This window comes from Adiantum capillus-veneris, chromosome 24, assembly GCF_014529385.1.
Source record: "Adiantum capillus-veneris isolate H3 chromosome 24, ASM1452938v2, whole genome shotgun sequence".
NCBI lineage: Eukaryota > Viridiplantae > Streptophyta > Polypodiopsida > Polypodiales > Pteridaceae > Adiantum > Adiantum capillus-veneris.
The window spans coordinates 47,894,892-47,966,980 of record NC_140954.1 but is presented as its reverse complement, the minus strand read 5'-3'; the positions used below and the strand labels follow the sequence as shown (position 1 = coordinate 47,966,980).

General features: G+C 42.8%; 1 protein-coding gene and 3 pseudogenes across 1 annotated transcript; 1 reads left to right on the top strand and 3 right to left on the bottom strand.

The window, feature by feature from the left end:
• Positions 1-17,390: 17,390 nt before the first annotated feature.
• Positions 17,391-21,145, bottom strand: LOC147426329 (UDP-glucuronic acid decarboxylase 4 pseudogene; annotated as a pseudogene).
• LOC147426328 (red chlorophyll catabolite reductase, chloroplastic-like) lies at positions 20,446-21,962 on the bottom strand (annotated as a pseudogene).
• A 91-nt stretch (positions 21,963-22,053) lies between these two features.
• On the bottom strand, positions 22,054-24,090 carry LOC147426327 (uncharacterized; the record flags this gene model as incomplete). Its single annotated transcript, XM_086498471.1, has 3 exons — positions 22,054-22,836; positions 22,919-23,571; positions 23,797-24,090. Coding segments are annotated over 3 exons (1,545 nt in total), but the record flags the coding sequence as incomplete, so codon positions are not given.
• A 19,159-nt stretch (positions 24,091-43,249) lies between these two features.
• On the top strand, positions 43,250-45,698 carry LOC147426326 (uncharacterized; annotated as a pseudogene).
• Positions 45,699-72,089: the final 26,391 nt, after the last annotated feature.

Below are 72,089 nucleotides of genomic sequence, written 5' to 3'. Positions count from 1 at the left end.
CAAAGAATTACAGCTTGTTGTAATTGGTTTTGGCCAATTTTGATGCCTATAGGTCCCAGGAGCTTCAGGGAAGCTAGGGAATCACCGGACAGGTGTTTTGGTGCAAAATAAAGGCCAAAAACAGCGAATTGAGCGTGCTGTAATTTCTCACCAAGTTTTGTAAAGTGCGTGGAAAGTCACTGTTTACTTGGGATTTTGTCCGTGGAGACTTCTATTGTGGTTCTGCTGCCAAAATTAGGTTAGAGTAGGGGAATTTCAACTCAATAAAAGTGGGTCAACTTGTAGAAGTTTCTAGGTTTTCCTCACGTATGATAAGAATAAAGAAATACCGAAAGGGGCACCAGTCTTTGGGGATAACAAGGTGCGCTATCTGCTTGGAAGCGCTCTAGCTACCAAGCTGTGTTTTGTTTGAAGTGTAATTCTCCATCACAAGTTTATTCGTGAAGTTCCTTTGTGTCGTAGAGTTTAAGTAATGATCGGGTGAAAGCTAAAGTCTACCACCCTACGGGTGTCTTGTCTCTTTCTACCTCACTGATCTCTCTTCTCCACAGGTGTGCCTTGTTCATGTGTTTGGCATTGCAGGTGTTTTAGTAGATCGGAGTCGAGGTGCCCACCGGATCACGAGCCAATTCTCGTCTTCATTGCATCTTCCACTTCCACCTTTGACATGGTATCAGAGCCCTAGGTTTTACGACCACCCTGGATGATCGGATGTGGCTGATCTGGTGCGGTTTAGGGCATGATTGAGAGAGAGGAAGCTTGCTGTTTTTTTCCTGATTATCTCCAAGTTTGGGGCAGATTTGGGTATGTGGAGGCCTTGGATCCTTGTCTACGACTTCGCCGTCTTTACCCTTGATTACCACGATCTCTCTTCACCGAGGGGAACTCGATGGAGGTTGCACAATGTGTAGCTGTGTTGGATCACCTTGGCTTTCCCAGATGGAGTCTTGTTGTCATGCTTTCCCGCAAGGGGAGCAAGCATGCGGTTGTTGGATCCATAGGGGGAGCTATTCATTTCCAGCTTCTTCTTGAGAGACAAGTGTTTGGGCAGCAGTGGGATATTCTTCATCTTTTCTGGAGGAGTCTTCTATGGCTGTGTTTTTTGCGAGGAGATGGATTGGCAGATTTGTTGTGCCTTTTGCAAATGCACATCTTTCTTGGAATTGTAGACGGAGCTACCTATGCGATGGGTAGCAAGTTGATGATTCGGTTGCTTTTTTGTACCAGATTGTGGATTATGGATGACAGAGGGGGATCTCTTCCCTTATGAAGCAAAGGATGTTCTTTGATTTCACATTGTCCATCTAAGGATGGAAGTTCCAATTCCAGCTTCAGGTAACTCTTGTTTATCTGGTATGCAGCAGTTTAGGTGCATGTTCCAATGCATGTGTTAGAGTTGGCTTTGACACTCAGAGGGGGATATTTCTATCTCCCGAACCACTTCTTGTTTGATCATCCGACTCCCTTGGAAGAGGTTTAGAGATGGAGCATGTGGTGCCAGACTCTTAGCCAACAATGACAACAGTTCGAGGAGGTTTTGTTAGAGTATGGACTTTTCCCCAGTGGTAGTGTGGCCCTACAGATTTGGTCACTTCTTTGCCCTCTTCTGAGCTTGTCAGAACCAGTTGTGGGACAGTTTACGATCCTTGTAAGCTAGTCTATACCAGTTTTGGGACAGGTTTGCAACCTTTTATGGACAATTTTCCTGATGATCGACAGCAGGTTTGTCGAGATCCTTTGGATGACAGGTTTGCACATAGTGTCGACACTTGGTGGGGACATACAATTCCTATTCCCGTATAGTCAGCAACATGTGGATGCTTCTTCCGTACATCCCTTTGGAGAGCTCCAACCTTGGGGACAGCCCTCTTCGGGTGCAGATTTGGCCATGGCAAGCTAGTATAGCAGGCTCTTTTTCCTTGCATTGTTTTGCCGAGCTTTCTGGCCTGATACAAATCAGCCCCAACGTTCCTCATCGGCTTGTTCCCCAAGCCAGTTCCTTTACTCTCCGTTTGAGTATTGGAGTTATATTGTGTATTGGATATTAATTGCACACTTTAGTTGTGGGTATATTCTCTTCACCACAAGTACAAAGGACAGTTTTTTTATAAAGATTGTAAGGAAGCAAGTTACAAAAGTGGGAATATATTTGCTCTTCCAAGTTTGTATGCAATCTGGCATATTGTATTGGATTATACCTACAGGTTTGATCTTGGCAGATGCAGAGAATTGACGGACATTTGGTTTGATCTCAGGGAGTTTGCTTGAGTAGCTAGGTCTTTTTGGACCCCGACGGCTTCTTTGGCAAACATGATCCTCAGGTGATGACCTTTCAAGTCTTCCTATTCTTAGGAGTCCGAGTTTACCGATGACGTGATTCTCTTTGAGTCTTGAGTTCCATGAGATTCAGGTTTTGCTATTCAATTACAAAGGAAGCAGTTTTACTCCAGGTTATCTCAGATTTCTTTCTGGTGGTACTCATTCTCCTTTCCAGGATTGAGCGGGAGGGAGACTTTCTATCTTGGGGGCGTTCTTAGCTTTAGCTCTTGAGCTTTCGGTGAAAGTGTTTGCTCTGTTCCCACGTGAGTTTGACACAATTGTTACCTCAGAGCGTACTTTTGAAGATACTTCTCTTTCAGAGAGGGCTTGTAGGTTATATCTTCCGTTGACTTCCCATGCTCCATTCAATGAAGTACCATGCACGGTGTCTTCCAATCCTTGGTTTCCCTTGCCCATTTCTTGCGGCTTTGGATGGTGTGCTTTAGCCCACAGTGCAGTTAGTATCTTGGCCGATGTTCTTCTTTAGCCATTTTGGTGGTTGCCTCGTCTTTCATATTTGTGGTGTGACGATCGCTCTTCCCTATGCATCTAAGCAGTAGTTCCTATGCCTCGTCTTCCAGATTGATCCCTAAAGACTGTACCATTCAGGACACACCTTCTTCCCTTATTTGTTAGGTGGAGCGGAAGTATGTAGATGAACAAAGAGACGGAGTGCTAACCCGTTCACCACACACATGTAAACAATGAGATCGAATCTTGTTGTACTGATCTAAATCAATCAACTGTGGCAAAACACAATGGAAATGCCCATGCTTGGTGCTCATACTTTCATGTGCTCTTTCTACAACTGTGTCGTGCCCAACGAAGAGACATGGAATGTGACTTCCGTGAATGCATACTTTTCATCTTTTCATGAATAATCCGCAAACATCCGTGCTCATTCATGAGTGAAACGTGCTCAACGTACTATATGTCATGCCTAGGAAAAGGGATCACATAAAGACGCTGACTAAAATACAGGAAACGATCACGAATGAAACACTCGTATAATGCATGCTAACTAATCATACGAACACAAAGTACTTCCTGTGAGGGTTCTTTGGACCTAGGCTTGAGAGCCAAGATCGGTTCTTCCTGAAGGGGTCCTTTGGACCTAGGCTCGAGAGCCAAGATCGATTCTTCCTGAAGGGGTTCTTTGGACCTCGACTCAAAGGCCAAGATCAGTTCTTCGTGATTGATCGAATCTGCAACGAGGTTAGCTTCGCTAGAAAAAGCATCAACTAACACATCATCCTTGTGAACAATCACATCATCTTCATGCAAATCATCATGCTTGTGAGAAATCACATCTTGATCATGCAAATCATCATGCTTTTCATTGGTATCCGAATCATCATGCTCGTCATTATCATTCAAATCATCATGCTTATCATCATGCAAATCCTGTGTATCATGCTTTGGAAAAGACGAGACTCAGAGAGTCTCCTTCTCCTGATTCTGTTCAAACTGCGCCTGCACAATTGAAAAGAGTCGCAAGAACTCTTTCAAGTGTTGGTCGCTCTCTTCTTTTCTTGCTTTATTCTCGCGATCAAATGCTGCTTGTCTTTCTTTGTTCTCGCGATCAAATTTAGTTTGTCTTTCTTTGTTCTCTGCTTGTCTTTCTTTGCGCTCACGATCCAATTTGGCTTGTCTTTCTTTGGCTTCCAAGCGTGCTTACTCGCGCTCACGCACTATGGCTGCCATTCTTTCTTCGTACTTACGATCAATTTTTGCTTTTCTTGCTTCACGTTCTAACTTCCTTGCTTCGTGTTCGAACTTGCTGTTTATGTCTGCTCCAACTCCTCCATAGGAGTTAGTGCAATCCTTGGCGTAGATGGGGAAGGGGGAGGGTCGGAAAAACCTCCTGGTCGGGAAAATTCTTCTTCGCCTCTCTCATGCTCATCACCTCCAAGCGAAGTATCCATTCCGCTTCGAGTGATGACCATCCACTGAAGTCTTGGGTTCTTGTGGTTTCTTGTGGTCTTGGGTTCTTAAGTTCACGAGGAACTTGGGTTCTTCGGGGTCTTGGGTCTTGGGGTTCTTGAGGTTCTTGAGGTTCTTCTTTCGCTTGCAATCTATGTTAGAGAAAGATCTTCTCTTCACCCAAATTCTACTCTTTTCCGCGGGCGCACCCCTTGGCGGCCTTGCGCTCACACCAAGGTTGCTTTTTCCCACCTCACGTCGATTGGCCAGCCGCTAAGTGCACAGTCCGCTCTCAATGAGTGAAAAGAGGCACAAGGGGAAGCTGGACAAGCTCTTCTTTCTTGGGTTTCCTGTCACTCTTCAAAAACACGATTAGGAATCGACACGCCCAAGTGAACTTGGGTTCGTGCGACCTCAACAAGCAAAAAAAAATTATGTGGTTCTTTCCTTAAGTGATACAGAACACTGCCAAAGCTTTGATACCAATATAAGGTGGAGCGGAAGTGAATGTTGAACTTTGCTCAAGATGAGTGCTGCGAACTGTGCTCAAGGGTTCCTTTTACTTACGGAAAGGAGAGCCTTCCATTCCTTTAGTGAGAGAGTGCAATGGACACAAACAAAGTGGTGAACACTGTGAATGAAGGTGCTAAGACTGAGAGATAGAGAGAGAAGAATACGACACCAGAATTGTTGTCAAACCCTCCTCTGAAGGCCCCACTCTCTATGGCGAGAGCGGTCTACTTATGATTGCACAAATTTCTACAATGCTTGGACTTGCCGACGATGTCGACGACGATGAGGACGACGACGAGACGGGCTGAAATCTGAAAATGCTAAGGGCTGAAATCTACAAATCTTTATCTGCTGAATTCTGACTCTATGTCAGTGACGATGTCGATGGCGATGATGCGACGACGACGCGCTGAAAACACAGATGCTGAAATCTGCGTTTACCGGGCTGAAACTGTAAACTTTGCGAGATCTGACCGTGCTGCGAGAAGGTGAGATCTGCGAGGTTTGGGACTTCTTCTGCGATGTCTGACTACTGAAAACTGAAAACGCTGATGCTTCTTGGTGTTCCATCGTGGTGAATCTGCAAAACGCAGGGGCTGATCTGCAAACCAAAAACGCTAGGGCTGAAAACTGTTTTGTTGTTGCCGAATGTCCTCCTGCAAATGCAAAACGCTAGGCTTCTTGTTCTGTCTTGCTGCTGCCGGGGCTGATTTGCTGTGCACAAAACGCCAAGCTGCCCGTGGATGAAAACACTAGGTCCTTGCAGATGCAAAAACGCTAGCTCTGCTGATGTGGGGGGTCTTGCTGAGAAGGTGCCTGTTGAACAAGGTGCTCCTGCTGCCTCTTCTACCAGAAAGTGCTAGCGCTAGGTTTCTATTTATACAAACTTAGCAAAATTGCCCTACCTACTTTCCAACAAAAGTCACTTAAAAATAATAAGTAAAAAATGTCAAAAATAGGGAAAATAGGTCTATGCACTGTAAAAATGCTTCTGATGGGAATCTGATTATCATGTTGTGTGCAACTGGAGGATATGCATCTAATCTAAGTGTCTGGACATGCACGGTCTACGAACACTCACAAAAGTGCCAGATCACTTCCTATTCTAGACTGACTTGAATGAACTGAACCCTGATCATGTTGTAGCTTGTCAACGTACACATAGGATTAAATGTGTCACGTGACATTATCCTTAAGCTAGTATGTTATCTCATACAGGTGGATAGTGGTCCTTCTAGGACTAGGAACCAGCTACAGTTAGCAGGTATTCTTCAGAGTGGAGAGAGTCTTTTTGCTTCTCCCAGATTTGGTTCCAGGTTCCACAGGTATATTTTCCTTTAGGATTCACCTCCTTTGGTAATCCAGTTACACAGGCAGAGACTGTTGCAGAGTTATGACAGTTACCCATGATTCGTGCATTCTCCCTTTAGAGCGGGATGTGAAGCCAGCTAGGGAGTTAGTTTGCGCATACTACTTCCTTCACTTTCAGTGGTTCCATGTGCAACGGACATGATTGATAGTCTATTTGGTGGCTTCCTATAGCACCTTGTTCTTCTCTTACAAAGCTTGGGAGCAAGGTCTCTTGATCTTGCTGTGTTAGCTGCAGTCTCAGTATTGATGTGTGTTCTTTCTACAGGATGTTTGTTTCCGATTCACTTAGAGAGTGGGGTGATACTCCCTAGGGATGTATTCCAGATAGTCAAAGATCAGTTACAGTTTCACTCTCAGTTCCGATGAAGTTCTTTCAGATACAGTTTGTAGTTTATCATTCTTTATGGTGGTTAGTGCAGTTCTTTGGTTCTTCTTCGTCAGACATATAATTCTTTAGTAGCCTTGGTTGTCCCGTTCCTTGGACTTCCAGTAGCAACTTGGAGATTTTGGCATGTGGTATATGATCGGAGGTGCAGATTTCCGGCTCTTTCCTCGAGGGTGGAGCACTTTAGAGTTGGGAAATGATCCGGATACCAGTAGTCTATGCCTTTACCCTCAATTTTGATGAATTCTCTTAGAGAGGTCAGTTGTAGTACCTTCAGAAGATGTTGGTTGTGCGACTTGTGGCTTGAGGAGATTCTTGATAGAGCTCGATTTACTTTCAATGGACAGCATTATACTTCCCGGATGTCTTTCGGGGGTAGTGGTTGGATGATATAACGGTCGTATATTGATTCGCCCCCAGAGTTCTCTAGCAGATATCCTCGTCCACAAAACCCTCTCTTTATAGTTGCAGATTGCTCACTTCAGCTTCCTAGTCTGACTTCCTTTCCAGGAGCTGAGAGGGGGTGTTAAGAGTTCAGACATCTCTCTTGGCTCATCCAGTCGATCCCCAGGAACAAGTGTAAGGAAGTGAGGATTGTTTTATGGTTGTGCCCAGCCTATGTGAGGTAGGTCTCTCACGTTGTAAGGTGCAGCCGAAGTGGACGTTGAACTTTGCTCAAGATGAGTGCTCCGAACTGTGCTCAAGGGTTCCTTTTACTTACGGAAGGGAGTGCCTTCCGTTCCTTTAATGAGAGAGTGCAAATGATCACAAACCAAGTGAATGACACTGTGAATGAAGGAGCTGAGACTGAGAGAGAGAGAAAAGAATACGACACCAGAATGTTGTCAAACCCTCCTCCAAGGGCCCCACTCTCTACGGCGAGAGAGGTCTATGCTATTGATTGCACAATCTGGTACAATGGTCTAAATGCAATGGACTTGCCGACGATGTCGACAACCATGACGATGATGACGAGACGGGCTGAAATTTGAAAATGCTAGGGGCTGAAATCTGCAAATCTTCTATTTGCTGAATTCTGACTCTATGTCGGCAATGACGGCGATGACGACGACGACGCGACAACGATGCACTAAAAACGCAGATGCTAAAATCTGTGAATAGCGAGCTAAAACTGCAAACACTAGCTGATCTGACCATGCGGCGAGGATCTGCTGCGGGAAGGAGAAATCTGCGAGGTTTGGAGGGGCTGAAATCTGCAAATCTTTTATCTGTTGAATTCTGACTCTATGTCGGCGATGACGGCGATGACGACGATGCATTGAAAACGCAGATACTGAAATCTGCGAATAGCGGGCTGAAACTGCAAACGCTAGCTGATCTGACCGTGCGGCGAGGATCTGCTGCGGGAAGGTGAGATCTAAGGTTTGGGGCTGCTACTGCAGTGTCTAACCGCTGAAAACTGAAAAAGCTGATGCTAGGGCTGATTCTGTCGCCGGGAATCTGCAAAACGCTGATGAGGATTTGCAATTGCAAAAACACTAGGCTGAAATTTGTGATCTGCTAACGCCAAGGCTGATCTATAAACTGCAAAACGCTAGGGCTGATCTGCTAGTGAGAAATGTCGGGTTGTCTTGTTGGCTGAAAAACGCTAGGTTGTCTTGCCGAGTCTTGCTGAGAAGGGGCATTGCCAGTTGCTGGAACTTTGCTACCTCTTCTGCCAGATAATGCTAGCGCTAGCTTTCTTACATAGTCACTTGTCAAAAATACCCTACCCAGTTTCCTAACAAAGTCACTTATTAATAATAAGTGAAAAATGGCTAAAATAGGGAAATGGGTTCTGTGCACTGTAAAATGCTCATGATGGTTAATGATTGTAATGCTGATGATCATGGTGTGTGCAACCAGAGGATATGCAACTACTCTAAGTGCCTGGACATGCATGGCCTGCAAACACTCACAAAGGTGCCACAACACTTCCTAAGTTGACCTGAACCCTAGATCTGCAGTAGCTTGTCCACATGGAAATAGGGTTAGATGTGCACGTGACACATGTTGGGTTGTGTCTAGCCATGTTTAGCTCGGGTTTTGGTTCAGTTCCATAGCCATGTAGGCTCCTTGTGCCATAGGGTACATTCCCCCCTTGCAGTCTAGTAATTTCCCAGGACCTTAGTGGCCAACACCCACTTCCTCCTATTTATTCCCTATTTATGTGATTTATGCCAGATCGTGGAGGGTCAGGCCTCGGTCGGCGGGCACATTTTGCTGGTGCATATATATATGCACCAAGGGTCACCTTGGATGCAATGTGTGTAGGCTCTAGGGAGTATAGGGCGCCCCTAGGGGGAAGCCCTAGGAGGGGTGTCACGAGGACGGACACCACGTGCCAACGAAAAAGAACAGACTTAACAACTTTAAGCACTTCAAGTAACAACTAAACTGAAAGAGATGCACGACACACAAGACAGAGAGTAGCGGAGTTCCACCCCAAGAGAGCACTACCCCAAACCCTGGCGCCCTTTTTGGTATTTCTTTATATTGTTTGAACTCAGTACATTGCCGGTACTCCATCCTCTACACCTTCACGCGGAAGCATGCTAGAGAATGAGCCCATGGCACATATTTAAAGGCCCTTGGCCTATGAAAAGCAGTTACACGAAAAGCTTCAAACTCAAAAGCATCCGATCCCAAAGCTAGTGTTGAAAAACTGCCCAACGTAGATTACGAAAATCCGTACACCTGGCACATCAGCAACGTAAATCACAGAAGTTCGTACAGTCTTCCACGTAGCACTGTAGCACAAAAACAAGGGCTTCCGTACAACTGCCACGTCATCAGCTTTTACGCTATTGAGTGTGTGTTGGTCCCGCTTTATTTAAATGGCTTTAGGTCCCTTGGGCCCCATCGGACGGAGTCCCGTAAGTTGATGGAAACTAATCTTTAAAAAATAGGCCACTCGGCAAGACTTTGCACGCTAGTAAAACTTCTTCTTTTGGTACTTCTGTTTCTGCTTCTTTTGGGGTTTAGCCGGGATCTGCATGTCGGCTCTGTTCTTCACTGACTTGACACGCCAGCAGTTTATGACATCCCTCCTCCTTGAAAGAAAGTAATCGTTCGCCATACAGCATATCTGCAAAACAACTCAAGTTAGCGCAAAAAAATTCGAGGGTCATTCCGAGGGACAAACTGAAAGACAATCAGTTTTCTCTTGATATCCACGGTCATTGGCTTCCCAGAAAAATCTCATCCAATAAGGAGCCTCATTCCATATTGGAGCTCTTGATATCCTAGGTCGTTGGCTTCCCAGAAAAATCTCATCCAATAAGGAGTATTCAGTGGTTGGCACATCACAATGCAACACAAATGCTCACATATGCATGCATGTTACAAGACATAGAAACATAAAGTTGCCGATGAACACTCCCCCTGCAAATAAACATATTGGTCCGGGCCATGAGTAACAATACTCCCCCCGTAAATAAGCACAAGGGTCCGGGCCATGAGTAAAAACAGCACTTTTAAAATATTTAATACTTCCCTCGTAAATAACCACAAGGGTCTGGGTATGAGTATATGCAAGCATTCTCAAACATCATTTCTCACTACTCCATCCGGGAGTAAATCACCAATGAAACCAGTATTAAAACCAAAGTCAAACAATTCAAATCCGCACCAAGACAGGTTCAAAACACATACCATCCATTTCAAACAGATTCCAACAAGATTACCAAACAAGTTCTCAAGCAAAATTAAGAAAACTGTTAATTCAAACTGAAAAAGAATTCTTGATGTCTCAAGGCATGTAGCTTCGGGCAAAAAATTTATTGAAAGCTTGCCAAGTCCTTAAGAGTGCGGCTTGGTAGCTATAGACTTCCACCACTGCATGGCATTGCTTCTGAGAAAAACAATGGCTCGAAAAATAAATTTGATCCTTCTCGTGCAAGTGATCTTGAATTCCTTATGGCTTATGCTTTGTAAGACAGAGGGATGAAGACGGGAGTGCGCCCGATGCACGATGAAGTAAGGGTAGGGAGTGGCTAGTAAGTCCTGGGTCAGGACAGAAGATTCTTTTCTAAAATTTCCAGTGCACATTAAGTCCGGGCTCAAGACACGAAGATTCTTTAATAAAATTTCCAGTGAACTTTGGAAGCGCCACCTTGCTCTGTCTGCTCTTTGGTAGGACCGGTATGCTTTAAGAAAAGCACACGCCTGAAGCTCCAATACCACATTTATGAAGACAGGCACCACGTGCCAATGGAAAAGCACAAACAGAACAACTTTAAGCACTTCAAATAACAACTAAACTGAAAGAGATGCACGACACACAAGACAGGGAGTGGCCGAGTTCCACCCCAAGAGAGCACTGGCTCCAAACCCTCACGCTCCTTTCGGTGATTCTTTATAATGCTTGAACTCAGTACATTGCCGGTACTCCATCCTCTGCACCTTCACGCGGAAGCATGCCAGAGAATGAGCCCATGCACATATTTAAAGGCCCTTGGCCTATGAAAAGCAGTTACATAAAAAGCTTCAAACTCAAAAGCATATGGTCCCAATAGCTGGGGCTGAAAAACTACCCAACATAATCACAAAAATTCGTACACCTGCCACGTAAGCAGCGGAAATCGCGGAAGTCCGTACAGTCTGCCACGTGGCACTGCAACGCAAAACGCAGGCTTCTGACAACTGCCACATCATCAATTTTTACACTATTGAGTGTGTATGTTGATCCTGCTTTATTCAAATGGCTTTAGGTCCCCGGGGCCCCATCAGACATAGTCCCGTAAGTTGATGGAGACTCGTTTTTAAAAAAATAGGAAACTCAGCAAGCAAGCTGGTAAAACTTCTTCTGCTGCTTGGTCTTCTACTACTTCTGCCTCTGCTTCTCCTAGCGTTTAGGCCCCTCGGCCAGGATCAGCAAGTCGGCTTCGTTCTTCAGTGGCTTGACACGTCAGCAGTTTGTGACAAGGGGCAGTGGGCAACGGGTGCGTTCAGCCCCAGCGTGTTTCCCATGCAGCTCTAGCGTTTTTCTCTCCCAGCAGTAGGGCAGCAGCACAGACATGCAGTGGGCGGTAGGCATTCCTTGCTTGCATTTTCTTCTCAGGGCAGCCCACAGATGGACGATCTCGTGTAGAGGTAGAGCATCTGCGATGCAAGCCTAGGAGAGCAGAGGATTCCTTTTCCCTCTAGAGGGCAACCATATGACGGCAACCTTGCGCCTTGATTTCTCTCTCTCCAGATCCATCTTGTTGCCGAGAGGAGATGCAGTTTTGTATAGCCCATGACGAGACCGTGTTGTGCAGAAGCAATTGGCAGTGTCAGTAGCAATCGCAGTTGTGTGTACCTCAGGTCTATCCATTGGGCATGTCAATTCTAACAAGGGATGCCCAAAAGCAGAGCCCCAAAATCAAAAGCTTAAAAGCTTCTAAAAATAAAGCAATAATCCCCAAAAGCTGTGCTAAATCAGCCAGTGAATTTCAGCCAGCGTAAAAGCAGGAAATCCATATGGCAGGCCACGTTAGCAGCTCCACGAATTGCGCCGCAAATTCCGGGATTTTCATACGGTAGTCTATCAGCGCTTTTGCGCGTCTGTACTACCCCGTGTCAGGGTGTGTACGTGTCCCGGGGTCTGTTGTCACTCTGTGAGAGTGTGTCCAGAAGCATGCCACGTCACCTATTTGTGACATACCCCCCTCTTGAAAGCATTGTAATCGCCCTCGATTACGCTTGCAAAACAGACAGAGGCCATAAACTGTCTTAGCAAACACTGATTGTTAGTACCGACGCACTAGGAACAACACATCTAGCACATGTACCCATCGACAGTCACATCACAGGATATCAAATGACAAATCACATTCAAAAATCATTCCAAATCTCAGACCATAATTAATCAGCAACGTATTTAGCAATCGCATCTAGATCCAGTCGGGACCTCACAGATGCCCAATTAACTAATCCTTATTGCAATCATATCTATAGAGATCTATGAGACCAAAATGCTGCAGTCATTTCGTCTATCAGTTCCTACACTGAAACAAGTCAAGTACAAATCAATCAGTATCATTTTCAATATCGGAAATTCTAGTTCATAAAGTCATACAGCAGAATACTGTCAGCCCAACAGTATCCTTGAAACCCAAAGGTACATCAGCGGCTCTATATCAAAAATTGAGGCAAAGGAGCGGAGTGACTTCCCTCTTGTGCAAACCCGCTGCACTATAATCGCCCATGCTGAAATCGGGGTTCTACCGGAGTAGACTATGCTAAATCGAATGCTTCAAGGTAAAGTTCCACAATCTGAGGAGTATCTGTTAGGTCCTCCTCCTCCATCCACTTCGCATCCAATGTGGGATAGTTCTTGAATTTAACCAAGAACCGCCTCATCACTTTACCTTTAAACTTTCTATCTTTATGTACCAATGTCTGTTTTGGAACGAGTATCTCCTCGCTTTCCTTCACTTCGCGTTGCTCATCTGGCTCCCCATCGTCGGGCACATCGCCTTTAAACCGCTTCAAGAGACCTCACATGAAAAGCATTGTGAATTCTCCAAGTATCGGGCAGCTTCAGTCTAAAAGAAACATCATCTATCTGTTCTTTTATCTAGAAAGGTCCATAGTATCTTATGCTAAGCTTTGGAAAAAGCCGCTCCTTTCACTATTTCTTTCTCAGGCGTACCTTCTCATAACGTAAGAGCACCAAATCGTCCTCCTTTAATTTCAAATCGCGACGGTGTTGATCTGTTGCCTACTTGTGTCTTTCCTGAGATTTCTCTAAAGCCTCCCGGACCTTGGCAAAAGCAGTATCCAAGTCCCTCGTGTACTGGTCAGCTTCAAAACTCTTATCTTTCGTGCTGAGGAAGGGTGAAACCTTCGTAGCACCTTCAATAATCTCAAATGGCGCCTTCCCCGTCGAAGAGTGAATCATGTTGTCGTAGGCAAATTCCACCAAGGGAAAATGCTTTTCCCATTGAGTCTTCTGATCAAAAATGTAAGACTTCAATAAATCCAGTACGACTGAATTTGCAATCTCAGATTGCCTATCTGTCTGCGGGTGGAATGATGACGAGAACTGCAACCGTGTGCCAATGTTCTCCTAAATAGCCTTCCAAAACAAACTCGTGAATCGGGGATCTTTGTCAAAGACAAGTGTCTCATGCATGCCATGTAATCTGAATATCTGGGCAATGAACGGTCTCGCTAAACGATCCGGCTTGACTGTTTTCTTCACTAGAATGAAACGAGCCTACTTACTAAATCTGTCAATAACAGTCCAGATACCATCATGCCCTCTCTATGTCTTCGGGAGATCAAAAATGAAATCCATAGCAATACTTTCCCAAGGGCGGGTGGGAATGGGTAAAGGCTGTAACAATCCTTGTGCTTTATGCCTGTCAAACTTGACCTTCTGGCATACCAAGCAATTCCGTACAAAATCGTCCACGTCCTTCTTCAATCTCGGCTAAAAGAAGTATCGCTCCACACCTTTCAAGGTGGTATCAATGCCGCGATGACCCGTAAATGGTGGACAATGGCATTCTGTTAGAACCTTTTCCTTCAACGGCTATGTAACGCACAACATCGTTTTCTTCATCAAGTAGCCACCTCGTATGGAATATCCCACTACTACCTCCCCATACTGTATTCGATTGAATACATCAGAAAAATCTGAATCTGTGATGTACTAATCGACCATGTCCTCGAAGCTTCTATGATGAATCGCGGAAATAGCCAAGACCAACGTCTTCCGTGACAAAGCATATGCCACCAAGTTCTTATGTCCCTGCACATGGACAATCTGGAAGTGAAACTGTGACAAGATGTTAGCCCACCGCATCTCCTTTTCCGATAGCTCCTTCTGTGACAAGAAGTGCGTAAACTTTGATGATCAGTGAAGACCGTAAAATCGGCTCCGAGTAGATAATGTCGCCACTGAGTAAGAGCATGGATAACCGCCAAAAGCTCTTTCTCATAAATCTATGCTATTAATTCCGGCCTTGAAAACAATCGGCTCTTATAGGCAATGACATGACCTTCTTGCATTAAGACCGCACCGAGACTACGACCACAAGCATCACAATATACTTCGAATGACTTTTGCAAATTTGGCAAAGTCAAAACTGGCCCTGTAGTCAATTTCTCTTTCAAAGTCTGAAAGGCAGTCACCTCTGTGAGCCCCCATGAGAAAGGGACTCTTTTCTATGTCAAGATATGCAAAGGGGAAGCAACCTCTGCAAATTTTCTAATGAACCGCCGGTAGTAAGAACATAAGCCCAAGAAGCTTCTAACTTCATGGATATTCTTCAAATCAGGCCAATCACGTATAGTCTCAATCTTGGCTGGATCCTTCTGTACTCCTGCTTGCTGAGACGATGTGTCCCAGAAAGTGTATCTCCAGTAAGAAAAATTCACTCTTCTTGGCATTGATCACCAGCTTCTGATCTCGCAATGCCTGAAAGACCTCTATCAAACGATGTCTATGTTCTCCCTCATCCTTGGAGAAGACAATAGTGTCATCAAAGAAAGTGCCAACAAAAGATCTGTACTCTCTGAAAATCTTGTCCATCATTCGGTTAAAAGTCGTTGAAGCATTGGTAAGGCCAAAAGGCATCACCAAAAACTCATATAGACCGAAGGTCGTCCGAAAAGCTGTCTTGTAGACATCTCCCTACGCGATTCGAATCTGATGATATTCGCTCTTCAAATAGATCCTACTGAAACAAGAGAATCCCGAGAATCTGTTCTTGATGGTGATTTTATTGAGAGCTCTATAATCAATGCATATTCTCCAAGATTCGTCTTTCTTCAAAACCAACAACACCGGAGAGCAGTAGAGTGAAGTAGGCTGGATAAGACCCTTTTCGAAGAGGTCTTTCACTTGGTTCATAATCTCTTCATTCTGGGCTCGGCTCACTCGATAAGATGGTCGGTTCGGTGGTGTGCTTCTAGATATCAGATCAATAGTATAATCCTCAGGACGAGCTCGTGGCAACTCGCTTGGCAGGCCCTCAGAAAAGCAATCGGCATGAGTGTGGAGAAAATCTTGGCATTCTCTATCAAGTTCAGATATATTTGTCGTGTGTGCATCATTTAACTCTTTCAAATACATCGAGTAAACAAAATGACTAGATTTCATTAGTTTCGAGACCGCCGAAGCCAATACAATAGGGACAGACTCGCCCTTCAATTTCACATTAAGTACAATTATTCGGCCCTTATCATTAGTCAATGTCGCTTTCTTCGCCCGATAATGGACCACGGCGTTGTTCTTATGGTATCAAGGGACTCCCAGGAGGACATCACAACCTTCCAAGGGTATTATGTAGAAGTCCTCGTGCCCCAAATACCCCTGACAATGCAACCGAAGTTTGCCAATTACACGTGTAATGGCCACGTCCCTATCGGGTGCCGCTAGAACTGCCTTTGCTTGTGGTCCCATCCGATCGGGTGTAATCTCGAGCCGCGCAACCAATTCAGGTGAAATGCAGTTACCCTTGGCTACTCCATCAAAGAAAATCAAGGCTTCTTGATCTTTCACCTTGCCCCAAGCTCGGCAAAGTTCTGTACTTTCATCAATCATGCTTGGGTCAGTACCCATGAAATTTGGAACCAGTCCTGCTTTCATCTTGCCTTTTCTGCCACGTTCCTCAACTGCTCTCGAACTCTCTGGCCTGCCTTCATTCTGTTTTTTCTGTGCCTTTTTAGGGCACTTCGCAGAGACATGCCCATGTTCCCCGCATCCAAACCACTTCCCCTCTTTGATATAGTTGGCCCTCTCTCGAAGAGTGAGCCAGGGTCATGAACCCTTGTCTTTCTTTTCTTTGGAACTCTTGCTCTTTCTACTTTCATTATTAGAAGTCTGTTGGGTTCTCTGAGTCAAGATATCATCAGTGGGGTAAGTGAGATTGCCCGAGTGAATGGCAAAACCCCGTTTCACATGACCCATCAATCCTTGAATCGAATTTGACTTTTGTTCCAAGCAGTAGTCTCAGATCTCTGTAGGAAGTCCGCAGCAAAACCACTCAATCTGTTCCTTAAACAAGACCTTCTTAAATGAAAAAGCTGGTAGAAAAGAGCTCCAAAATCTCTTGCAATATGTATCCAGCTGCCAGCAAATCTTCCTTGGTCATCCGAAGATGATTCCAAGCAGTTTGCATATCTCGTTCGTACTCACGTGTCAACCAAGAAGAAATTAAAAGCCTTTTGAATTTCAGCAATTTAGTGCTTCTTTTCTCAGTAGAAGGGTGGACCACCATATTCGAGCATTTCCCTTAAAGAAAGATGTGGCCCTCCGAATCTTCGAGTGCTCTGAGTAATGTCCTCCAGAGAAAGCTATGTCAAATTGCTGTATGAAGGCCAAAGCCCTCCGAGCATCTCGAAATCCAGAAAAAGAGTCAAATTTAATTGACTGTCCACCTTCTTTGAATTCTCCAACTTTCTTTCTTTTATCTTCGAGGAAGTCATACTGGTTGGCTTTATAGAAATGCTTCTTTGCGTAAAACATGTGATCGTCGAAGTCCGAACTATCTGAGGATGAGTCCTTTGTAGAACTGTCAGAAACTGGGCGAAACTTAGGCTTCTTTGCCTTTTTCTTGCCCTTTCCGAAGCTTTGCTTTTTGCTTCGCTTTTTCCCTTTTCTGTCTTCTTCGCTCGAGTCAGAAGAGCTAGAAGAACTGTCAAAAGAAGAAGAAGAAGAAGAAGAACTGAGTAGTCCTTCAAATCGTACACGCTTCTTCTGCTTTCTTGCCGATGCAAAAGTAGATTGACGACCCAAATAACCCGGGAAGTCAATTCCTTTCTTCTACTTTTGTTGTGCTTTTTGGCTTTATTGTTCGCGTCCAAAAGCCCGTTGATCTATGTTTGAACCACCTCTTCTAATTCTTGCTCTATAAACATCCTCGGAGAAGGAGGTTTTTTGAGTGCCGGTTTGATGGGTGGCTCTATGGCCTTCTGCCACTGGGTATGCATTTCTTCGAAGGATTGCTGAGTCAAAAATTTTGTAAATTTTGGATCCTTCGCAACGTTGATCATCTTTGTTGCGTCGTCATCCAATTGTCGATGTTCCATCTCTTCTCTCAGCCTAAGTAGGCCGAGGTGGGCCATACTCTTCCTTTGATTGCTCATGAGAATCTTCTCCACGATCTCCTCCCGCATTCTCAAATGCAGAAGAAGTCGATTGATCTCTGTTGGAATCCATAAGTGTCGCGAGAAAAGGATCGGATTTCTCGGTAGAAGAGAAATCGGTCACGCTTTGATACCACTGTAACAAACTTGGACACCCCAAGTCAAGATTCTACCGCGACACAGCAGAGATTCACTTCAAAACTGTACACACTTCACAATTAAATCGACACGGCCCGGCGGAGTTCCATGCTTAGAGATATTGGCCCCAAAGACTAGCGCGGCTCTTTCGGTATTTCTTTTTGTATTAATCTGTGTTCAAAATACAAGAGAGTGGATAGGTGCTCACTCTCAAACTCTGCGTCCAGATGCTCTAAGAAGTGAGGCCTTGCCCACTTATTTATTGTTACAAGGGATGCCCATAAGTAGAGCCCCAAAATCAAAAGCTTAAAAGCTTCTAAAAATAAAGCAATAAGCCCCAAAAGCTGTGCTAAATCAGCCAGCAAATTTCAGCCAGCGTAAAAGCAAGAAATCTGTACGGCAGGCCACGTCCGCAGCTCCACGAATTGCGCCGCAAATTCTGAGATTTCCGTTCAGCAGTTTGTCGGCGCTTTTTGCGGGTCCGTACTGCCCGTCAGGGGGTGTGTGTTTGTCCCGTGGTCTGCTGCCACTCTGTGAGTGTGTCCACGAGCATGCCATGTCACCCATTTGTGACACCCATCCTGGCAAGTTCTTAACTTTTGAGATGTTTGGTTTCCTCTTATGTGGATCAACTTCTGTGTTCTTTCGGAACTGTATCCTCGCATTTAGGTCAATAACTTCTTTGACGACCTCAGCTTGCTCCAGCATTATGAATTCTCCAGGGTTTCCGAGATGAAACGGACCAATGTGTTCACCCTCCATTAGGCGTATCAAGCCCTCAGCAAGATCAGAAACAAATTGAAAACTTCTGGTTTCATTGCCATTGCCATAAACAAATATGGACTCTTTGCGTAAAGACTTGGGAACAAAGTTGCTAACAACCCGTCCATCGTTTATACACATCCTTGGGCCATAAGTGTTGAAAATGCGAACAATGCGAACCTCAATACCTGCACCCCTGTGATAATCCATAGTAAGAATCTCTGCGGTTCGCTTACCTTCATCATAACAACTTCAAACTCCTATAGAGTTTACATTGCCCCAGTATGACTCACTGTGGGTGTTCTAATGAATCTCCATTAACTTTGTTCGTACTTGTGAGTAGGAAACGGACACCCACTCTCTTTGCAAGTCCAAGCATGTTGAGAGTGCCAACTACATTATTCTTGATTGTCTTGACAAGGTTGTGCTTATAATGAAGAGGTGACGCAGGGCCCACGCAAGATGGTAGATCTGATCGACCTCTAGACGTGTCGCATCAGCTCAAATTGTGGGTTAGAAAACTGATGCATCACATTCTCCCTACGGCCTGTGGAAAAAGTGTCCACAACAATTACACTATTTCCTAGTGAGATGAGGCGATCTACAAGATGACGGCAATGGTTAACTTTCGGGGTGCTTGCCCCCGTGTAGGTGGAGGTGACCGGCACAGCCGGTCACGCAGTTTTTTTTGTGGAGACCACGCTCTCTCAACACTTAAGCTGGTAGTCGCTTTCCACAAGCACATGCGTGCACATAGTGCAATGGTGTAGACAAATCATCTGAGGGTGCAAGTGGCGAGATCGACTCCACGTATGCAACGCGTTGACTACCTTTTTGGTCAACCGGCTGTGGCCCACCTGACGTGACTAGGAACCGGGAAGGAGCGGCTTGCCACAAAGGCAAGCACTCCAATATCTAACTAAAACCCAAGATGACTGCCAACAAAACCTACACCCCCAATGACAAGCACATGCAAGGCTTTGCGCTTTAGTCCAAGTGAGATTTTTGCGCCAGGCTTGGCTATGAAGGCTAGGGATCTTTGTAGAGATAAAGCTCTCTTTTTGGAGAAGCTGCCTCTCCTTATGACCAGATTGGTGTTGACGTAAAGCATTTTCATGCATTAGGGAGGGCTGTTGGTGAAGAAGATGCAGGTTGAGAAGGAAGAGCGTTGTGTCGATTGCAATGCCACCCAGTGGCTCTGCTCGCTCAAAACATAATCAAGGACAGAAGCCATGCGCCCAGAAGGCTTGTTGCGCTTAGGACGATAGGAATCGCTTGGAAGAGTCCCCCCTCCTCCTCTGGCCGCATGTGAATCAAATTGGGCAACATATCCACCCCTTCTTTGCTTATGTGCATAAATTCAGCTTTGCAGACTAGCATGCGCGAGAGAGAGAGAGAGAGAGAGAGAGAGAGAGAGAGAGAGCATGTCCTCGCTCTTTTCTCACAGAGAAAGAGAGAAGAAGGTCAGTCGATAGGCACAGAAAAGGTTCAATTTTGAGGGGGGTACTTCAAGATGTGCACTACACCATGTCCTGCTTAATTGATTCCTCTCTCTCACACACACACACACACACAAAATTGTACTGAACTGGAGCAGTATACCTTGCCCTCCTGCTTTGTATAAATCTCCTTGCGAGCAGCTTCAGATCTCTCTCTCTTTCTCTCTCTCTCTCTCTCTCTCTCTCTCTCTCTCTCTCTCTCTCACACACACACACACTTGCAGTACACACATTTGCGGTGAACAGCAACAGTACACCTTGCGCTCCTGCTCTGTAGAAATCTCCTTGCGAGCAGCTAGTAGTCTAGAAAAGTCTCTCTCTCTCTCTCTCTCTCTCTCTCTCTCTCTCTCTCTCTCTCTCTCACACACACACACACACAAAATTGTAGTGAACAGCAGCAGTATATGTTGCTGTTGTGCTTGCTCCCTGCTTACTCTCGTCTCTGCATAAATCTCACCGCGCTTCTGCTATCGGCAAAGCCTTTTTCACGCAAGCGCTATTTTTATTACAAAGCATCGGTGCTGGAAAGTAGAATCTTGAAATAGCCTAAAAAAGACTAAAAAATGTGTACAACATTTGAGAGGCACCACACCTATATCACTCCCTGCAAGCAAACAGTGCCAACGAATCTCCATTGCAAGTGATGTCAACTGAACCAATAGCATGGCTCTCCTTGCACAACCTCAAGAGATGTGTATTTCTCTCTTGATGGGAAAGAGAGCATTAAATATCCTCCTCTCTGATGAAGCACACTCATGTGATGCTACAAAAGTATGTTATCCTATCTGTCTGCAGAGCATCACCCAACATTCAAAACAAACACAGAAGTATGAGACAATTTCTCTTATGCAACTCTTGTTCCACCCACCCACTCTCTCAAAATACACAATTGGCACTGTCCTCTTGAAGACAATGGCCCATTCGATAGTCATGCTTATGCTTACATGTATGTACATACTTGTGTCTCTGGGCGTACATGCGTGGTACAACTATCCCCTTGTCTAAAGGCATCGATGACTCATTCGACTATTTCTTGCCTAAAGAGTCTTGGCATGGTGGAACTAGCATCCAGCTCCAGAACCTAAGTCTTCATCATGGTGTTGTCACATCCCAAGAGCAGCACATCTGCTTTGGGCACCTACTTTTCCAAAGTCAAAACACCCTCTATCCAAACCTCGATCACTTTCTTTGCTTCCAAAGATACTGCCACTGCGATCAATTGATCCAAGAGAGTTTCTGCATTGCCCTCAAACTCACACATACTACATGAGAGTGATGTCAGACACCGGATGTAGAGAGTGGGAGGCTCATAACGTTATTCCCAAAAGCCTTCTGAAGCTCTTGCTTGATGGACTCCATAACGGTGCCTTTATAGTAGTAGTTCAGATACTCGTGTATCCACAACCAGATCTTTCCTCAGTTGTTTGCACCCGTTTAAATGTTGGGCATGCATCTCTAGGCTTCTCATCCCATCAGTGCTGCTATATTTAGGGCTGCAAAAGGCAGATTGCAATGCAGCCAGGATCCAAACACCTAACAATGTGTAGTACAAGAGTGTAAGCTTCTAGAATGTGATATCTGTTAGGGTCACATACTTACACATTAGACTCCAAGAAGACCTTGCAATCTCAGATTGGAATAAAATCATCCAGCATCTATCAGAGTTCAAATCCAAGCACTCTCCATCATAGTTCTTGATACAAACAAACATATCCACACAGTGCAATTAAAAATGGCTATATAAATGACCATATAGCCACATAGTGGACTGGTCGCTCATCCATGGGACCATCCTCCTACAGGGCACTCCACAAATGCAACAGGTATTAACAAAAATGGACATAAGGGACACCTTAGTGCTTCCTCACATAAGTTCATTCTGGCAGACTAAATAACAGAGATACATCCTCATCTTGAAGAATCTTGTACAACCAAACCTCATAAGATGCCACACATGCAACCCCCTTCATACATCACTCCTGTCTAAACTAGCCTAAATGTCAGTTTCATAAGCATAACATCTTTAGGTAGAGACTTCCTATCATGTACACAAGAGTCACCTAGCAAGAAAAGCTAGCTAATTATATTTTTATATGCAGATTGTTAAACATATTCAGCATAGTCTCCAAAAAAGTATATTATGGTCCTTAAGCTCATTAATATCAAGCTTCAGACAACCTTTATCCAAAAGCAGCTATTCACACAATGAAAGAAAGTTCTTTATCTAGATTGCATAATTTGGTTTTCTAATCACCAGCTAGCTGCATCAACTGATTCCAATCGAAGTCCTCTGCATGCTCATGCTTATTTTCAGCTTTCTCTCTTGCTACCAATTGTTTCACAGCAAGCCAATGCATGCGTGATAGGGACATCACAACCGGCCAAGGACCCTTGTACCATGCAATATCTCTTGCCATGATTGACTTGGTCCGATATTGGACAAGGTTGTAACATATTAGGGCCTTCAAAACCTGTGCGCCAAACTTCTGCTGCATTGTATACCATGGCGCGACACCATTCTCATACTCAGTCATTTTAGTCAAAATGTCAACATATTGGTCTCGTGTCCAACACGCAGGAAGCACCCACGGATCCATTGACTCTGGCGAAAGTCCCATGCTCGTATGACTTTCCATCTGAAAAAATGATTGAAGAACTTTTTCCTTCCAATCCACCTCATGTAACTGCATAGATTCTACAATCTGAAGCAGGGGAAGCACTGCTCCTCCATACACACAGTATAAGCAATTCCAAAGCTCATCTTGGCAAGGTTGTCCTAATGCAAACTCAAAGAAGCCCCGCGCCTCTAGCTTAGGAAGATCACCAATAACTTGCACATTGTACCTGTCAGCACCAACTTTCTTGTTCAACCAGAACTTAAAAAAGAAGTCCTAACTAACAAGAATAACATTGGATTGGATTGTACCTGTCAGCACCAATTTTCTCATTCAGCCAAAACCCAAAAAAGAAGTCCGAGCTAACAAGAATCACATTGGCCAGGCGGGCTTCATTAGTGATGTGCACAAAGAAATCCAAGTAAGTGTAAAGCGTGCGCTTCGAGACCTCGTCTTGTAGCCAAGCGTGTAATTTGTTTGCCTCATCTATCACAATTGTTGGGGACATATCTTCTTGACGCTCCTGTAGATATTTCCCAACCACCTTCTGCAAATTAACATGAGGCTGGACAAGTTTTTCAAATGTGAGAAAATCAACTATTTTGGGATGATCCATGCCTATTGTAGTGCTAACTCCTTCCAAAGCCTTTTCAAAAAACTTTCGAAGCTGACCAGGTGCATCTGGAGCAATGAGCCCCTGTCTGACTTCTTCTAGAAGACCTGCTGGACTCGTGGTGTCAATTGTGCGGAGGTTCAACATCACAACTCTCTCATTCTCCTCCTTAGCTAACTGCTCAAGGATGGCAGTCTTCCCACAATTGTGCGGTCCCACCAACAAAAGAAGACGACCTCTTTTACGGACAAACCGTTTCAAAAAGGCCAGCTCTTCATAGCGGTCAAAGAGTGTTGCTGCAGATTGATGTTCTTCCTCCCTGAAGGAAGAGCAAACCTTTCCACAGATCTTCTGCAAAAAGCAAGCATTGCATGAGCTCATGTACATACGTGGTGGCGGTGTTAAGAGAATTTATGCATACGTTGTGGCGGAGTTAAGAGAATTTAAAATTGTAAACCTGACTGACCTGACTGACAGGGAACGCAAGTTTGTATACGTGGTGGCAGTATTAAGAGAATTTAAAATTGTAAACCTAACTGACCTGACCGACAGGGAAAGCAAGTAAACCTAACTGACCTGACCGACAGGGAAAGCAAGTTTGGCAGGTGCATAAATCCTGTTGTTTTTGAAGTAAAGTGTATCCTCAGGGAAAGCAAGTTTGGCAGGTGCATAAATCCTGTTGTTTTTGAAGTAAAGTGTATCCTCAGGGTGAGCCTTGAGGACACAAGCTTCAAGCTTCTTGGCGTTGATTGGTCGATTGGTTGGTGGTAGCCGGTTTAGGCGTCTCCATAGTCCAGTAGGAGTGATGCAAGGCGTGCAACTTGACGCAGCCAGAAAACTCCATGGTCTGCCGAAATATAGATTGAGGCTTTACAGGCTAGGCTGTAGCATTAACGTTCCCGGAACACACTAGACTCTATATATACACACTGATACATACATACTGACACTACTATATATAAATCTATATATATGTATCTATATGTATTCCATACCGGCAATAAGGTGCCCTTTACACGTGTTGAGAGTTGCGAGCTGAAGGCTAAAATCCAGAACGAGCCTTTGTGCACGATAGAGAGAGAGAGAGAGAGAGAGAGGCCGCTGAAGGCAACCAACCGTACTAGTTCTATTAACAACCAGGACACCCTCGAGATATTCCCTCTCTCCTTTTCTTCCCGTGTCGAAGAGAGATTGACCCTAGAGAGAGAGAGAACGCTTTGCCCACGCACTCGTCTGCTCAAGGTTGCCTGCTTCTTCCCTCCGCCTCACTCAGCCCTCCTCACCTCGCCACTCTATCACACACACACACACACACACAAAGGCAAGCCAAACTAAACAGAACGCTCTCATCATGCAACCCCCCATAGAGAGACGGAGAGAGACACGGAGACAATACACAGAAAAGGACAATGTAGGATTCAGGTGTACCACCAAGCCGAACTAGGATGTGCATGCACAGTGCTTCTGTATGTCCCACGGAGGAGAGACACTTTGAGAACAAGGGTGGTAAGAGGTTGCTTATGAGAGAGGCAACAAGCAATATTGCATAGGGAGAGACAGACGGATGGGAACAATAGAGGAAGACACATGCAAGCCACACAAGGAGAGAGCAAGAGATATTGCCGCCCTACGTATGGGTATGCGCGAACAACTGGCAACCACCCTCAGAAGTATCGCCACGCACTGTAGGCGAAAAAGAGAGAAAGATAGAGGGAATCCTTTACAGATTCGCATTGAAATTGATTTTTTCAAAAACAAGCAAACATACACACACGATATCAGTCCTCCCTTGCTCTGCTTTGTATAGAAATCCACGTAAAACACTCACTCTATCTTCTCTCCTTGCAGACGATGCTTTGCTCGCTCTCATATATAAATATAAACATATATATATATATATATATATATATATATATAAATGTTGCTCGTTGGCCCTTGCAAGGCCCACTGGCTTAGTCTGGCGCTCGCTGTCCCTACCGCTCACTTTTCTTCTCCTACGGATGCCGCTCGTCAGCCCTGCGGGATTCGCCAACGCTTGCTATTTTTCTAAAGAGTAAGCATTAAAACGATTGGTTCCCCTACTTGAGTCCTTTCGTGTGATCATGAACAAGGTTTAGGTGAATACATATAGCAAACTAAGTCGAACATAGGAAGGGTTACCATACTGTCGACGGTGTTTAAGTTATGATATAGAAAAAAGATCATCTCCTTCTTGCTGCACAATCCCGCGTCCGTGGTCTTCGAGTTGCAGTGCTCGTGAGGTGCCTGCTAACCTCCTTCTTCGTCGACAACTGGGTGCCCCTGTCAGTTACCTCGCGATACCCCACTCCTTTCAGGTGTTATTTCGTCGTGTTGGCAGACGAGATCTCACTTAGATTCTCCTTAATGAAGGTATTTTTTAGAATCGAGGGCACATACTCGCTGTTTTTTCCTATTTTAACCATGGACGACCAAATTTTGCCTTGGACCGTCACTATATGGGCAGTCAATGGCCAATGGCCTTCAAACTCTATTTTCCTAAATAGTAAGCTCTTGATTTAAAACAATTGGTTCCCCTACTCGAGTTCTTTCTTGTGATCATGAACAAGTTTTAGGTGAATACATGTAGAAAACTAAGTCGAACGTAGGAAGGGTTACCATATTGTCGACAGTGTTTAAGTTATGATGTAGAAAAAAGATCATCTCCTTCTTGCTGCACAATCCCGTGGCGATGATCTTTGCCTTATAGTGCTCGTGAGGTGCCTGCTAGTCTCCTTCTTTGCCAACAACTGGGTGTCCTTGTCAATTACTTCGCAACAGCCCACTCCTTTCAGGTGTTATTTTGTCGTTGGCAGACGAGATCTCACTTAGATTCTCCTTAATGAAGGTATTTTTAGAATCAAGAGCACATACTCTGCTGCCTTTTCCTATTTTAACCATGGATGACCAAATTTTTTCTTGGACTGTCACTATATGGCGGCCAACGGCCAATGGCCTTCAAATTGCAAGCTTGGGTAAATGCATTAAAGAAAGACCTTCCTTACTGCAATTGTGTTAGTCTTACACCACAATCAATGTGCTCGAAGTGAAGACATTCCAAAGAGAATTCCCATCAAGAACCTTTTGTGCTTTCGTAAGAGGTCAACATTGGGCTTGAAGTGATGACATTTCAAAGAGAATGCCCATCGCATTCAACATAAACATCAACCAAAATACTCCAAAACACTGCATTTATTATACATATATATCACAGCTTTGCCAAGCACATTCCCACAAGCAATGTACTCGAAGAAACCCCGTCATACACAATAGGCTCCTCAAAAAAATAAACTTCTTATGCTCTCTAAAGTGCACCCCATTTGACCTAAAAATCGGTCAAAGCGTTGTTGATTGTCGAGCTCATCTTCCCATCTATTGGCGATGACCAAAAAACATCTTTTCCTTGTCAAGGACAACAAAGCTTAGCAAAGCACATTTTTTTTGTCCGATGCTCCATTAAAACAATTAAAATATTTCTTTCCACTACCATATTGGCCACACCGGCAATCACCACATTTGAAACAACATTCTTTTGTAAAAAAACCTTTAAAAAATCCTATTATGTTCTTGCTTTTCTTCAATCGATGCAAAGCGTCACTACATTCACCCCCTCTGAACCTGCAGATCCTCCGGCATGTGCCACCGGCTTCCAAAAGTGCAAGCATAAATTCTATTCTTCCAAAAGTGCAAGCATAATTTCTATTCTCATAGAGCAAAGCACGTCTGCAAGGAGAGAAGGTTGAGCAACCCATGTTTCAGTGTAAACAAACGAAATAGCGAGCAGAGATAGGATATTTTTTTCTGAAGCCTTTAAAAATCTTTTTCTTTTATTACTGTAAGGATAAAAAGGGCTTGTTCTCACACCGAGTGTCAGCATGGCAAAAAAACAAAAAATGAACCATTTGAGTAATTGCAGGTTTTTAGTTAATTTCTATACAAAGCAGAGCAAGGGAAGACATAAAGGATTGGGTAAGTGTTGCCGTAAAGAAGAGAGCAAGGTGAAATAAAGAGAAGTCCATGTGCCTGGGGTTTTTATTTCTACACATCCTTAGTGTTGAGAGAATATAAAACTGTAAACCTGACTAGCCTGTCTGATAGGGAAAGCAAGTTTGGCAGGTGCATAAGTATCGCTACTTTTGAAGCGAAGCGGATCGTCAAGGTGAGGACACGAGCTTCCCTGTTGAAATGTTGGGTGAGGACATGATATGTGCGCAGACAGGAAGACGCCACAACCTGCTCTCGCTCCCACAACCTTTTAAATACTAAGACTTTTGCATCTTGGAGAATTTTTTACTCTCGAGTCTTTACATAAGACCCAAGCCTTGGTATGGACTCATTATCTAAGGTAGAGGGGCTAGTTATATTCCATGATTATTTGTGGACTTAGCTCCCACTATATACATCACATTTTTCCAACTTCATCTTCTTCACAAACTTTGTTTTAATGTATACAAAAAATATCGTACACTTTTTTTGATTCGTCAATGGTGTGCGATAACAATACCTTTTTAAAAGAGTAACATGGCATCAAGGGGCCAATCCTAAATTAGATTAGAACTCTAATCCTCGCCTATTGAAGAGCACCATCATAACAACACGCTTGCATATCACTCATGTAGCACTTGGCAAAGTGACTTACTACAATAGTTTATTATGGCTACGATTGCGGGTTGTCATAGTGTTGGCCCCCTTACCTTAGTCTCTTTGAGGAACATTCACAATCCTCTCCACTTATCTTTGGGCCACATGGTAAGCCACACCTCAATTGTGTCATGAGAATCATGGTTGAATTGGACGAAATCAATAGACGGTAGAATAATCACCGAGGTAGATGCAACGAGTCATCATTCAACTCCCTACTTTTTTATTAGCTTGAGTTCACTAGATGAATTTTTATTTTGTTGATTATTAAGAGGATCGTGGAGATTATCCAACTTCACGAGGCTCTCCAAAATTGATGCCATCTTCATACCAGAATGACCTTCCTCGTGCCTTAAAACTGACTCCATTAGATAGAACCGCCATTTCCTACCACTACCTAGTTTTTTTTCTCTTTAGCATACACTCAAGAAAACAGTTTTTCGATGGTCTCAAAGAGATTGAGTTGTTGATGGTAGCTCTTAAGTAAATTCTAGGTTCTCAATCTCTCTCTTATAGGCATAATAGTGGGAAGGAGACTGTAAGGATGTCCATGAGGTTAGGCATGAATAATCAAAACACGAACATCCTCACATTCCAAGTATCATCAAGAAGAGTACTATCTATCTTTGTGGATGATATGAGAAAATCCATACCCACATTGTTATTCCAAAGCATGGCCTACTCGTATGGGCATAGTCACACGCCTCATGTAACCTAGCTAAATTGTGTTGTCCTTGCCATGCAATAGTTGATGCAATGTCCCATAAACGCATTGAGTAAAATTCTCTTTTATAATTAAAAAAATATAATAGAACAAGTGAATAATCATGGTTTAGCCTATACAAAAGAATCATTATAAAACTTATTTGAAAGTGCTATTAGCGAGGCACTACTATAGTCCTCTCCATTGCTACTAAATACCTGCCACCAGACATTTCTTTACACACACACACACACACACACACACACACACACAAGAGGACATCCCTTTGCCCACCTCATATCATCACCAAGCACTCATCTACACACACAGACACAAGAAGATCCCTTTGCTCACATTATATCTATTTTCAAATCCACCCATATCTTGCTCAAGCTCTCATTAGGAGCCAAAACCCTTGATGTGAACATCTTCAACTCCTCAATCTTAGGCCATCTCCTTGCCAAAATAAGTGTTTGAGGACAGATCAAACGGGGGCCCAACTGGTCGAACACGTAGCCGAACACCACATTTATAGTTTATTATTTTGCTGAGCTAGTGTAGTGATACTCTGTGTAAATCCTAATTCCAGAGTAGCAGGTCAATTCCTTGAGTTGTATGATGTCATGATAATTGTAAAGGTCCGTATCAGCCGGCCACTAGCCATTTAGAATGCCCTAGGTATAAAGGTCAATAACTTTAATGTGAAAAAAGGCTTATCTTTAAGAAGAAGAAGGAGCTCTAAAAACGTACGCTCAAGCTACGAGCTGCTCCAACTTGTAGTCACCACAGTTAATGAATGGGTAATCAATTTTCAATTCCGAAACTTGCATTGTGTTCCTCTTTCTTTGCCCTTTCAATTAAGTGTAAGAATTGTTAGTTTTGTTGTGGTTCGCGACTACGTGTCTGTGAGCTATAATTGCAGATTTGAGTGCTTAAATCACTGTTTTTAGTCGTTTTGACCATAGGAGAGCATTCTTAGACCATAGGATAACGTTTCTGGCATGATCTATTGTAGTTTTCATGAACTTTTATGATGGATCGTGATTTTGGTACCTTGGCGGATTGCGACCAACTTGCTAGGATAGTGCCTCTAGGTGTCCTAGACCTCCTTCTGAAGTTTCGTTGCATTTCGAGTCCGTTCGAGTGCCAAAATGGCATGATGACCTAGAGCTGTGAGAAAGGACATAGGCAAATTTCCATGATCATTGAGTGTTGGTTTGCTTATAGAGTTGTTGTGTTTGCTTGTTTAGGTTCACTTCTTGAGATTGACGATCTCATAGAGTCTCCGTGCCCCATTCGAGTCACTTTCCCTGAGTATTGACATTATGTTAGTGCCAGAAAGCTATGGTGCAGACGTCCGTCCCCAATGTTAGCGGGTTGCCGTGACAGATGTCTGCAGCATAGCTTTCTGGCACTAACATAATGTCAATACTCAGGGAAAGTGACTCGGATGGGGCACGGAGACTCTATGAGATCGTCAATCTCACGAACTGAACCTTAACAAGAAAACACACCAACTCTACACGCAAACCAACACTCAATGATTAGGAAAATCTGCCTATGTCCTTTCTCTCAGCTCTAGGTCATCACACCATTTCGACACTTGAACGGACTCGAAATGCAACGGAACTTTAGGAAGAGGTCAAGGACAACTAGGGGCACTATCCTACCAAGTCTGGTTGCAATCTAACAAGGTACCAAAATCACGATCCATCATGAAAAAGGTCCTGAAAACTGCAATAGATCAGTAAAGAAAGGTCGCCCTATGGTCTAGGAACACTCTCCTATGGCCAAAACGACTAAAAACGGTGATTTAAGCACTCAAATTCGCATTTACAGCTCACAGACACGTAGTCACCAACCACATCAAAATTGACAATGCTTACACTAGAATGAAAGAGCAAAGGAAGAGGAACAGAATGCAAGTTTCGGAATTGAAAATTGATTACCCATTCATTAGTTGCAATGATTATAAGGTGGAGCAGCTCGTAACTTGAGCGTACGTACAACAGAGCTCTTTCTTCTTCTCAAGATAAGCCCTTTTTTTCACATTAAAGTTATTGACCTTTATACCTAGGGCATTCTAAATGGCTAGTGGCCGACTGATACGGACCTTTACAATTATCATGATATCATTACAACTCAAGGAATTGACCTGCTACTCTAGAATTAGGATTTACATAGAGTATCACTACACCATCAGTCTTCAAACATTCCCCCCTTCCTAATTTGTGTCGTCCCTTGACACGACCTTGTGCAGTCTTGTCATAGGGTTGTCTTCAGCTTTGTCTTCAAAGTTGGACTTCAGCTTGGGAAGTGCTTTGTTGTTGATGACGCTCCCCCCTTCCTTGAGTGATTCATATCTTCCATGTTGATACGTGATTTGAGCTTGATTGTTCAGGCAACTTATCTTCTTGTTGTGCCTTCTCCTCTTTGTTGCCAGTCTTCGCCGCTGTGAAGATGGATGTGGATGTGTCTGAGCTTGTAGAAATGATCCTCTTTGGGGCATGGAATTTATGATGGATTGGCTTTCAAGGTCCACTCGAATTTGAGTTTTCCACAATGGGTAGCCAATGTTGAAGCACTGTGCGAGCTATGTATGATTGTTGTTGATGACTCGCTTGCGGAATTCGTCATTGCTTGTCGTTGTAGGCCATTCTTTGACTTGCCATTTTTTTTATTGAGCTTTGTTATTGCCCTTGAAGATAAAATATGCTCTTGATAAACATATGGAGACCTACAGTGTTTGCTCCAAGTCGTTGTAGATTGATTTGGGTAGCCATTCTTTATTGCTGATGTAGAAGGAATATATATACAAGAAGATGATGTGATTATAGATTGGGGTCTAAAACCTGGATGACCAAAGGGAAAAACCTGGTGGGAAAAAAGTGCCTTTGGTATACGCTCTTATTTGAGTTGAACAATTGGTCTTGAAGTACCTGTCATGCAAGGTGAGTGCTTCGGAGAAACAAAGGAAGAATGCCTAATGCAAGTGCCAATTATGGGACACTCTATATGTTTATGAGAAATTTTCAAACAAAAGCATGCACTGTAAGAGATAGAGTTGATGGGTGCTTCAAAGAATAAATGTAGCATATGTGACATCAAAGGATGTCTCAATAGCTTCCACGTTTCCAAAAAGGGTTTTTGATGTAGAAGCTTGTCCACTCGTACCTCACTGTGCTGAGTGCGTGAGTGTCTTTTGGACTTCCTCCTTCACTTACCACTATACTACAATGACTTCGACTCTTATGCCCACCTACACCAGTATGAGTGACACAACGTAATTATGCTCAACTCTTCTAGCTTGAGCAGTACCTAGAATAACTAAGACGCTTAGACCACATAGAATATTACATGAAGTTTTGGGACTAACGCCTCGCTCATTCAGTGGCTTAGATGCCCAACTCTGACTTTTATGCCATGTATTTTTAATGGCGACTTGGACTTACTTGTTCAAGCCCAGAAACCCAGTTCCATAAGTTGTAGAAATTTAGGCCTTTTCCATTGTGTTGGTCTTCGGATGCCACCATTTGTCGAGTAGGTTGGCATATTTTGGCTCCTCTTGACTTGCTTTCGCATGTTCACGCTGCTTTGTGGAACAAGTCCTTCAGCTGTTGTAGAGACTGATGTAGTTTTTGCTTTATCTCCCATCAGAAGAAGTTGTCGAGATATGTGGGTTCTCTGTGATTGAGTTTCCACGAGAAATTTTGGAACCCACCTTGTCTTTGGTCCTTGTGTGACGCATTTGCTTCTTTTTCTCGATGACTTGATGGACACTAGGATTTGATATCCATAATTGATTGTTTATGTTGTAGAAGCCTTGATTTTGTAATTGATGACAAGGTATCCATCTGTAGATTACATCAGCCTTGGTTGCATTTGGCTTATGTTGGTGGGTGTTGGTTGTCTTTGCTTGCTTTTGGATGAAAGCTTGTGCTGCCTGATTTCTCTTGGTTGTTCCAGATTGAGCTACAACTTTCGATAACCATATTTGAGTGTAACCTTCATAGAATCTTTGTGCTTTGAGTAGCTTAATTGGAATCATTTGTCGCTGCTTCATCTATGTTTGTTGGGTATCTTGGCTAAGGTTTGACTTCAGTACCCATTCTTTTCGCATTGCCCGCTTGGAAGGTCTTTTTGTTTGCCTTTTGCTGTTGTTCTTTTGCTTGCCTGAGTTTTTTGTCTTCCGTTGATAGCACGTCTTGTTCTTTGTAGAACTCGTTGGTTGAGGTGAGTAGATCCAGGCTGTTACTTTAGTCTTTTTGGCCCAAACATTAGTGTTTCCTTGGAAGTGGCCCTGAGCTGTGATTGACTTATTTGATGCTACCCACCCTGTCACCTTTTGTTGTTACTAAGGTTCAACTTGTGCTTCATGTATCCAAACTGGGTCTTTGACTTTGATGTGCTCTTTGGATACCAACACTTGGTTGACTTTCTTTGGCTTCTTTTGGATGCTTCTTTGTGATGGAAACTTTGGTTGGTAGACTTTGTGCTTTGGTTTCCATTGCATTGTTGATGGTTTGGCTCTTGATGTAGAAGCTTCGTTGGAAGTTTGATGTAGGCTAGTTGAAGGTAAAGTCGTCTTTCGAGGTTGATTTACTTCAAATTTTACCTTAGATTTACCTTTTTCTGCTATGCTTGGTTGCTCCTTTTCTGCATTGACTTGAGGTGCTTTTGGGGTTTTTGATGGTGTTGTTGCTGAAGATTTTCCTTGTGGTTGAAAGAAGATGTTCCTCCAGCTTTCTGTCAGGATCAGACTCTCCTTGATGTGATGGAAGTCGATTATGTGGAAAGTATCCTTATACTCTTTGATATTCAACTTGAGTATAGCTTCTGCCACTCCAAAGCTAGGAATCGACATTTTTGAACTTGTATACATGATCTCCTCTAGCTCGGTGATTGGTGGCTTTCCCACCATGATCCACGTTACATAAGTCATTAGATTCTTTGTTGCTCCAGGATCCTTTTGAAATTAGTTGTGGAGTTTAATTCTTCCCTCGGGATTCGTTCTACATCTCTATAACTATTGATCTTTGACACTGATTTTTGTTGTGACCTCTTTGTGTCTCAAGTAGATATAGTCATAGCCCCAGTCTTGTACCATTTTGAGCTAACGCATGAATGGTCTGCCCAATATGAGAACAAAGTTGCTGCTCTCATCGAAATTCATTATGGCAAAGGTGTGCTCATACTCTATACCACACGAGGATACAATGATTTATTCTAATATTCCTATCGGTTTCTCCACGTATCCATCCGCTAATTGCAGTCTCATTCGAGGTTTCGTAAGAGCAGGCTTTTTCCCCATTTTTTTTCATATTTCTTTGGTTGCAATGGCAATTCATGTCGCACTATCTAATATAGCAACCGTCTTTACGCCTTTGTACTCAAGTGGTAAGGTAGTGTTTTCTTCTTCTCCTTCACAGTAGTCACCCACCTTATTTACTGGTACTGGCTTTGTCTGTGGTTTCTTAGGCATGGTGTCATCTATGTTTTTATCTATGTTTTTGTCAGCAAGTTGGTCATGTGAAGGGACTTTCAACCCCATCTTTTCCAAGTGTTTGCCCATTTGGCCCCTTAGATGCGGTCTAATTTTTAATAGCTCTGAGAGATAAAGGGTGCATTGTATAGGAGAAGACATCAATTCATGCAAGCTCTTGGTATCCATCATTTTTGGTGTGGCTTTCCACTGAGAAGGTACCATTTTAACATCCAATTTTGTTTCGAGTTCTATGAAAGATTGCAAAGTCTTTAGAGATCATGGTTTACTCTCTTCAAATGCGATAGACTCGACATCCCTGTGTAGAGATCTTATATCCCCTGGGAAAAAATTATGATCCATGTTTGTCTCAGGTATAGGTGCTGACTTTAAAGTAGCCCTACCATCTTTTTGGTTTTTGATTGATTCTCACAAGGATTGTGGCCATGGTTCTTCTACCTCTGGAATTGGCATCACTGCTTGTGAGCCCACACCATCTGTGGTATTGGCTACTTCCCTTCTATCTAAGGGTGCCTCAACTCCTAGCTCTTCCTGGTCTTTGTTTACAATAACTTGACTTTCCATTTCTTGAAATTTTTCACGGACTAGCACCTCCGTTTTTGGAGCATCTGGAACATGTGGTTCCATAAGAGCTTGGGTCTTTTGGATGAGCTCCTTGCACATTTGCAACCTCTCTTTTCATACCTTGGATGAGGATACGTTAGCCATCTATTCTCCTGGGTTTGGTTGGTCTTTAACCTAGCATCATAAGCTTTCAAGATCGCATCCAAAGGTTCAAATACTTTGTCGACCAAGACTGAACCTCTTGAGTTAGTCTTTGACTCTTTGGGTCCCTTTACATTTTTCTTGCTTTCTTGCTTATGTCTAAGCTACTCTTTTGTTTGATTCAGTTCAGTTTCCAAAGCTGCTTTCTCCTTCAGCCTCTTCGCTTTTATTTTGTCTCGTTTGCCTTTCCATGATCTTCTTCCAAAGGTTCTTACCGATATGTTCTCAATTTCTATTTGAACAGGCAATGTGGCTTCTTCAGCTGGTTTGTTTTTGGCAGCTTCTTGAGCTTGAGCTCGAGTCATCATGTTTAAAGGAATGGTGGGTTCTACCTTGAATCCACTTGAAGAAGGATTTATGCCTACAACGTTCATTGTTGCTTTCCCTAGGTAGTTTGGATTTTTAGCACAGTGTTGGCGTAGATGGTCTATCCCACAACATTCACAGAATACAAATGATTCTATTTGTGGATCCTTGTTTGGACAACTTCGTGCCCAATGTTCACCTCCACACTCATAGCATGTACCTTCTTATTTCATAGCTGGTGATACAGTCAATGGTTGTTCTTGTCTGGTAAGAATGTTCTTTGAACCATACTCCTGATGATTGGCTATGAACATGAGCGTATTTGCATCCATGGAGTACTGATTTCTCATGGGTTGTGGCACATGCATTGGTTGACCGTAGTTGACTATCACTCTCCCATCATTCAAAATATGTGGTTGTTGCCCTAGCACATGTTGTGGATTTGGCTGAGTTGTACACCATGGAGTGATATGATACTCTCCACAAGTATTACATCTTTTCAATTGAGGTTGTCACACATTTAGGTTTTGTATGTATCCTTGGTTTATTCTTCTAATCACTCCCTCAACCACTTGATCAATGATTGATTCCAAGGAGTTTGAACATCTCTCTCTGGTGTTGACTAGCTCTTTGGAGATGAGACACTACTGGTCGTGTTTTTTGTATCTTCACTCACCTCTCCGTAGGCCTTGCAATTGTCAACTAAATATAGAGCTTCTCTAGCGACTTGCTCAAACGTCATGCATCCTTTAAGATGTAGGTCCTTTTTGAGAGTTTCATTCCTCAAGCCCTCTATGAAGAGAATTGATAGCCTCTCATCTTGCGGTAGCTCTCGTGTAGGACATCTCTTGATGTATTGTTTGAAGCGAAGCAGAGCTTCATTCACTTTTTCATCCTTTTTTTGTTTGAAAGCGTAGATGTGTGACACTATGTTGTGCTTGATTCCCCTTTTTGAGAACTCCTATACAAACTCTTGTAAGAGTTCTCCTATGTTCAGAAAATCATCTCTACTTAGTGGTTGGAACCAAGTCAAGGTTGTTCCTTCCAATGTCAACCCAAATCCTTCATACTGAGTATGAAAATTTGCAATCTTTTCAGCTCTCAAAACTTGTTTGAAGAGAGAGACATGAGCATATGGATCCCTCGACCCATCGTATTTTGTCTTGACACATTGAGCCACTTGATATGGTCTTAATCATTGTGGTTCAGTCACTAATCTAACCAATCTATGGTCTTGTGGAAAGATGTCTGTCGCTCTCTCCTCTCGTCTTGGAGAAAATCCCGGTGGAATCCTCTCGATATGTCATATGGTATCAATTTTGACTAAAAGTAGGTAGAGATTGGAGTACCCTTGTATGTGTATCATTCTAAGCCAATCGGATCAACAAGTTTGTACCCACGTCCATACTTATCTACAATTAAAAATTGCACTCCGTGGTCATCTGTGTATGTGAATGCATAGAGGTTCTTATGGGTGGTCAACTTTCCAGCATAGGGTTCTACACACTTGTAGAAGATATATGGATCTCCATTTGTGAACCTATACAAGCCCTCATGAGCGTAGTATGTAAGCACTCTCATGGATTCATTGGCTTTGATGAATCTCACATTTGGTTTGTTGATCAAAGGATGCCTCTCCTCATTCTCCCAATCCCCCTGTTGTCGACATTGCAGCATTTTTCATGTCTGTGAGTGGAGTAGAAAACCCTGGTGGTGGATGATTTGTCATGGTCAAGGCTCACTCAAGATTCTCAAGGTAGTCTCTTAGAAGCCCACTTTGGCTTAGTGCAACTTATCCCTTTTTGTCCTTGGTAAGGTCTCTAAAAGGTCAAGAATTTGTGACTTTTTGGTCTCTCGAAACTGGTCTTGGGGTACCCTAAAAGTTTGGATTTAGGAAACCAGAAAAAACTCAACTCTAAAACTAGGTGTGTGCTATTGCCCTCAAGCTTCCTTCCTGACTATACCTAACTCAATTTGGAGTTGTCTATCAAAAGTTAGTGCAATTTTAGTGAAACAACGCTCAAAATAGTTCCAGGAACAACTGCACTTGAAACAACACTCAAAACAGTTCCAGGAACTTTGGCTTATATCTTGGCCTCCCGAAGGTATTTTTAGCTGAAACTTGAGATTTGGGATGCTCTCAAATATGTCTACAAGATCACCAAGTCAGATACACCCACTATGTTGAGGTACATGGATCACGATCCATGTTCCCTGTCAATTTTTTTTCTCCAAATTTTTACTGTGTGTAGACAAGGTCATAAGCAGGCTATATACCAATTTTCAGCAAATTTTGAGGTTGAGGTATATGGATCGAGATCCATGTTCAACCATATATGAACTTGTCCTCTTGGGAGCTTGTTGCACTCTATGTCTACAAGCTAAATCTCAAATCTTTTTGGATTTGGACTTGGTTTGATAGGTCAAATGGCCAGCACTAGGCCTGCCACCTGTTTAGTCTGTCACTTGTTTTGCTCCCTTTTGACCCAATTTTGCTCAATTTTTTTCAAAATTGGACTCGGGGATATGTTTCTTTATGTATGCACTACTGATCTGGAAATTTTTAGGTCAAGCTGTCATTATGGGTGCATGGATCGTGATCCATGTTTGGAGCCCAAATTGACTTCTGTTGGTACCATCAAAATCAACATGATTAGGAGGTTCTATGGTATCAATTTTTTTTTAGAATGGATCTCTGAAAGTTAGGTCAATTTTGTCACTTTGTTAGAATGCTTGGCAATTCTGGGCTTTTGGTTTGGTTTTTGATATCCAAATTCACTTTTGAAAAGATCACTAGATTCCTTGTTATGTCCTTTAGCTATGGTGAAAGTTTGGTATCAGTCTTTGACAAAGGAACATGGATCACGATCCATGTACCTATGTGTCAGATAGTAATGAGACTTGACATACAGCTTATCCTTGGTCTCCTGATCCCTGCTATATGGTTTTTATGTGATTTGGATCACTTTAGGTCAGGCAAAAGTCAATCCTTAGGTCTGTTTTAGGGTTTTCACCTTGAACAGTTTATGGCACTTTTGATGAGTCTTTTGGACTTTTTTGACCAAATTTCTCTGGGACTTTTGTTCACAATGGTCTCGGCTACAGGCTTGAAAAGTTTTTTTCCATATATTTCTCATAGGTACATGGATCGCGATCCATGTTCCACCACTTTTGGACTTGAATTTTTGGTGTGCTGACAGCTTATGATATTTGTAGACTGCTCACAATTTTTGTTTTGAATTTGGATCAGTTTTTCCCTAGCAAAACTGACTTCTACAGTCTGCTTGACAGTTTAGAGAATGTTCTGTTTTTGGCTCTTTTGACCACTTTTTACAACTTTTTTGCATATGGTTCTTTTGGGAAAGTTGTTCCAAATGGTACCGAGCTACCTACTCCTCAATTCTCAGCCAAAATTTTTAAAAGTTTTTTAATGAGATACATGGATCACAATCCATGTTTGGAAGCCAAACTGACATTTCTTGGTACCATTGGAATCACCATATTTACTGGATGCTATGGTATCAAAAGTTTTGGATTTGGACTAGTTTTTGTCATTCAAAAGCAAGTTCTTCTGTCTGTCCTGCGGTTTTTGGCTATCTAGTAGAATTTTGGTGTTTTGATCAACTTTTTGCAATTTTTTGCTATGGTCCCTTTTGGCAAACTTGTTCCACTACTTATCAGGGATGTACTTGTCAAATATCAACCCCAAATGCCAAATAGGTACATGGATCGTGATCCATGTTTGGCATCATTTTTTTATGAACTTTGTTCTGTTCTCTCTGCCTTATAGAAGCCAAATCTCACCCCTTTTTGAATTTGGATCCCAAAATCTCAAGATTTGCTCAATTTTGTGTATGAATCCTTGTTTTTGTTGTTTTTGTTCTAACAGTCAATTCTGATGTGATTTTTGAGTTTTTCTTTCAAGCAAACTTGATCAGAGCAGTTTCCCACTGTGTCATTGATCACTTTTCACCAAAAATGGTCTATGGGGTACATGGATCGCGATCCATGTTCCTCCACAGAATCTGGCCAAACTTTCCAGATTGCTTCTAGAGAGTCTGCTGATGCCTTGATCCACAACTTTTTTAATTTGGATCACATTTGAGGTCCCTACCATCAAATTTTCATAATTTCAGAGTTATGGTCATTCCAGTCAAAATATGGTTTTCAACCTTTCCCCCCTCAATCTTTTAGCCCAAATTTGATGGTGGTAGTTTCTACTTACGCTACTCCTAAGTACTGAAATGAAACATGAAACAAAAACTAACTGAATGGTACAAAATAAAGTCAAAACGGAAGATGGAACAACACTCTGAAAGCATAGAGAAAATCGGAGAATGAAATGCTTTTGGCTATCTCACTCACAACCCTCTTTACTTCTCAAGAATAGATCTACCAAGTCCTCGACTTCTAGACTCTATCAAGCACTGAACCCTGTGTCTAGCTACTTCACTGCTAAAGTGTAAATGGAATGAAAGACAAATCTTCAAAAAAGAACGCTCTAAATACGTACCAGGTCACTCACCATCTAAGGATCATATCCTCGACAACGACACCAATGTTAGCGGGTCGCTACGACGGACGGCTGCAGTATAGCTTTTTGGCACTAACATAATATCAATACTCAGGGAAAGTGACTCGGATGGGGCACATAGACTCTATGAGATCGTCAATCTTATGAAGTGAACCTTAATAAGAAAACACACCAACTTTACAAGCAAACCAACACTCAATGATCAGGGAAATCTGCCTATGTCCTTTCTCTCAGCTCTAGGTCATCACGCCATTTCGGCACTCGAACGGACTTGAAATGCAACGGAACTTTAGGAGGAGGTCAAGGACATCTAGGGGCACTATCCTACCAAGTCTGGTTGCAATCCAACAAGGTACCAAAATCACAATCCATCATAAAAAAGGTCCTGAAAACTGCAACAAGTCAGTTCACAAAGGTTGCCCTATGGTCTAGGAACACTCTCCTATGGTCAAAACGACTAAAAACAGTGATTTAAGCACTCAAATCTGCATTTACAGCTCACAGATGCTTAGTTGACAATGCTTACACTAGAATAAAAGAGCAAAGGAAGAGGAGCACAATGCAAGTTTCAAAATTAAAAACTGATTACCCATTCATAAGTTGCGATGATTACAAGGTGGAGCAGCTCGTAGCTTGAGCGTACATACAGTAGAGCTCTTTCTTCTTCTCAAGATAAGCCCTTTTTTTCGCATTAAAGTTATTGACCTTTATACATAGGGCATTCTAAATGGCCAGTGGCCGGCTCATACGGACCTTTACAATTATCATGACATCATTACAACTCAAGGAATTGACCTTTCGACCAGTTGGCCGCCCGTTCGATCTGTCCTCAAACAATAAGAGAAAAAAAAAACTTTATGGCAAGACCCTTGCAGGTTTTTGATGGATCCTCACATTCTTTCCTTGGAAGGTAAGGCTTCTAATTCTACCTAAGAAAGGAGATGGTTGTGACCAATACACAAGCCACACTACAAAGTAGTGGCAAGCTCACCAATAAAGACAAATCACAACTTAAGGGAGGTAGGCCCAAATGGGTAGGTTGGCAAGAAATTGAGAACAATAGTATGCACTGAGGGAGCTCCTTTAGTGTTCCACTGAGAGGGCTAAGCACAAGGAGCATGTGATACTCTTTGCTGTGTGAATAAAGAGAGAAAAGAGACATTGTTCTTGAGGGTGAAAGTTGGAGACGAGTGTGACGGAGGGTTTAGGAGAATTTGGACTTGTACCATTACTAGTAGACAAGGGAGTAACTCACATAAGCAAACAAGGGCACGCAAGCTCAAATGTCATAAAGGAGGTCATGCGGAGATTAAGGAGGATGAGGTCGGGCTATGAGTATGAGGCTACTAAGCTGGAAACAAGGGAGGCAAGGCCCATAGGAAGAAGCTCAAAACATGCATGAGAGTAGGGTGGATGGTATTGACACAGGTTGGTCATGCTTGTGAGGGCATAAGACTCGCTTCTTCTTGTGCCATTCTCTTTTCTTCTAGTATTCATTTTCCTCTTGCACTTCACCTGTTAGTTGTCGTACACCATAGTGTTGCTCAATATTTTATTGCTGCTCTAGGTAGTGTGCTCCTCTAGCCCTTAACAGGTGCTAACCAACCTATGCCCCTCACTATCTTCTCCCCTCACAACTATTTGCTTCATGGGGACCTTGGGCATCTCTCGCATGCTCGACCCTAGTGTGTCACTCAATTTGATCTACCACTATTGATATTTCCCTTGCTTGGTCCCCACTTTGAAGATCAGATGCATATCCTATCTAGTGCATACGACAATAATCTCCAGAGTTTCTCTCTAATATTTTGTAAAACCCAAAGCTTGGTGACGCGAGTATCCTTCACCATATATTTGGAATTTCCATAGCTTGCATGCCACTTCAATGAGGTTCTTGGAGCAGAAGAACTCCATGATGAATTGCTTCTCCATGTTGGTGCACCCAGTTTTGGTCGGCCCAAGGAGAGATCAAAAGCCGTTACATGGAGGTTTGCAAGCAGATGGCACGATGCTTGAGCATTTGTTTGATGCAGGGTTCAACAAGTCCTAAGTTGATGTGTATGTCACATGTGGCATTTATCATGACAAGGAGTGGCGGCTTGAATTAATCGATGCTCGTGGCAATTGTGCTATTCTCGATCACGAGGCCATCCGCCAACAACCATGGCCAATTGTTCAATTCAAAAGGCAAGGGGAGGTCATAATTTTGCGGCTCCAAGACTATTGTTAGGAAGTTCCATTGACATGAAGTGCCAGGGCAGCGTTTTTTTGGGCATCGAAAAATGGAGCCTGCAAGTGTGTGTGCAAGGGGGACTAAGCCCGAAGCTTTTTAAAGCTATTAACATAAAAAAAATAGCGAGTGGCAGTCGACAAGCTGCGCTACAGGGAATCTTGATAGGTGGAAGGCCAAGTGCATGGAGGAGGGCCAGTTTGATGGCAAGAGGGCCATGCAGTTGCAAAAAAAAAAGCGGAGCCGAGGGGCGTCATCACAGGAGGGCCGCCAGTTGATGGTAGAGGCGCTACAGGGAGGAGGAGGCGCTGCTTTTAGGAGGAGGGTCGACTTGTGAGAGGCCACCAGGGGCTGCCATATTCAGTGGGAGGCACACGGAGGCCAAAGAGGGGTGGTTGACTACATAAAAAGAGCCGCTTTTGAATCGCCAGAGGGGGCAACCTGCCATACAGGTGTTGGCCATGCAGGGAAGGTCGCCAAGGGGCTTGGCAGAGGAAGGAGTGCCATGAATGGTGCGAGGTGAAGAATGCTGCAAAAACCAAAGAAAGTGGCCGTGATCAAAGCCAAAAAAAGGAGGTGTTGGTAAGAGGCGAAAGCAAGAAAGCCTATGATGACGGCATGGCCGACTCGAGGGTGGCATGAGAAGGTCTCATCGGATCCTACACTAAAGGAGCAGTTTCTATGCAAATTCATCATTGTACACTCTCTGAATGAAACCAATTCCATCAGCATGGACGTAGTCTTTACGTTTTTGGTGTTCGTGTGAATATTTTTTCTCTCTCTCTTCTCGTACCCACTTGTTGTACCCACTTGTTTGGAGTTGTATACTCACGTGATATGATATGTGTCAAGGGTGGCAAAGTCTATGGGTGTGTGATATGTGCGAGTTCCAGGCATCTATGAGTTGGATGGGTGTCCCCTATATAATTATGGTGCATGCCTTGAGTATGAAAGTTAATGGGAGAGTTTGAGTCGGGTAGTGATTTTGATGTGTTTGAAGGAGTCGAGATTGCTTATCGTGATTGCTTATATGTCAATGTTTGGTGCTTTGAAGGGTCATAGTCGAGAACCATGGTTGTATGCTTGGCAGCCGATTATAGGCGGTTATGTGCAGCTAGGGTTGGTTGGGTGCGGGCAAGGGGAATAGTCGTTTGCAAATTGTGTATCATGGTGTGTGTTTACTAGGGGATAGGGGTGTGTCAAATCACTAGGCTATAGAGAGGCATTCACCAAGTGTGTTGGTGGTTTTTCCATTTCCCCCTTGCCATCTTGTGGTGCCCCCACTGAGGACCCACTGATTGCTTCCTAACAAGGTGTTCTTGAGTCAAGATGAAGCAGGAATTTGGTCCAGTGTTTAAAGGAGATGAAGATGCAGACGATTGGATTGCCGATTTTGAGCTATTTATGCAGGCAGTATTGCAGATGCCAGGTGATGAAGCAAAGCTCCGGATCCTCCCTTTGGTGTTGCGAGGTAAAGCAAAAGTTTGGTTCGATGGCTTAGAAAATTCACACAAGCAGACTTGGCTCGGATTTCGTGAACAATTCTTACAAAGGTATCAAAAGGTGGTGTCGGCTTCGGAAGCAGATGAAAAGCTCAAAGGCTTGCAGCAGGAAGTAAGTGTAAATTTCGATGCTTTTGTTGATAAATTTGAAGCTTATTGGGGGGATTTTGTGGTTGCTACCCCAAGCAACCAATGCGGGATTCTTTAAGATGGAAAAGTTTCTATCATGCTTGCATCCTTATGTTCGTGAGAGAGTGGGCTATGAAGATCCAAGGACCTTTGATGAAGCCGTCAAAGTCGCCAGAACAAAGAGTCGAAAGATGAAGAAGAAGATGGAGGCAGGATCCCTACAGTCAGCAATCATGGTAGCCAGTGGATCTAAGCCCAAACATATTGAAGAGAATCAAGAGGTAAAAGCCCTTTCTTTTCTTGATATGAATGTGATCAAAGCACGTGAAGTTGATGCTAGGGTAGAAGAGGTAGAAGAAGTGCCAACCAGGTCTCAAAAGGTGCAGAGAGGTATGTTTAGGGTGCCACCTAGTTTGCTTCCTCAAGAGGATGAGGTGATAGAAGATCTTAAAGAAGAGGTGTCAGTTCCAGAGCTAGCAGTGAGGAAGGTAGTAGAGGTGCTGGGATCGGCAAGAGCAAAAGAGGAGTCCGACAGTTCTCATAGCTCCAACAGCAGTTTGGATACAGATGCTACATGGGAGACAGAATCCATGTCTTCTAGGTATGAGACTTATGATGTTATTTATGTGGATGAAGTGATGAACAATGTATGCGAGTTGCCTGCTAGCCAGCTAAAGGTCGAAGAGAAGTATAGTGTTATACCTTGTGTGAATCTTCTAGTCGAGCAGCCCTGTCAAATGTCTTGTGATGGTGAGACCTTATGGGAGGAAGAGGTATGGTGTGCATCCAGTTTGATTGAAGAGCAGGTTTTCGAGGATGATTTGCAGGATCTAGAAGCAGAAACAAGGGTATGTCGAAGTGATTTGTCTATGCAGGGGTGGGGCAACCTTGCCTTGGTGAGCATGTCGAGGGGTGCTTTGAAGTTCCAAAGTTTGTGTGTGGCCGTGGAGAGTTAGCTCCGGCAGATGACTCTATGGAAATGATAGAGGTGCACCCTATGAGAGCGAGGCTCCATGCAGCGAGGAAGGTGACACCAACCTTGTAGGTGATGAGGTATTTGAACAGGTTGAAGCTCGAGCAGGTTATGCTCTTGAGTATGAAAAGGTGGCCTTGGAGCCATTTTCAAAGGGTTTGAATACAGGTTTGCAAAGGGATCACGTTTGCTTGGCTAGGCAGCAGGTGGAGGCAAATGGCAGGGTCTTGCTATTTTATGTGCTACTATGGATACATGTGTTATTGGAGGTTGCTTTACAGGTGTCTTTGTGTCACTAGCGAGGTTTTTTTGAAGAAGACTATACCACGGAGAGTTCTCTAACAGGTGACATGATAGCTGCTTATGGTACCAATGCTTTAGATGGTCGAAAGCTTGTTTATGGTTGGCACGAAGGCTTGTGGATGCAGGGTGACAAAGCTCCATGTTATGAAGAACTGGAAGGGTGGCGTGTCTATTGGCCTACAAGTACAAAGGAAGGCTTGGATGTACATGTTTTACAAGTGGATGGCCACAGCCATTGTTTTGTTTTTGATCCAGGTGGAGCCTACATTATGATTGGGGAAGCTGTGAGCTTTCCATTTGACCCTGGCGGGTATGCAGTAGCAGATGGTTTTCTCTCTATTTCCATCCTATCTATATAGCCACTATTTCTTATGCAGTCTATGTCGCTATGTCATATCATTTTCTCTATGCAGTACTAGTTTACCTAATAATACTGCGGTTGAGCATGAATGCTCAACGAGGGGGTGGGCAATGATGGTGCACTCACTTTTGGTCGGCCCAAGGAGAGCTCAAAAGCCGTTACATGGAGGTTTGCAAGCAGATGGCATGATGCTTGAGAATTTGTTTGATGCAGGGTTCAACAAGTCCTAAGTTGATGTGTATGTCACATGTGGCATTTATCATGACAAGGAGTGGCGGCTTGAATTGGTCAATGCTCATGGCAGTTGTGCTATTTTTCGATCACGAGGCCATCCTCCAACAACCATGGCGATTTGTTCAATTCAAAAGGCAAGGGGAGGTCATAATTTTGTGGCTCAGAGACTATTCAGGAAGTTCCATTGACATGAAGTGCTAGGGCAGTGTTTTTTTGGGCATTGGAAATTGGAGCCTGCAAGTGCATGTGCAAAGGGGCTAAGCCCGAAGCTTTTAAAAGCTATTAACATAAAAAAAAAATAGCGAGTTGCAGTCGATGAGCTGCGCTTCAGGGAAGCTTGACAGGTGGAATGGAAGGCCGAGTGCATGGAGGAGGGCCAGTTTGATGGCAAGAGGGCCATGCAGTTGCAAAAAAAAAGCGGAGCCGAGGGGCGTCATCATAGGAGGGCCGCCAGTTATGGCTTGAAGAGGTGGCGTTGTAGTAGGGTGTGGGGGGCCTTGAGAAGAGGACGGTGGGTATGCTGCAGGGCAGCGCCACAGAGTGCCTGAAGGGGCCGCCAGAGGTGTCACCATAAGGGGGTTGGCATGCAGCTGCAGGGGAGGGCCTGGTGGGGCCGCGAGTGAAGTTGTGAGGCCACGAGGTGGTGCAGTTGAATAGTAGACAGGAGGGCCTCCAGTTGATGGTGAAGAGGCACTACAGGGAGGAGGAGGCGCTGCTTTTAGGAGGAGGGTCGACTTGTGAGAGGCCACCAGGGGCTGCCATATTCAGTGGGAGGCACACAGAGGCCAAAGAGGGGTGGCCGACTGCATAAAAAGAGCCGCTTTTGAATCGCCAGAGGGGGCAGCCTGCCATACAGGTGCTGGCCATGCAGGGAAGGTCGCCAAGGGGCTTAGTAGAGGAAGGAGCGCCATGAATGGTGCAAGGTGAAGGACACTGCAAAAAGCAAAGAAAGCTGGCCGTGATCAAAGCCGAAAAGAGGAGGTGTTGGTAAGAGGCAAAAGCAAGAAAGCCTATGATGACGGCATGGCCGACTCGAGGGTGGCGTGAGAAGGTCTCATCGGATCCTACACTAAAGGAGCAGTTTCTATGCAAATTCATCATTGTACACTCTTTGAATGAAACCAATTCCATCAGCATGGACGTAGTCTTTATGTTTTCGGTGTTTGTGTGAATATTTTTTCTCTCTCTCTTCTCGTACCCACTTGTTTAGAGTTGTATACTCACGTGAGTATGATATGTGCCAACGGTGGCAAAGTCTATTGTAAGGACATGGGTCCTATGGGTAAGGCTACCGGCACGGTCGGACAGTGTGTACGCTAGGGGGAGGCTATAATATAGCACGGTTGGGTGGAAACTAGTACACGCATTACCACCGCCCTTTCACTGGTATTCAAGCTATTTTTGGGAGGAGGTTAAAAGCGGCTTGCATGTGCGTGCAACGTCCTGCTTCTCTCCCACCTTCGGCAGACAGCGACGTCTCCGCTGTGCGAGTAAAAAGAAGACAGACGCAATATTCTGTGCGAGCAACACATGGACAAACAACAACCGACCGCGGTCGTCCCAACTACGTCCGACCAAGGCAAAATCAATCGACAACTCGACAGCACTAAGGCTTCCATTCGGCAACGTGCGTAGGAAGGCCCGCTTAACCCTTGCATGAAGGAGGGTTGAACCCAACCCATGAGGATAAGAGGCCAACACTTTACCATCAATCTATTGGCCCTTGTTGTGTATAACAAGGAAAGATAGTCTACTTGTGTTAAAAGGAAAACTAAAAGGAAAGGGAAAGCTTCAAACTTCAAAGAAGTAGCTTCACCCTTCCTTTTCACTTCTTGGAGGAAGGCAAGTTTTCCTCCAAAAATTCTTTTTTCCTCAAAGAGGTCGCTTCAAAGTGAAGAAAAGCCTTCACAAAAACGACGAGTTTTTGTAAAGAATCATCAACGGTGTTCTTACAAGGAACGACAAGTGAAGCGCTCAACTTCCCGCAATGCGAGGTTCACATGCAACGCTAATCGTGAAGCATACAAAACACAAAGACTTCAATTTCTCAAGGTACAAGTTGTCGTTTCTTTTTCTCTCTTTGCATTAGTGTGTGTTTATCATGGCCTGTGAGGATATCCCACCTACACACACGTTTGATTTTGAGCACGTAGATCAAAATCAAGGCACCATGAGTACTGCTGACACTAATATGCATGATGATGATGATCTAGGAGATCATGGGCTTGTAGATATGGCTTCTTTCAAGACTTTGGAATTACATCGCCAAATCGTACTTGAAAGAAACCTCTTTGCACTCAATGCAAATGTTACCAATCTTACAGAGTTACTTGTGAAATTAATGAATTCACAGACAACTCAAGGAGCCACAAGTAGCACGGTTCAAGGGAACCAAGCTCGCACGACTCAAGGAGTCTAAGAGACAAGTGCTGCACAAGATGCAGAAGGTAGCAATGCATTACTTAAGAATATCACCATTCTTGAGTTTCATGTGGAAGAGTGTGATCGCAACAAGGATGCGGTCAATACGTTCTTACACAAATGGAGTGATATTCATAGATTGAGACACACCCCGGATATAAAGACGACTGTGGAAACAAGTCAATCTCTTAAAGGCAAGGCCTATAAGTGGTGGATGACATTTCCAATAGATGCTCGTCCTTCGTCTTGGGCTGCGTTTCAAGCTTCTTTCTCCAAAGAGTTTTTGGACTCCAATGAAGAAGATAAGAATTGGTTAGCATGGGATGAATGCCGCATGACTGGCCTCTCTCTCACACAATATCTTTCAAGGTATCGGGAAATCATATTAAAACTAGAAGGTCTAGATGAATTCCAAAAGATACGGGGTTTTAATAGGGGTCTTGACAAAGACTATCGTCTTCATGTCAAGACCCAACATCCAAAAACTTTGGAGGAAGCCATTAGTCATGCACAAAGATATGATGATGACCAAGAGAGGAAAGGAAATGTTCCTTACTCTAAGAATACTTTTGCTAAGAGCAATGTGGCTAAGAGCCAATGTCGAGGTAGATCTCCCACACGTTCCAAGAGGAACAAGAGACAATCTACCTCTCCACGCCCACAAGAGGCTAAGAAGCCTAAGCAATCACGAGATACTCCGCATGGGTCTCTCAACACTGCTGATTTTGAGCTTGCAAAGAAACACAATTTTGTTTTAGATGTCTTTCGGACCAACATAACAAGAAAGATTGTCCTCTTTTGCAAGGCAAAGAAAAGGCCATGCACACGGTGCAACGCCTCACATTAGATTCATCTCCTAAATATTGTGCTGTAGAGGTTCTTCATATGGAAGAAAAGCACAAGTGTTGTGTGCCTGCTTCAATGTGGCAGCCCACCTTTGGCCCCCATGATTCGCATGCATGGCACTATTAACGGACAACGTGTTCGTATTTTTAGTGGATGATGGTGCAACTCATAACTTCTTGAACTATAAGCTAGTCAAGAAATTGAAGCTTACACAGACTCCCAGCTCTCACAAGTATGTGGTGGAGCAGATGTCTGGTAATGATAAAGAAGTATGGGACACGGTATTTCAAGGGGTTGAGTTTATTGTTCAAGACCATATGATGACCCTTGACTTCCAAGTTATGAACATGGACCGTGCTGATGTAGTTTTAGGACGGGAATGGCTGCATGGTTTAGGAAACACATTGCACACTAGTTATGAAAACAACTCCTTATCCTTTATGGCCAATTGTAAACATGTGCTTTTGCTTGGCGAGAAAAATATACCATCTGCACCTCTTATATGTACAGCCGAGCTTTCTATTTTACAGAAAGCAAATTTAATAGATGAAGTGTTTTTATGTTACTGCTTGTCTCCAAATCTTGTGAATTCTCAAGAGCAAAGTGCGGTGAATTCTAGTAATGGTATGCAAAGTGCAATGAATTCTAGTAATGGTATGCAAAGTGCAATGAATTCCAGTAATGGTATGCAAAGTACAATGAATTTTACTGATAAACAAAGTGTTAACAAATCTAACGAGCAAAGTGCTCTCAATTTTAATTCTATAGAGCAACGTGCAACTGTTGTAAAACAAACATTACAAGAATTACAAGATTCTCCATCCCAACATAACTCTAGTTTACTTTCTCCTTTTGCACGGCAAAAGCTGACTCACTTACTCACGGAGCATAGTGATGTGTTCTCAAGTGATTTACCACCGGGTTTACCCCCTACACGTGATGTGCAACATGGCATAGATGTCTTGCCAGACACTAAACCGGTGAGTAAACCACCTTATCGTATGAGTGCTAAAGAAGCTAAGGAGGTTGAGAGTCAGTTGGTTGACTACCTCACTCGTGGTTTCATTAGACCTAGCACTTCGCCTTGGGCATAACCAATTCTATTGGTAAAAAAGATGCGCATGTGCGTAGATTATCGTGGATTAAATGCGACAACTATCAAGAACAAGTATCCTTTGCCTCGAGTGGATTAGTTGTTTGATCAACTCCACGGGGCAAGATACTATACAAAGATAGATGTTCGTTCAGGATACCACCAGGTAGGTATCCTACTGCAAGATATCTCCAAAACTGCCTTTAGAACACGGTTCGGGCATTTTGAATTTTTGGTTATGCCTTTTGGTCTACCCAATGCTCCAGCTACATTTATGACACTCATGGATAGTTTCTTACGTCCCTATCTTGGAAAATTTGTTGTGGTTTTTCTTGATGACATTCTCATTCACAGTAAGAGTGAAGATGAACACATAGAACACTTATGATTAATGTTTGAACAGCTACGAGCTCACGCGCTGTATGCTAAGCAAAGCAAGTCCGATTTCTTTAAAACAATGATACTTACCACGGTCATGTGATCTCTTATTCTGGCATCAAGATGGACACTAACAAGGTCACTGCCATTCTTCGATGGCCACATCCCAACACGGTTGAGAAGCTTCAAATATTTTTAGGCATGGCTAGATTTTATCGACAATATATCCGTGACTATGCCAAAATCATTGTTCCTATGACGGATCAAATTAAAGCAAAAGGTAAGACCTTTTCTTGGGAAGAAGCCCAAAAACGCAGTTTCGAACAGCTCAAGGTAGCTATAGCCACTGCTCCCATCCTAGCAATCATCAACCCACTTAAGCTGTTAGTGGTAGAGACCGATGCTAGTGATAAAGCCATTGGTGCGGTACTTCTCCAGGAGGAAAGACCTATAGCCTTTGAAAGTAAAAAGTTAGATAGAGCTCAACAAAATTATTATGTCTATGAGAGAGAGCTCTATGCCATAATTCACGCTTTACGAAAGTGGCGACACTATTTATATGGTGCCGAGTTTGAAGTAGTTTTTGACCATGAGAGTATCAAATGGTTTACTACTCAAACAGACTTGAAGGACTGTAAAGCTAGATGGACAAAAATCCTTCAAGATTATGATTGTAAGCTACGATATCGCAAGGGGCGATATAATGTAGTAGCGGATGCACTAAGTCGGATGCCTCAGATTAATTCACTTGCTTTCACGGAACTAAAGAGTGGATTTTTTGGAGTCATTACGTGGCAAGTGTGCACAAGATCACTCATATGCTAAAGTGTGGAGTGCAGTTTTAAAAAGGGCTCCCTCACACTCACATGTCTCTTAACAACCAGATCAACATGTCTCTGCACGCGCAGAAAGAAACTCCAACACATAGAGCTCCACCCCTACTCAGGAAGAGATTAAGCGATGGAAGAATTTTTCCATTGATGATGGATACTTACTCCACAAAGGTAGAGTATGTGTGCCAAAGGACTCAGACACTAGGCGCCAAATCTTATTTGAGTGTCATGATAGTCCAAGTGCTGGTCATCTAGGTATCCGTAAGACGTATGCCTTAGTTCGATGGCAATTTTATTGGCCGGGCTTACATCATGATGTTCAAGAGTACGTACTAAACTGCCAACAATACCAAGTTAATAAGGCAGAGTGCCTCAAGGTAGGTGGCCTTTTACATCCTTTAGAGATTCCACAAGGTAAGTGGGAGAGTATCTCTATGGATTTTGTAGTAGGACTACCTACTACAAATCGTGGCCATAATTCCATTTGGGTAATTATAGTCCGTTTCAAAAAGATGTGTCGATTCATTCCCACTAAGGCTACGATTAAAACACCAAAATTAGCACGACTATTTGTAGAGCATATATATAAACTCTATGGTCTTCCAGCTAGTTACATTAGTGACAGAGATCAAAAGTTCGATAATCACTTTTGGAGAGCTGTGTTCCAAAAGTTGGAAACTAAACTTAATCTAAGTACGACTGATCATCCAGAAACGGATGGTCAAACAGAAAGAGTTAATCAAGTGCTAGAGAATATGCTATGAGCATATGTTAGCAAGAAGCAAACCAATTGGGAAGACTACTTACCTATATTGGAATTTGCTTATAATAGTTCAAAGCATGTGACTACAGGGTTTAGTCCATTTATGCTTTTGTATGGATTTCAACCTAGATCACCCATTACGGTTTGGCTAAGGAGAAGATACAACAAGCAAAGGATTTTCTCTAAGACCATTTTGACATGCTTCGAGTTGCTTGACAGAATGTTAAGCAAGCTCAAGTTTGATATAAGAAGTACGCAGATGAGCATCAACGTCTTGCTACTTTCGAAGAAGGAGACAAGGTTTTCTTCAAAGTTCCGGAGTATTCAAAAAGTCTGAAGATGAGAAAAGTTGCTAAACTTTCACCACGCTATTGTGGACCGTTTACCATTCTCAAATGTATAGGTCAAGTGGCCTATAAGTTAGCTCTTCCAGAGCACTCACGAGTTCATCCTGTTTTTCATGTGAGCCATTTACGAAAATAGCTAGGACAGAATGATAATGTCATTGACACAGGTGTGCTAGTTGACCTTATCGAACCGCCAAGCATTCCTAATGAGCCCGAAAAGATTTTGGATTCCCATGAGCTTCGCACTAGACATCATGTCAGACGACAGGTGTTGGTAAAATGGCTAAATAGACCTGAAGAAGGTTCTACATGGGAGAATGTCTCTACACTTAAGAAACGTTTTCCTAAGTTCGTTTTCGAGGACGAAAATGATTCTCCAAGGGGGGGGGGGGGGGGGGGGGGGGGGGGGGTAATGTAAGGACATGGGTCCTATGGGCAAGGCCACCGGCACGGCACGGTCGAACAGTGTGTACGCTAGGGGGAGGCTATAATATAGCACGGTTGGGTGGGTACTAGCACACGCATTACCACCGCCCTTTCATCTATGGGTGTTTGATATGTGCGAGTTCCAGGCATTTATCAGTTGGATGGGTGTCCCCTATATGATTATGGTGCATTCCTTGAGTCTGAAAGTTAGTGGGAGAGTTTGAGTCGGGTAGTGATTTTGATGTGTTTGAAGGAATCGAGATTGCTTGTCATGATTGCTTATATGTGAATGTTTGGTGCTTTGAAGGGTCATAGTCGAGAACCATGGTCGTATGCTTGGAAGCCGACTATAGCCGGTTATGTGCAGCTAGGGTTGGTTGGGTGCGGGCAAGGGGAATAGTCGTTTGCAAATTGTGTATGGTGGTGTGTGTTTAATAGGGGATAGGGGTGCTGTCAAATCACTGGGCTATAGAGAGGCATTCACCAAGTGTGCTAGTGGTTTTCCCATTTCCCCCTTTCCAATGTTGCAATCCACATCATGTAGTAGAACATGTGTGATCTCCTTCTTCCCCTTCCCTTTTGCCATTATCATAGAGTTGAAGATGGCACTCATCCTCCCCGGTGAATTTTTTATATACCCCCACGCCACATCTATCATCACTACATCCCACTTCTCCCTATACATCTCCACAAGTAAGCCTTACATGTGGCTAGCTTACACTTGGATTTTTGCATATCTATGGTGGGGCCACAAGTCTTCTTTTTTGTGCATACATATAACATACCACTATTGTCTCGAGAGTGTCTTTTTGAGTAGAGAGAAAAAGTTCAATTTGTTGGGAAAAGGGTTGCTGGGAAACACACACAGCTCGGAGAAGATGAAGAAGCTCAAGGCACACAATAGAGAGTGTATTTCTTAGTGCACAAATGAAAGATAAGTTAGCCCTAGAAGGATGGGCATATGTACAATGCATGAGGGGAAACACCTCCTAATGAGGGGAAAAATGCCCCACTAGTCCTAAGTGTTCACACACATATGTATGGTACAAATCCCCGGTAAGAGTGATGGAATGAACGAGAGCTGGCACATAGTGTATAGGAAAGTGCCATGCCATGAGGACATGATCAATCCACAAAGGGGAGTAAGCTCAAAGCTTTGCAAAAAGCTTCGAACTTCTGGCGAGGCAATCCCTTTGTGAAAAGATCTGCAAGGTTGTCTTGTGTCGGCACATAAGCCAAGTTGACCTCTCCTGCTGAGAGTCTCTCTCTGACATAGTGGTAATGCATCTCAATGTGCTTTATGTGATCATGAACAAGTGGACTCCTTGCAATTGACAATGCACTCTGACTCTCAGTGTATATCAATGATATTGGCAGTGTCATGTCCAACACCCAAATCAGCCATAAGGCGTCTAAGCCATACACACTCAAACATAGTTGTGAAGACAACTCTATACTTAGCCTCACAACTGGAAGTGTCCACAATAGGTTGCTTCTTGCTCAACCATGATATGCATGAACTGTCGAGCATGAAACAAAAACCACTTGTGGACACTCGCATATCATAACAACTAGCCCAATCCGACTGTGGAAAAGCATACACATCTAGCGGCAATGATCCCCCCTTGGGATAAAACAAACCAAGATGTAAACTGCCACTCAAGTAGTCTTCTTTAACCAAATGAGTGTTAGTTTTCTCTTACCAAGCATGAACAGATTTCTTCAACCCATACAAAGCTTTCTTACATTTGCACAAGATGTCCTTTTATCGTAAAATCGCGAGGCTGCATACATAAAATTCCTCAGCATTAACAATATCTCGTTGATAAACATCCCATCCAAATTGAGCTGTCAATGCACATAGGAAATGCAAAATAGTCATACAACAAGTGGGAACAAAAGTCTCTTCATAATCTATTCCTTTCTACTATGCATAGCCTTTTGCAACAAGTCGAGCATTACAATGATCAATCTCACCATGCGGCTTACGTTTCAACTTGTAAACCCACTTCATACCAATGGCCTTTTTTCCTGGAGACAAATCACATAAAGTCTACGTGTCATTTTTTGTAAGTGCATCATATTCTGATTGCAATGGAAGCCATCCAATTTTTTGAATTTTCTACTTCATCAAAAGACGGAAGTTCTTCCACATCACATAAACTATAAACAACCAAAGCACAACAATCTGACGTATAAGATGCATGGAGAGAACCTAAACGAGTACGACTAGACGTGGGTGCATCCTATTTACTGTAACATTTAATAGTCTAGTAACTTGTGTATAACGGAAAATAACATAGACATAGTGAGCATTTCATTAAGACTAAATTCCTAATGAGCATAGCAAGAGTGCTTGGATGGAGAGAGAAACAAACACATAACACCTAGTTAGATAGGCATGAACAATACTTCAAAAAGAGAGAGAAATTAAGCTATTGACAATAGTTGAGGACCGGATTTACATGGAGCCGGTCCTCCCTCCAAAAGGCTTTGTATTATAGGTTTCCCCCATCAAGGGAGATATTTTACAATACAACTCTTTGTGTTCCTTCACTCTTACAACATCCATTCCCTCACGGTCTCAGACCCAAGACCTCACACACTTTCGAAGATGGTGAGAGCTAGCGGGGTATGAGAGTAGATCGAGAGGAAGAAGGAGTATTCTTACGAGAAAGAAGTATGTCTCCTCACATAATCACTCATAATAGCTTAGCATAGCTTAGTAATTAGCATGGTATAGGAGATGAGCATGCATTGGAGCTTGGCTCTTGGTTGGATTTGCATCACAAAGCCAAGAGTTGTTGGTGTAGGCCTCCCTTCTCACAAGCTTGGAGTAGATGATGAGCTTTCCATTAAAGCTTGAGAAGGACAGAGTCTTCTTTACTCCACACATGAGATTGTGTGAGTGTGTGTGTGATAATGCCTTGCCAAAATCAGTCCCCCTCTCTCTCTTGGTCAACCCCTCTTGCTTTTTAGTCATGCCTATCATCCTATTGGACCCTGCAAAGCTTAGCCAATGATAATCAAGAAGCATAAGTGACAGCCTTGTGACATGTGTCTCCCTTTCCCATTTTGGAGAGCTATAGGTATTCAAATAATGCAATTAAACTCTCATTGGACCCCTTAGTCTTCTGGCGAATAGGAATCAGGCAAGCCATTAGGCCTGTTGAAAGCTCATTGGACCCTTGGGAGACTATCCAATAGTCTTCTAGAGAGCTTAATTTCTATTGGTTCTTTTAAGTGTTTTTTAATGAATTAAATTAAATTTATTCTAGCCTAATTCTCATTGGTCCACCTCTATGGCCATCCAATAGGATTTGAATGCACCTTGGGGGCAACTGGCCTAGGGAGCTGGCATGTGTCCACTATGCCCTTTGTGTAAAGGGATCTTGCAAGAGTGTGTGTGTGTTTCTGTCTCATCCCCTACTGAAAGGGCTCGTCCCCTCAAGGATAGGGATGTGGGAAGACTTTTGAGTCTTCCCACAAGCATCCAATTTACCTAGAGTTTGACCATTGAGCATAACCTTTGAATTTTGGAACCTTAGCATTTTGGAAGTCTTAATGGACTGAACCTTAGGTTCTTTGAAGCCCATTGTTTCACATTGCTCTTTTGCAGATGGCCCCCCCTTTGGATCCCTATTTTTCCTCCTTTGGATCCCTACTGTGACCGGTCTACCAGATTAACCAATATTCTAGATTTTTCTCCCATGGTACTTTCCCATATTTAATTATCAGTTTAACACGAGAAAATCATTTAGGAGGATTAGATATTAGTTATTATGACATTTACCGCCACGCAAAATATGCACAAGTCATTTTGGCATACCTTTAGCTTACTCATTCTCAGACCTTTCCACATCAAGTGCATCATGTACATCTGCATCAATATTAGGCTGATCTGTAGCATTTTCAAAAACCCCCATAGGGTGTACATTTTCCTTATTGGAATTTGTGTTTAAGCTATTACTAGTAAAAAGAGGCAACAAATTGACATAAATATCATGTGAGCTTACATTACTATCTCTAGTACATGACAACAAATATTGAACATAATCTTCCACAAATACACCATCTCCTGAAACAAAGATACTCTTCGTTTGCAGATGGTATAACCTATAACCTTTGCTTGCAATACTCTAATTAAAAAAAATGCATTTAATAGCCTTATCATTCAAATTTTTGCGATGCATTTGTGTCACCAAAGCATAAACCAAACAACCAAAAATACGCATGTGATCAATAGATTGCTTCTTATCTTGTCGTGCTTCATAAAGAGTCATAGACTGAGCCAAAACAAATGTGGCAAAGCTTGACTCAGTGACCATACATCGTGCCATCACCGTAAGTGGCCCATTTTTCCTTTTAGCAACACCATTTTGCTAAGGTGTATATGGCAATGTACATTGGTGTTTTGTCCCACAACTAGCCAGCAATGCATTAAACTCATGAGACATATACCCCCCCCCCCCAGGCGATCTGAACGGAGGGTTCCCATAATACATTTAGAGACATTTTCAGTCATAGCCAAAAATTGCTTGAAGCACATAAATGCTTTGGACTTAGCTTTAAGCGGATACACCCATGCATGTCTGGAGTAATCATTAATGAAAGTCTTGAAGTATAGGTAATTGCCTAAGGATGGAGTTTGCATAGTCCCACAAACATCACTATGCACAAGTTGCAATCTCCATGTAGCCTCACTGAACTATCCTTTGGAAACTTTGGACACTGCATCTTATCCAAAATACAGCCTTCAAAAACATGTTTCAAAGGTCCTTCAAGAGGTGATAAAGAAGCAACCATATTAGATTTCTGCAAACACAGTAAACTGGCAAAATTTTCCAAAATTTTGAATATGAAATAGCCTTTGAATCCACAAGTGCATTTGCAAAATTCTACCCACACTTGTCATACAAAGTGAGCTAATACAACCCATGGCACAAAATGCCAGATGTACCAATTTCATTACCAAAACTGAGATCGTAAAGTATACATTTTTCATTCACAAATTTCACAACAAGACTAAGTCTAGAACGGATAGATATAGACAAAACATTCTTTTTGATCCCAAGTACATAAGTGCATCAACAAGTGTGAAAGGTCTAGCAGTCAACACAATCTTTCCAACTCCCTAGATCGGATAAGAGGCATTGTTGGCACAAGTGACTATATTCCCATGAGAGACAGACTCGAGCTGGGAGGTAAACAAGTCGGGATGTAAGGTAATGTGCTTTCTAGCACCACTTAGTAAAGTACACACATGTGAATTTGTAGCAACTAACATACATGCATCATGGACAAAAGGGTCATAAGTGCACTTTGCACTAAATGCCCACTCTACATCTACATCAATATCACAATCTCCTTTCTTAGAAGATTCTACAATAACTGCACTAGTGGTGGAACTTGCCTCTTTCTTCTTGGCCTCTTTTGCCATCAATTTAGGACACTCCTTAATCTAGTGATCATTAGCCTTGCAATAATAGCAACACATCTTCTGCTTGACCTTTTCACCAAAATTCCTAGATGAAGTGCTACCATCAGAAGCATTAGGAGCAAGTAATTTACCACTCGTTGAAGAATCATGAGAAGTGGCTACATGGTTGTTACCACATTTTCTTTGAGCAACAAGAAGAGCTTGTTCAACTCGATGTTGTTTAGTCCTGTTATTTCTTAAAAGTGACTCTTGCAATAGCAATGTGCATGATGCATCAAACTTGACACATCAAGGTTTCCTTGGGTCATAAGTCTCCAAGTACTAGCAAAAGTCTAGTAAGAATCTGGCAATGCATCAAGAACAGTCTGCACAAGTGAACTGTCCGAAATGACTTTGCATGTAGAAATGAGTTGCTCATTAATATCCTTGGTACCAGCAAGGAAAGTGTCCATGTCATCTTCCTCATGCATAAGCTTTGATTCTAGCTCTTTACGCAACAATGCAATTTTAGCCTCATTGTTGTGACCTGTATAAAGCCCAACCAGAATATCCCAAGCCGTTTAGCTAATTTAGGTGACGAATGTGATGAGTAATAGTGCCCTTCACAAATAATGCAATCAAGGAATGAGAATGTGCATCTCTAATATCCCAATGAGACTGCTCAACCATAGGCAAAATAACTCTAGCAGCAACAATCCTGCCACCAAATCCTACAACATCGTTAATAGATCCTGTATCCACATAATCCGGACGTACATCAATGCTCTGCACAACATTCCAAATTCCCTTTGACATAAGAACATGTGCATCATGTAAGCCCACGTTGGGTAATTCTCCCTATCCAATATATCCTTAGCAACAAACATCTTGAACACATATGTGTTGTTGTCAGCCATAGCGAGTGACTGCTCTTGATATGAAAACTACCCAAAAAGAGGTAAAACAAAGTAGAACCAACACGTGCTAGATAGCGTAGTCCAATGAAGATCGTAAGGAAATTGCTCAACAAAAAATTGCACTAACAAAAATTCTGCACAAAAGGACAAAATTGCCTACATAGTATTGCTTTAGTGGAAACGGAGGCCAAAATGAGATTAAATAAAAATAATGAGCAGACCAAGCTCTACAACCTCTCCCGAAGTATTTGTCAATTTGTTGACACTCACCAAAGCTCACCCAAATCAGAGAAAATGAGCAGGCAAGTGCTGGCGATGCTCATGACTAGCCCGAGAGGATGCAACTTGCTTCAATACCAATTTTTGAAAATAGGGTTGCAGGGAAACATACACAGCTTGGAGAAGATGAAGAAGCTCAAGGCACACAACAGAGAGTGTATTACTTAGTGCACAAATGAAAGATAAGTTAGCCCTAGAAGGATGGGCGTATATACGAAGCACGTGGAAAAAACCTCCTAGTGAGGGAAAAATGCATCGGCAATCCTAAGTGTGTTCACAAACATCACTACCACATATGTATGGTAACAAAATTTGGGAAAGATATTAGATGCGTGAAAAATGGAGCAACGTGTTCTTTGCTAAATTTGGAACATAGAACAAGTTAAGAAAATAGAAAGCGATGAGGAAATAGATGCAAAATGAATGTGTAGAAGGCGAGGATAGTCCCAGCAGGCGGGAACTACTCCTTAGAAGGCCGACCAATGGGAACAGCTACACTGGCAGTAATTATAGAAGTTACTACAGTAACTCTGTAAGCCTATAAATAGGAGCCGCTACACTATATCCGGGGCATTTTTGACTTTTGACTTATGGGCTTTTGCTTCTAGACTTTTAGCTTCATAAGTTTTTGGCTTTCAACTCTGTAATCACTTACTCCTGTAGTCAATCCTCATACTTTATCTGAGCTTAAGCCTATTGTACACTGTACTGATAATCTTTTACTACTGATTTGAATCTATAATACCATTCCCAATCTTCCAGTTCTTCCATTTCAGTATATTATTCCAGTTCAGTTCTCTGTTCTAGACTAGTACTTAATTCCAGTTCTCACTAACTGAATTGCCTAGATAAACAGTAGCTATGAACTCCAACATTGGAACAACTGTCTGAAGAGACCACCTCTCATTCCATTGGGATCACGATGGCTAGATCTGATTGCTTTTAGACCAGCGAGCTCTGTCTCCCAGTTAGAATTCTTGGCCAGAAACATGATGCCTAGAGTCAAACGTGGTCAAAAATCCCGGTTTTGCAATGATTCCACACGAGCCGACCCTCTTCCAGAAGTGTCATCAAGAAAGTCTGATACTGAGAGGGACCCGGGAGAGTGAGACTGAGGCTCATGAGGAGTAGAGTAATGCTGAAGAGGCCAAAGAATCTCATCATTCCAGTCACTCAAGGAGGAGGAGGGCTGAGCTAAGGAACGTAGAACCAGGACTCAAGGTTCTAGATCCACACACAAGACAATTGAGGCCAAGGGTAGCAAAGGTAGTCATCATAGTACAAGCAGGAACGCCAAGGCAGAGACTGAGACTGAAACAAAAAAGGAAGGTCACTGGGATGTCGACACTGATCATTACAGGAAGGCATCTAGACGCAGTCAGGCTACCAAGACCAGAGGAACCAGAGATGATACAAACAAGCATGATTACACTGCTTCTTTAAAGATCTCTTTTCCAATTCTCAAAGACGGGAAAAGACGATCTTGATGTCCACATTCAAGTCTTTGAGCAATATGTTGAATTAAAGCATATTGATGAAGATGACTGGGGAGAGTATTTTCCTCAAACACTGAAGGATGTGGCAAGAAAATGGTATTACCACTATCCAGCTTGCCATCTTAGGTCTTACAATGAACTGATCAAGGATTTCAGGCTTGAGTACTCAAACAACAGAGGCGGTGAAGACATTCTCTATGAGCTGGATAAGATCAAGCGACGAAAATTGTCTGTAAGAAGCTATGTGGAAAAGATTAAATATTTGACCAAGCATCTGCAAGAACCACCTTCAGAAAAAAGACTGCATGCATGGTTTTTGAATGGATTTTGCAGCAAGAAGCTGAGAGAGCAAGAGGTACCTGCACCCATGAAGAGGTTTAATGACTTGGTGCAGAGAGCTCTGAAGCTCGAGCAACAAGCCAAGAAGGAACGAAGCCATAAGAAGTGGAGGTTTAGCAATAACAGCTCTTCTACGGAGAATTCCAATTCCAATGAGACTTCAGACAGTTCTGATAGTAGTTGAGATGAAAAGAGCAAGGACAAGGCTAAGAAAGGGTCTTGGTCTCAAAAAATTGACAAAATGGCAAGGCAGATTGTTGAAATTAGCCAGACAAGACCACCAGTTAGGAAGATGGCAACCTGGTGCTCCAAATGCAAATCAAGAGATCATGTTTCCAACAAATGCCCACAGTGCATGTACTACAAAAGCATATAGCCATCTGTGGAATAACTGTGGCATTCGAATCCATCATTTCAAGAAAGGTTAGGATATGTCTCTAATTGCATTTACAAATGCCGAATCAGCTAAGGTAGAGAGGACCAGTGGACCTAAAGAGGAAAATTCAGGTACCAATGGGACTGGTACTGGGCACGGTAGATACCAAGGGGGTACTGGCAGAGGCTGAGGTCGTGGCAATTTCGAGAAGAGAAGTCTTAATTCCTTTAGTTGTGGGAAATATGGGCACTTTGCAGCTCAATATCTAGATGTACCCAGTATTGAGGCAGGCAAAAGCGCCAGAACCAATGCTAGTACGGGCAGTCACTCGCAATAAAGGGGTGATTATTGAAGAACTTTCATACAAGCATGTGAAACCAGTCATTCCTGAAACCAATAAATGGACTCAGTAGAGAGAAGTCTGGAAGGCTAAGGGCAAGGAGAAGGTAGTTGATGAATGGCAAGAGCAGCGAGAGCTGGCAGCTAAGATCACAGAGGATCTAGCTAAGAAGCTACCAGAACAGCCACAGAGAGTTCTGATGCTTGTGTTTTTCAAAAGATACCAGCCCCATCTTCTGAGAAAAGGTAGACATATCAGTCAGGATCTGGAATCTCTGAGACCATGCTTGCTACAATGCAAGGACTAGTGGATGATCTAGGGCATGTCAAATCAAATTTGACTGCAATAGAAAACATTGAATTGGGGAAAGCACAGTGTCTTTCTCAGTGTTAGTCAAGGCTCAATACAGATACCAAAACAGAGGATTGGCAATGTGAAGATAGTCCCGATTCCTTGAGTTATGATGATAATTTTGACCAGGAGAGAGAAGAGATCTATGTCAAAATCTGTGAATGAATTCAAAAATTGACAATCGAATTAGATGATATCAAAAAGACTTTGCTTGAAGTGACAAAGTTTATCAGACAGAAGAGAAAAGCTAAAGCTGATGCCAGAGCAATTGATTTGTCGACTGTCAAAGATGATGAGGTGCCAATAATCTAGGTGGATTACAAGGCCAGGAAACAATGGGAGCTGCTATCCGGTGTTATAGTGGATGGAGGGGCATGTGTGAATATTTTTGGGACACATCTTCAGCAAAGGCTTGGTATCACCGATTTAAAGCCAACACCCTTTAAGGTTAGAATGGCTGATCATATAGTTGTTCAGGCAACTAGTATGATTGAGAATATGCAGAGAATAGGGTGGGTAAAGAGAAATTCAAAACCAGCTTTTTGGTACTGGATGTCCAAGGAGCATATGGTATGCTACTGGGACGACCATGGCTTCGGGTGGCACAGGCTGTTCATGATTATGTGAATCAGACCATAGCCATTCAAGGAACCATAAGGAGAATCCAACTCCATACAAATAACACCAGAAGCTGGAAGAAAGCACTTCGACCTCAAAAACTTTGTTGAAAATATGGGGTTAAGAAGATTGAATGGATGCTTGTAGCCATGAACATTTTTCCACTAGCTGAAATCGACTTGAATGCAGTGTTAGTCGACAAGGCTCAAGCTGAGAAATAAAGAAAGTAGTTTCCAAGATCAGTTCACTGAACTGAATCCTGGAGAGAGGCCAGTTCAGTTGACTAGTCGCTAGAGGAACCATCTGACTCCAAAGAGGTATATTTAGATTCCATTGCACACGGAAAAGGTCAATGGAGTTCAGAATGAGAATCCAAAACTAACATGTTCGTTTATGGATTATGCTACAGAGTCATTGGCCAAAAGGAAGGTGCACACTGAAGAGGTCACTAGAGTTCAGAATGAGAATCAGAAACTAACAGATCCGTTCATGGATTATGCTACAGAGTCATTGGCCAAAAAGAAGGGAGGTGGCCTAAATTGGGTGCTCCCAGATGATCAAGAGATTGAAGAGTGGAATTTGGGTTTTAAAGAAAGTCCTCGATTAATCAAGGTGAATAAGCATCTGAACCCAAAAATGAATAAAAAAGCCAAACTTATGTTCCAGAAATACAAAGATGTATTTGCATGGGAACATACTGTTTTGAAAGGTGTAGATCCAGAGGTTTGCCAGCATAGAGTACCTCTGAAACCAGATGCCAGACCAGTATGTCTGCAGAGGTACAGAACGAATCCGGACAATAATAAGAAGGTCAAAGAGGAAATTGACAACCTTCTGAAAGCCGGATTCATCACAGAAGTTGCCAGCAGTGATTGGCTATTCCCTATAGTGGTTGTATCGAAGAAGAATAGGAAACTCAGAGTCTGTGTGGACTATCGGAAATTGAATTCTCAAACTATCAAAGATCCCTTTTCATTACCCTTCACCGATGTGCTTCTTGATGAGATTGCAAGCCATGATCTGTATAGGTTTATGGATGGCTACAAAGATTTCTCCTTAAGATAGGAGAAAAACCACTTTTATTACTGAATGGGGTGCATTCATGTATTCAGTCATGCCATTTGGTCTCTGCATGGTCTTTGCAATGCTCCATCAACATTCCATCGTTGCATGATGGAGATATTCAGTGAATTCTTGCACAAATTTTTAGCTATATTTATGGATGACTTCACTGTATTCTCAACCGAGGAGAAGCATCTGCTATTTTTGAAAATGGTTTTTCAGTGATGTAAGGAGAAGAGGATCTGCTTGAATCCATTCAAGTCTGTCTTTTGGGTCTGTAAGGGACAACTACTGGGGCATATAGTGTCCATAAATGATAAATTCCAGTGTGTCTAGTAGGCCAAGGCACCCTGCACAGCGTCTAATTTGAGTTCATTCTTTGGATATATAAATTTTTACAGAAGATTTGTTCATATGTTTGCTACAAAGGCATTATCTCTATATGAGCTTACCAAGAAAATCAGTAAGTTCATCCGGACTTCTAAATGTGAATAAAGCTTTCAATGTCTTAAAAAAATGCCATTATCAGTAAGTCGGAGCTGTGACAACCAGACTGGAATGTTATATTCCATGTGTATGTCGATGCTTCGGGGCTGGCAATGGGGGCATTACTGGCTCAACCAGATGGAAGGACGGATTAGATTCAGTCTACTAGCTGAACAGGGATATACTACCATGGAGAGAGAAGCACTGGGAATGGTTTTCAGTGCCACCAAGTTTCGGCATTGCTTACTGGGCAAATTATTTCATTTCTATGTGGATCATCATGCACTACTATTTTTAATCAACAAAGTTATTATCCAAGGAAGATTAATCAGATGGATGATGTTCTTGATGGAGTTCGAGCTCCACATATTCCACAAGCCTGGTAAATCTCATTGTAGTGCTGATTTTCTTTCCAAAAATACTGAACGCTACTTTGAAATATCCTTGAGGGATGAGCAAGCAGATGCAGAGCTGTTTCAGGTGACAAATGAGGAGAATTTAGACCCTAAATGGTATGATGTATATCAATTCCTTTCAAGAGGAGGATTCCCAGACAATTGGACTCAGAACAAGAAGAAAGCTCTGATCATTAAGAGTCTGAAGTTCACCATAATAGGAGGATTAACCTGTACATTGGGCCAATGGAAGGGAGGATGCAAGTCATCTCTGAAGCACGCGATGGGGATTTTGTAGGACACTTCTCCACTAATATCACTTATAAAAAGATTTTGCAAGTTGGATTATGGTGGCAAACCCTGATAGCGAATGTCCAATGTTTCTGCAAGACTTGTGATATATGTCAGAGAATGAGCAGACCAACAACAGCTGATATGACTCCACTCACTCTAGTACATCCACTGGGAGTATTCATGAAATGGGGTCTGGACTTCATGGGACCATTCAAGAAGGTCACTCCAAGGAAGAACCGGTACATCTTGATGGCTACCTATTATGTCACTAAATAGGCAGAGGCCAAGGCTCTTCCAGATAATACTACCAAGTCTATTGCTGATTTTCTCTTTATAAAACATTATCTGCAGCTATGATGCCCCATTGAAATTATGTCTGATCAAGGGACACATTTCATTAATGACACATGGAAATTCTGATGGAGATGCTCTTAGTTAAGCACAAGAAATCGACTTCGTATTATCCCAGGTGCAATGGAGAGAGAGTAATAAAATCATCAAGAATATTTAGACCAAGATTGTTTAGAAGGAGCCACACCAGTGGGATATCAAGCTTCAGACTACTCTATGGGCCTATAGAATAGCTTCTAAATTCACCACTAGAATGACACCTTTCAGAATGGTGTATGGTACTGAAGTTGTAGTGCCTATTGAATTTGGAATTCCCAATCTCATAATGGCAATTGAATGTGGATTAGATTTTAATAATAATCTCAAACAAAGACTGGAGGAATTATTGGAGCTGGATGAGTTCCGACAAAGAGCCATGCTGGAATAGATTGTTCAGCAATGCAGAAAGCACTGGCATGATAGAAGGATAAAGGTTAGGGAGTTTCAGAAGGGTGACTTAGTTTTGCTATATCAATCCAAATTGGATCCTAAGAAATCGAATTTGAAGATAGCTTGGTCTGGTCCATTTGAAGGTGATTGGGTATTTTCAAATGGCACAATGAGGCTGAAAGACTTATCTAGATTATTGTTGCCGGGTGTTTACAATGGGGCCAAGATCAAGTTATATTATTCTAATGACAAGAAGACCTCCAGAGGTGATGATACTAGTATTCCAGATACTGATGACCAAGGATTGTTAGACCCAATTATTCCAAATTTGTTCCATGTCAACCGAGTATCAGAACCAGTAAAGTCTTAGTATGACAAACCATTGCCAGTGACAGAGCCACTGGAGTTTCAAAATCATTACCAATTTCTATGGGAAAAAGGGCAAACTAGAATGAATGTGTTAATCATTAAGGAGATTATTGAACAAAATGGCCATTGCATGTGTGCCACGTTATGACCGGTGCACATAACTCTAGAAATGGTAAGTAGTGGAGCTTTTGTGGCGCGTACACGTATAACAATGATAAATAGTGGAGATTTTATGGCACCTACACTATAACAATGAGGCATGTGGGAACTCTTCCTCACAAGTCTCATGCACGATGACTACCTACTGTCACGCACTTGCCATTGCCAAGTTTCGAGAACTCTTCGTTCCAACCTGAAACCTCCTCGTCGACAGATTCTGCTTGTCCCTATCTGACACTACCTGATACATCTCACTACGGGTTAGGATACACAAGTAAGTCTTCTTTCTCTACAGCTTCACAGTCATCGCAGTGTATGGGTCGCAAGAAAATGTATGTCAGAGAGGATGCACTACACAGTGGCTGAGACTGCAATAGTCATTACTTCCGTTTAGGACTCCCTACCACTCATTCCATACAGCATGATACACAGATATGTGTTTAATGAGCAGACGGAATCGCTACTGGAATTATGGGATCTACATGTGGTAGTATAGGCTACGAAGTTTGATTTTGATTCAACCATTATTAAACAAGTCCTCGATTCTTTTGATGCCGATGAAGGCAGTGCCACTGTTAACGGAATAAAAATACCAGTGACACCTGAAGATATTGCTTATGCCTTCAGATTGTCCAACGAGAAAAAGCCCAACACAACATCTACAAACGAGATCAGTATGTTGGCTCTTAAGGAAGATGAAGCAGCTAGAAAGAAAAGGAAGGTTGATGGGCAAGGGATTCTAGTAACTGGACTGGATGTTTCCTCAGCCTACAGGTTTATTGCAGAAGATATCAGTCTGAAAAACAATCCGACATATGTGTCTGAGAAATTGTTTGCAATGCTGCTGGCAAAAAGGCTGGATGATAAAGCCAAAATCACTCTATGCCAAATTTTATCTGACAACGTCTTACATCAGACTGCTAAATTGAAGTCACAGAGTCTATTTAAATCTTGGTATGTCTGACAGTTTTTGTATTGGGCTACTGCTCCAGAGGCCTTTCCCCAGGTAAAGCTGGCTTGGAATCCTAAGCCTATTCCATTAACTAACAATGTGGAGTTACCTTCAGATGAAGAGGACCCAAGTAATCAACTGGACATCACTAGATAGAAGAGAAAGGTTGCACAAGGTAAGACCAGTAGCTCAAAGAAACCCAGGATTCTGTTAGAAATGAGTATTGCTCTATTGAAGAAACTTGAGAGTCAGGTCTAGCCCCTGCCCACTGAAATTTTTTCTGAAGGCCAAACTTTAGCAATGCCCAAAGAGCAGACTCAAACTGTAGTCAGCACTGGAAAAGGCCGGCAAGAAGCAAAAACTAAAAGGATAACAAGCACTAAACAGGTGACAAATCATACTGGCAAAGGAAAGGGCAACCAGCCCGGTCACCAACTCTCCTTTAAGTAAACTGGCTTTATCAGTGGTCAAGAAGGATCGGTTGCAACAATTGCAAGATAACCCTCTCAAACGCAGATTAGTACTTCAAACACCAAATTTTGCAACATTACCATATATGGCTCCAATCATAATTTATGAGCCAGCTGAATCTGATTCAGCTACAGTAGTTGATAGCTGCTCGACGATCATTCAAGCATCATGGAACACTATTGTCCATTCCTTAGGATAGATGATGGATGTATCAGTTTCTAGTGAAGAAGTGGCTAGGCTGAAAGAAGAATTGGGAAGCAGCCAATATCAGATTCAGAAACTTAAAAAAAAAAGACTGAACAGTCTCTCAGGAATGCTATTGCTGAGAATTAGTCAACGCAAACAATTAATGAGCTGCAAACAAAGATGCTAAAACTAGAAACCAAAAATCGGCTACTGAATGAAGATAAGGAAGCTACTCTGAGAGATGTCGATAGATTTCACAATATGTTACGTATGAAGCGTGCAGATTTCAAAGAACTGCTAACCACCCACACTGTGTTAAAGGATTCTCTTGCAGAGAGATACATATACAATAACCTTGCTCATATCCTGCATCCACAAGGAAAAGTAACCCTAAATATGGATGATTTGAAGGCACTCATTGAGTCTATTCAGAGTGATATGCAAGATAAGATCACTGAATATAATACAGCCTTGGTAAATCAGGCCATTATGGATCATATCAGTAAGCAAGATGATACTGAAGAGGAGTTTGAGCAGGAAGAAGAGCATGATGAGGAAGGGGATGACAAGCCTGATGATGATGATGATGATGATTCTCTTCCTTCTCTAGCCTCAGGCTCTAGAGTTGGAGGATCAGCTGCAAACTGGGGGTAGTGGACCCAAAAAAGGCAATCCAGGTGCTAATCAGGACCTGCAAGACTAACAGTCGAATGATCATCAATAGCAAGAAAGTGACCAGCACACTAAGGGAAACACTAGAGAACCTCCAGTACACCAGTCACGGCACGTTCTCGACAACAAAGGAAAAGCCAAAGATGTAACATCTATTGAAGCTGATGAACAACACTCTTTACAACTCATCACACTGAATAAGAGATTAAGGCATCAACAAGCTCATATTACTAGATAGTATTTTGAGGATGACACTCTTATCTCTGATTTGGAATGCTTCCAAAGGCTGTATGTAGGATCCATGGAGATGGTTCAACACTGGAAGTCGGTTGTATTTCATGAATAAGAGCTATGTCACCTACCTGTTCATCCCAATAGTATTCAACTACTGGAAAGGGTACCTGAGTGGACATTGACTTCTAATGATATGACAATCAATTCACATTGGTAGAGACAGTCTACTACAGATTGCCACTCCATAGCTATTGAACTAGATTTGCTGCTAGGAAACATACCTACATACAAATGTATGAAGGAGGTCAGGATTCAATTAAAAGAACTCTTGCTTCAGATGCAGATTGTCAGAGGTGTCTTGGATCAGAGGGTGCAGGCCATCATTGAAGATCAACCTACCACCAGTAAAGGACTCCGAACCTAAATGTCAGTAGGAGAATAGGCTGGTGCAATGAAGATGGAAGCTTCAAGCACCATGCGCACACTTATAAAACACAACATCAATTCCCTCACGGTCTCAGACCCAAGACCTCACACACCTTCGAAGATGGTGAGAGCTAGCAGGGTATGAGAGTAGATTGAGAGAAAAAAGGAGTAGCCTTATGAGAAAGAAGTATATCTCCTCACATAATCACTCATAAAAGCTTAGCATAGCTTAGTAATTAGCATGGTAGAGAAGATGAGCATGCATTGAAGCTTGGCTCTTGGTTGGATTTGCATCACAAAGCCAAGATTTGTTGCTGTAGGCCTCCCTTCTCACAAGATTGGAGTAGATGATGAGCTTTCCATTAAAGCTTGAGAATGAGAGAGAGTCTTCTTTGCTTCACACATGAGATTGTGTGAATGTTTGTGATAATGCCTTGCCAAAATCAGCCCCCTCTCTCTCTTGGTCGACCCCTCTTGCATTTTACTAATGCTGACACCCGATTGGACCCTGCAAAGCTTAACCAATGATAATTGAAAAGCATAAGTGATAGCCTTTTGACATGTTTTCCCCTTTCCCATTTTGTGAGAGCTTTAGGTATTTAATTAATGCAGTTAAACTCTCATTGGACCCCTTTGTCTTCTGGCCAATAGGAATCAGCCAAGCCATTGGGTTGTTGAAGGCTCATTGGACCCCTTGGAAGACTGTCCAATAGTCTTCTAGAGAGCCTGATTTCTATTGGTTCTTCTATCAAGTGTTTTAAAATGAATTAAACTAAATGTACTCTAGCCTAATTCTCATTGGTCCACCTCTATGGCCATCCAATAGGATTTGAATGCACCTTGGGTATAGTTTGGAAAGGGATTTGACATGATGTGGAGTGCAAACGACAATGAAAATGAATGCCCCTATAGCCTTGCACCGATCACACTGTTGGAAAGAACAACAGCTGCACTGTCAAATTCACTTGTGTTAAACACCTGTAAAGCTTGGAGAAGAACAACTCTATCATAAACCACACTTGGAATTAGAAGAATTAGAGAACATGAGTGCGTAGATTGGCTCGTGTAGATGTCCGTAGAGCGTCCATATGCTTGATTCCGATAAGGAATGAGCAAATTACAAGCATTTGAAGTTCGGGGGTTTTCAAAAAGCTCCAAAAAAGAGGTCTCTGGAAAGTATCTACAGGTGTGCAGAGAAATACAGCTTTTTGGCTCTTATCCCAAGGGATTTTCTCTCCCCTCTTAGCCGACTTCATTTCCCCCTTTCGGCACCTTTTTATTGGTCCATTTTGAGCCTTTTTTGGGTAAAAAATGGGTTGTCGGCCACTTTTTGATTAAGGCAAGTGGGGGGGACAGTGTTCGGGGACCAAAAAATGGGCCAGGCGCTTGTCCAGGTAGTGGGAACACATATTGGGCGCCCCCTCCTCTCCCCAAAGTCCACGAGCCCACTCAAGCAAGCCCAAGAAGCTCCATTAACTCCTTTGATACACTCATAGGGGGTACCCACTCCCCCCCTTATACCCTCCATTTGTCATTTGCTCCCCCCATGTGGGGTTATTCCAATGCCACTTGGCACCATCCTCCCACTTTCCCCAACTTCCCCATGTCCAAATCTGAAATTTCTGTTTTGTCCCCAACCTGAGCCATTTTCTCGGAGGCGTAGCGGGTGACCCCGACCACCAAATGTAGCACCGTAAAGCATGGCTTGGAGCTTATTACCCCGGCTAACTCCAAAAATTTCTAAACATACCATTGCTAAAAAAAACCATCAAGTCGGACAACTTGCCGTCTTTCCCCGTGCATCCGCCGCCACTTTTTAAGTGAAAAAACCATCCACTTCGAGTGCGTGTAACTCATGATGTCGGAGTCCAATTTGCAAGATATCAAGCACGGCTAGGAATGCTCATTAAAAACTATTTTTTGAAAGATCGACCAACCCAAGACTCAACCAACAGCTTGACCAAAACCAAGCCTTTGTACATAAATTTTACATGAGCACTCCAAAAAACTCAAAGCATTATGTACATCTATGTACTCGGGGCTAGTGAGCAAGCTTTTTAGCATGGATTAGCAACTTCATTTCCACCCAAAAAATGCCTGACAACATGTCCCCTATTCCCTTTGTGTAAAGGGAGCATGTGTGTGTGTGTGTGTGTTTCTCTCTCATCCCCTACTAAAAGGGCTAAACCTTTGAATTTTGGAACCTTAGCATTTTGGAAGTCTTAATGGGCCGAACCTTAGGTCTTTGAAGCCCATTGCTTGCACATTGGTCTTCTGCAGATGGTCCCCCTTTGGATCCCAATTTTCTCTCCTTTGGATCCCTACTATGACCAGTTTGCTAGCCTTGCCAATAATCTAGCTTTTTCTCCCCTAGTACTTCCCCATATTGAATGGTGAGTTTAACATGAGAAATAACCAACAGAATAATTGTACCAATTCCCCTCCAATAGCATCCATACAAATGGACTCTACATGGTTAGGTGGCATAGATCTATGCATCATGTTGCAACTTGCAGATGGAACCATAGAGCAGGCATTAGTGGATACGGGGGCAATAGCAAATGTTGTCAACTACTCCACTTTCAGGAAATTGACAAAGGAAACTCTAACGCCAAATACTATGGGGTTCAAAGTGGCAAACAAAGGCACAATGAAAAGCCTAGGACATGTCAATTTGCCAATAACTGTTGATGGAACAATTTATCCTCGTCAATTTCATGTAGTCGAGGATAAGGATCTTAACAAAGTAGTTACTTAGGGAGTGCCATGGATGCGCAATTATCAAGCCACACCAAATTGGCGCAATAATACCTTGAAGCAAAGGCAAGATGATAAATCTTTCACCACACCATTTGTACAATCAGACTACGTATGGGAACCTCTCCAATCAACACCTGCTCCAATCCAGCGATGTTCTCAAACGGTGGTCAAGAAAATCT